The sequence below is a fragment of the Aptenodytes patagonicus genome, chromosome 5 (genome assembly GCF_965638725.1).
Source record: "Aptenodytes patagonicus chromosome 5, bAptPat1.pri.cur, whole genome shotgun sequence".
Taxonomy (NCBI): Eukaryota; Metazoa; Chordata; class Aves; order Sphenisciformes; family Spheniscidae; genus Aptenodytes; species Aptenodytes patagonicus.
This window is the reverse complement of record NC_134953.1, coordinates 41,339,441-41,411,529: the sequence shown is the minus strand read 5'-3', so window position 1 is coordinate 41,411,529 and position 72,089 is coordinate 41,339,441.

Here is a 72,089-nt window from a genome sequence, read left to right as displayed (position 1 = left end):
CCTTCTGCGACTTGCTGGAAGGTATAATCAGTCATCTGCTGCTCGTTTTTGTGTGTATGGTGTGTGTGTTTTTTTTAACTTCCATTGCAATCCCCAAAGACTACCCTCCTGGTTTTACTTTTTTTGGTGGTGAATAGTGTATGTTTGTGTAAGGGGTGTCAGGGGACTGAAATTGTGATACCAACTAGCAATTTGGGTGTGTGGGTGAAAATTAACTGTTGTAGTTGGTTATTTTATGGGCCCAAAATATGGCTGTTAAAAACCCCAACATTCACCATATGAGCTTTCTGTATCCAGACCATAAAATGTCTGGGATACATAGACGGGATCCAAGCCGACTTCCTGCCATGAAATTGTGCACTAATGATCACTCCAGCCTGTTTTCTAAACTTGGAGACCTCTTGTTTTCCCCAGAGGATATTATATTGTTTGTCTTTGGGAAAAAGTGTTTGTGTGCTACAATTATGAAGTTTATAGAACTTAAAAATTCACCTGAAATGGGACTACTACTTTACACACAGTTCAACTTGCGTACAAAAAGAAAAAAAACTACATTTGAAAGCTGCAAGAAAGTACAAAGCTAAGGGATCATTTAAAAAGCTAGTTGTCTATCAAAAACTACATTTAAACTCAACGCTGGAAGTTCTTTTCTAGGTGGGGTTGTCTCTTCCTGCCCCCCCTTCACCCCCAACTCTTTTCTCAAGTGCATCCCCAAACACTGCTTTTCTAATCACAGTTTTAAATAGAATATATGCTATTTTTTACATTAGGACAGGTTTTGATACTGTTCAGTGAGCATCTGTAGAGAGGCTTCTGAAACTGTATCTCCACTGTCTGATTCCTTGCAACACAAAGATCCCAGTTCAGAGTACTCATGCTATATGTAAAAAGACTTTATACGAAAAAAAGATTAAACTGAGATGTGATGGAAAGAATGTGCATTTACAAAGTTCACTGAGAAAGGGGGTTTTATATTTCATCATCACCCTGGTTAGGACTAGTTTCTCTCTGCCTTTGAAGAAAAATGTCATTTTTAGGTGCATATGCCTGGGCGACTGTGGAAGGCTAATAAAGATGGATTTGAAAGAGGAGAGATTAGCCTCATCATCAGGGAAATACGCAGGTACCTCAAAGATGTTCTTACCGGTGGTTTAGCTGCTACCTAAAAGCTAACCGATCTTTTAATCCTTTTGATTAATCAGAATATTTTTCTAGAAGGAGAAGTAAATATGACTCATATTTGGACTTCAGCTCAGTGAGGGTTTTGAGGATCAAAGCTGTGACTTTTGGATTTCATTTGAACTGAAAGGCAGTGCGTTTAGTGTCATGCATGCCTGTGACATACTGAATATTGCAATGCAGAGCAGTAAACACTGGTGACAGCAGCCACAGTGCATGAACTGCAGAAGGGAAAAACTCTTCTTAATCCTGTTGACATATTTAAATGTCACTATTTGGATTGCATTGGTTTGCACATGGGAGTGTGAATGTCAGCCTCATGCATGAGGCTCTGTAAAATACAGTCCTGTTTAAGATAGTTCTCTACTTCCCGGGGCACATACACTTGGGGAATAAAAATGTTTACCAGCATCATATAATTCAGAGGTAGTTTAGATAGGATTTTTAATTTGGTCACTCCCTCTACTGGAGGCTTTTTGCCTAGGTCTTATTTGGATGGTGATTACATTACCAATTAATTAATCAATCCTCAAGGATTGTTGGGGGTTTTTAATAATAATTTCTTTTAAAAAGAAAAACAAAACTGCATTTAACTTTTTTTTTGTAGCTTCCAGAGTGCAAGCTGTGCAGGGCTGGCAGAGCTGTACGTGCAATGAAACACAGCGTAATTGCCATGCAGCCCATCATGACTCTGTGCTAATACATAGTCACACAGTGAGGCAGTGAAAGATGGTCCATGCAAGTTAAGAGAAGTTTGAGGGCATCCTTCCTCTACAAGAGTCTTTAAACAGCACCTTGTTTTTAGCTTCCCAGTGTCTGCTTTGGGGCCACACACTGTCAGGATGCTAATCCAGTTTACTAATGGGATTTTTAAAGCTAACTCCCACATCCTTTTAAGTATTGTTTCATAAGAACCTGAAAATTGGGAAAAGGGCATTGCAGGATATATCCCAATAGGTTTTAGCTTAAGGAGCAGAGGTGATGGGATCACTATGAATTTCAGTAACCTATTCAACTTTCATTGCATAAACCCAGCAGATTAAGAGTATTGCTTTGAAGGCTTTATGGTGCATGCATAATATCTAGTTTGGAGATGGCTCAGTGTAAAGGGTAAAAGCCTAGACAAAGGGTAAGCAAATGTAATTCCAGCATATTTTGCTGAGGAAGATTAATAAAATGCAGCAGTAACAAAAAGCTCAATGAATGGTCAAGATGTACCTCAGTAAATGTAATGAATTCCTAGCTTCACTAAACATCATCTCAGTAGCAGTGCAAGATTGATGCAAGAACTTTTTCCTGCCTTAATCTGCTATTAAAATGGAAAGACTGGGGTAATTCATGAAAATTTTTGATGGGAAATGATTTATTTCCATTAATTCAAATCCTTGTCAATAGCAAAACCACTCAACCAAAACACAGCATTTCTGCCATTGTGATGTATTTAAATTTTTGTTTCTTTGGTGGCTCTCACTACCACACTGACCATGCTCAGAAATTGCACGTCTCAAGCACCGCAAGCTTTTCTTAGCTAGGTTTGGTTAAGCAAGGACTGTGTTTAAGCCAGGGGCTAGCCTCTGTTTAACACGGGCATGCATTCCAAACTTTCTTGTTTTCAGATTGCCAGTGGAAATTTTCATCTCTCCTGTCTGGGTTTTCTTCTGAGCTGCCTGTCACAGTTCTTATAAGATGGAGCAGTTTTCAAGTGGCTGGTGAAAGTCTCTGTTTTCCCTCTACCTCTCTCCATTTCGTCTACTGCTATGCTTCCCCTCACTCTTTGATCTGGTGGCATCATTACCTGGGAGAGGTTTTACCAAAAGCCTGGGTCATCTAATCAGACAGCAACACACTCAGGCTCTAACTTCTTCTGCGAATGAGCTCTATATGTGAAGAGAACTTCTCTTGGTGAAGACACCCTGGGATCAACCACTCAGCTTAGTCCCATCTTGAATTTAGCATCATTTTGGAATGCCACCTTCTTGGAGGGATGAAAGTCTTGTATTAAATCAGCCCTTTATGTACCAGGACATTAAATTTAATGCAGATAGTCTGAAGTTTGAAGTTAGCAATAATTCAAGTAAAAAAACCTAGGCTTTGTTGTTCAATAACATCAGGGGTCACTACAGAAACCTGTAATCTGTGAAGTTTACACTGTGTGTCGTGGGCTTATATCTTGCCTGGGTCAGAGGACGCTACAAATATTAGAGTTTCACAGAAGAAATAGGGGATTCTCACAAGCTCTGCATTTCTATTTAATGCAGTGTGTAACCTAGTGTGGAAAATCTGGGAAGAAAAGGTAAATCTGCCTGGCTATGCTCCCACTACCTTTGGTTGAGAAAGAGATTAGGAGTATAGGATAAGTGTTTCTAATCAGCTAAGTGAGAACTGTTAGACACCTGAAGTTAAAAAGCAAACTCCCAAGCTGAACATTGAGGTGTTTGGAGTATCATAAAGAGATGGCTAGGGAAAAGAAAGACTGAAAATGTTGAAAAATAGGAAACATTAAGGCAGCAATGCTATTTTAAGTGATGTCTAGCAAAAAGGTGATGGTATTTTTAAAAGCTGTTGAATTGATATTTTTGATTGCAGCATCCAATAACCCAAAAGTTCTGAAACTTTCTGAGAAAAATTGGAACCCACTTAATTCTTCTTGCTAGCCATGGGAAACTGCATCCCTGGCATGCTGTCCTTGAAGATGTTTGCTCATATATAGCTACAAGAGTAGGTGGTTGAAGGTGATTGAACAGCATAAGATTTTCCAATTACACCATGATTATAGCAACATGCCAGCCAAATAACCTTCTGATGAATCAGTGTGAAAAAATCACAAGGTCAAGTCCAGGCCTGCTGTGCAGGTGGAGCCCTGCTGTGTGCTGACATCAAGCAGAAATGTGGCTTCTTAACAGGCTGGTTTGTTGCATATTTAGTAGCTGCAAAACATATACAAGTTTTATGTTATGACACGTGAAAACACAACCTGTACTATTTCATGCTGACTACTGTAGCTTTAAAAAAAGCCTTGCAAGCTTTGGATGAACAGAAGAAAAGCCGTAAGTAAAACATGACACAAGGCATAGTAGCATCGGACTGCCTCAAAATTACATGCTAAGTCAGAAAGACAAATAGCAGTAGGTGATAACCTTATGTAGCTGTCAGTCAAATTGACTAAGGTAATCTATAGAAGTGTCATTTGAAGTCTCCAAATTTCTCTTTGGAGTCAAAAGTTGATTCCTCTACCAACAAAGGTGTAAAATGCTGCACACTGTTTCACTGTCTGGGTTGAAGAACATTGCCTAAGAGCACGTGGTGTGTTCAAACATAATTCCCTCTTCCTTGTCCCGGAAATTGTCATGTTCTTACATATGAAGTAAAGCAGCAACCCACAGGCTCTGCCACGTAAACAAAAGGACAAGAGAAAATTTTCAAGGTTCCCTCAGCTTTTATGATCTAGCTCTCTACCTGTTGCTAACAAAAAAAAAAAAACCAAACAAACAAAAAAAAATTTCTTAAGTCATTTCTCCCCATCCATGCTACAACCCTGACATAAAGTTCAGCTAACATAGGAGCCAATATTGCCAATCACATGCAGCCTTTCAACTTCCAAAAAAGTTACAGAATAAAGAAAGATGTTTCGGGGTTGGTTTTTTTTGTTTGCTTTTTCTTTTTCCCCAAATTGTTGAGAAACCCAAACTGAAAAAGTAGCAAGGAGGAGTTGTGAACTATCATGCCTAAATGTGTCTGTAAATCCTAGTAAAATGAATTATGTAGACTTTTCTTCCCCCCAGTGAAATGAACTCTCCAGGCTGCTGTGGATTTTCATATGTACTTCCTCAATTATAAGAGTTTTCAGGCTCCCTCATCTGTTCCCAGATACATCCTGTAATTTCCAGTGCTGGTTGCTGCACTCTAAATCTGGTCAGCACAACTTACATGTACTTATCAGTGACTCATCCACATATTTGAAGATCTTAAGAATGAATCACATCTACATGTTTGCTGAATTCCTTCTGCTGCCTGTGAAGGAAGGCTCACACTGACGGACTGTAGAACAGAGCTCAAGACAAGGGAGACTTTGATGTTTAGGGACTTTATAAGAGTGTGCGCTCTCTGAAGAGAGGATTTAAATCAGTTTATTAAATCATGCTGACTTTGTTGTCAAGCTCAAGCAGTGACACCTTAACAAAATGCATCCTTCAATTTTTCAGGCAGTAACTGAACACCGAGGTATAATTAAAATGTTTGTTTTTGAATCTGGCATTTAAAATATGTTGTTGCTGCTGTTAGAATAGCTCTCTGTCAAATCAGATCAGAGGAGGAAGTGTCACTCAGCACAACAGGCCACAGTCTGTGTATATAAATTGTCTCAAATCTTCCCTTTCAAATGTCAGCTGACAAATCAAAATGAGAATAGGCTATGCAACATAAATACCAGTTATACATTAAAGACTTAACACAGGGCTCCTGTCTACTAACGTCTGAGAGCTCCAAGCGCAGAGAAACCACACAGAGTTAATGATAATTGATATCATATGGTCTTTATCAAAGCTTCCTCAAGAAAAGCAGCTTAAGGGAAAATCCGTAAATGTGTGTCTTGACCACAGTCTACCAATCTTCTTCCGCATTGGAGCCTTTAACTAATTTGTTGGTTTAATTACTGAGGCACAGGAAACTTTGCAAGAGTGATAATTGCATATTCTTTGATTGCTGATCATTACATCAAGTGGTCTTTATGAATTAAAAATAAACCCCGAGTGTAATATATGAACCTGGGAATTCAGTCTGTGCCTAAATCTGGAAGTATAAACCTACTACCCCTGGCTGACAGCACAAAGTAAAAAAGCAAAGCAACAATGAAGTTCCAAAAACCTGAAACTGCTGTGACAGACAGTTAACTGCAGCCTACAAAAATTTGGGATTCAAAGTGGGTCAAGCAAGATCAATGAGGCTGCGGGCTCTCGTTTGAGGGGGGTTTAGAGGCTTGTTAGGTAACTTCTGATGTGCCACATATTTATATCTTTAATTGGAGGGGGTAGTACAGCCTACTGCACCATTCTGAACTAGCGCCGGAGGAATTACCAGAAGGTCAAACGGAAGAGAGAGGCAGGGGGAGGAGGAAGTGGTAATTGAAGAGACAAAAGATGATTGTGAAACTACTCGGAGGAGTCTGTGTGTCTGGCAAGATGCAACGGGCCAAGCTACAAACAGGAGGCAAGGCACTTACTGGAACAACCTCTTTCCTCACTTCCCTCCCAGCCTAAAGCAATGCCATCACTAACTGTCCCCAGCAGCTGCTGAAGCAACAAAGTGCAGTGGTGGCTAATTAACTGCAGTATCTATCCCAGTGTAACGATATATACAGTGTGGCCATACATACACAGCAATCAAGTGTGTAACTACAGCTGCCTCTGCTGAAACACCTTTGTCTTCCAGAGATTAACCAAAATGAGAAGATGACAATAAAAACATGTAGTCAATAGTTGAATGGCCTTCCTTCTGTTCTGGCTGCTTACAGTAGGTCTTCTCTGTCCTTTCTAGTGTTTACAAAACGGAGTATCTTATAAATGTTTGCATCATTCTGCAATAAAACTTGGTCAGAGCTTACCTAGGAAACAGGCCAGACCTTCAATCATCAGCATAGCTTTTCAGATCCATGAAAAACTAAACACAGCTTGAAAGACAAATTCAGAGGAAATGCTCTAAGCAAACTGACCTACTTTTTTGTTTGGTTGGGTTTTTAATATCCTGTCGAGAAGATAAGAAGGTGACAAGTGGTCCTGGATGGCACTACGGACATAATGGAGAAGTTTGGAGTAGAACCTGAAATGCATATGGGAAAGAAGGACCGGGAGTGCATGAAATGGGCCTTATGTCAGAGACAACTCAAAGTGCAAAAACCTTAACGGCTAAAAAAGATTGCTCTGGAAAACAGGTGAAAGAAGAATTTGGACAGTCACATTACAGATGGAAGGGTCTGAGGCACAGAGGTGGTAAGATAGCCAGCCCATCAAGAGAGAAAACTGCAGCATTTACAATGCTGTAGGGTGACACAAGACACTGTGATCAAAATAAGAGAAATCAAGAGTCTGACAATTACAGTTAATCAAAGAATAATGAATTCAGAGTAGCATGGATTAAAGAAGGGGTTTGAATAAGGAGAAACCACATGGCTGAACACATGACTGAATCAGTTATGTGGAGAGAGAGAGAGAGAGTCAGGTGCTGATTGTGGCTTATGAAGACGCTGTTTTTATTTCAGGTGCTCAATATCCAGTCTGCCTGACTGGGAACGAAGTGTTTGCCTAAGAGGAAATCTGGCATGTTCTGACCCCACTTTTTCAGCAACCCTTATTATACGTTTCTTGGATTTCAAAGGATTCTCTTGCAGATTAAATGGACTCAATATTTTCAGCAGTTCTGCTAACAATTGTTTACTAGTGTTACCTTATACCTGAAAAGGGTTCTTTATAACCCCCCAAGACATATTGTTAAATTATCACAACCTCCAGACTGTGTAGTTAAAATAATCTACTCTTCAGAATTTCTCCTCAGATCTCCATGCACCACCTTGTTCTTATATATACACACACACCCCTCTGAAGAAGCTATTCTGATGTGCAATAGTAAATTTAAAATGCAAAAGCTATATAGGGAGAGAGAATGCAAAGTTCCTTATGCAGCACACCAAAATTTGATTCGAAAGCATCAAGAAAATAGCAACAGCATTACAGCTCAAACTCCTATACTGTTTGGATTTTTCTTTTTTCCCTATAGATAAGGAGGATGAAATACATAAGCAAAAAAAGGGTTTGTTACTTGAACTTTTTTTGATAGGTGCAATTTTAGTTTTCAAAAAGCACATACATTTATAATTAATACATCACCTGTTTTTAATGAGGGGTTTTTCGTGTAACATGTACCTTCACTAGAGCTACAATCTATCTTTATAATGCACACCATTTGCCAAGACAGGCATTACAATCATAAGGAAAGTATCTTAAAGTGTTTGTGTAGCACTTTTACAGTTGTATTGTAAAATGGAAAGCCACAACAGTATATCATTATAATTCAGATTTGAAGGCAAGAAAATGCAATATTAAGTACTTTCTGCTGCAACAGCTCTGAGACTGATACATTGATATTCTGCTGCATAAAAGTATAGACAGTATTTCAGCTAATGGGTTTTTAAAGTATGCACTGAACCTTAAAACACTTTCAGACATACCAGCTTTTTGCTTGCGATCCATTCCACTCTGCAGTGCCATCACTCACGGGCAAAAGATATTGGCAGACTGAGACCAAACTTGGAGATCTTGACCAGAACTTGGAAACCTGGTTACAAATGGAAGAGGGGAAAAAAATATTTATGCTGGCATTGAACAGTTGGTCTGCAGTCACCCTCTTTGTGACACTCCTTATTTCATATAATTCTGTCATATCCTCCTGAGTGTTTCTCCAGGCTGATGAGTCCTCTTGTTTAGTCGTTGCTCATACAGAAGTCACACCAGACCTCTGATTATCCCATCAGCCTTCTCTGGGCTTTTTCCAGTTGCCCACATCCTTTCAGCAATAAGGGGACCAGAACTGCACAGACTGCTCTACACTGACCTACAACAGATTCATAGTGTTATAGTCATCTCCACTCCTGACACTCGATTTCCTCCTTTGACTGCTACTGCACTCAGTCAGTGTTTTCACAGCACTATTAGTTACAACTGAGGTGGAAAGAGTCAGCTTAGAGCTGTAAGTGTAAAGAGGAGAGCACTTCCCCACCCTCTCCCATACTGCCACTTTCGCTGCTTTGTATGTCTTCTTGTCACGAGCCATTTAGTCTCAACATCCGTCTGCAGCCCATCGTAGCTGGTTCTCAGCCCGATTCCCATGAAAAGCTTGGCATCATCAAACTTCGTCACCATATGGTTCTCCCACTCATTTCCTAGTATACTGAACATTGAAAAAATCCTTGCACAACCTGCTGGTGATCTCTCTCCTTTGTGAAGGCTGTTTACTTATTCCTGCTCAATTTTTCCTGTCTTTTAACTAATTACTCACCACATAAATACCTCCCCTCTCATCCCACAGTGTCTTTAATTGCCAAACACTTTTTCAAAATCTGTATTAACTGGGAGTCGGGACACACACAGCAATGGGGTTCCCTCAAAGAACTCAAAAAATGTGACTCAGCTTGCCTTTGCAGACACCCCACTGGCTCCTCCCAGATATGTGATGTTTATCAAAACATCAGCTAAGTCTGGTCTAAAGGACAGTCCCTCCTTATTTGTCCAGTTCTTTTGTCAGCCTTCCCAGTCTGCAATTTGCTGTAGTCCTGCTTTCCCTATTCTCAAGACTAGGTGACAGCTTTTTGCTTTGAATTCCCTAAATGGCAGAACTTTAGAGTTGGTAGAAAGACAAAGCTACTTTTAAATGACCATTTTGTAAAAAATGTAGTTCCCCTTTTGAAATGCAGTGCAACAACAACAGATCTGGGGACATTTGCTGCGCGTAGAAGAAAACTGAATTAACCTACATTAGACTTGCTGCTGAGTGGTTTGGTACTCCCCCAATATCATTCAAGGTTTCTAATATTAGAAAGGCTTCAAAACTTTGTGAGCAATTCCATTCCTCTCCTCACTCTCCTACTCTGCTGCCGTTTGTGGGTCTCCAATAGGATGGAGTCTTTCTGTTGCTGGCCCCAGGACTTGTGCAATTATAAAACTGTAAGTATTATCTTTTCCCTTTCCTTCCTTTCTATTTAAAGGCACCATCTTTCTTCTTCCTTTATCCTCCCTCCTCTCTTCCCCACTGGCAATTTGTTAAAGATCCTGGTTAGACCTTTGTTGTTTTGCTGTGGAACAGCCTATCAATACCATCTGTTGATAACAGGACACAGGGACTGGAAGTATTTTGTTTTGGTATTTTTGGTGTTCAAGTTGAGCCTCATCGGCTCCTGGCAAACAAAGATCTGGATGTTGGCTTCACATCTTGTCTATACACAGCCCAGAAATCTATCGGAGGGAGATGATGTGACTGCTTCTCCCAAATCCATTTGAATCTGTTGCTCTCAACAGGATCACAGCTGGTGGAGAGATTTCTTAGGGCCTCACAGTTTCATGCTGGGTCCAAATAACTCTTTCAAATGTAATGGTGGGCAATAATCCAAGTAGTGTTAAGGGAGCTGAACAGTACTTACACCCGATGCAAGAACCATTTTACAAATAGTTTATGTGCAAACTGGCTTGCCCTGACTAGATTTGAATGGTTAACTTTACTCACCATACTAACAAAATGATCTGAGCAGAGATGAGAAAGTCTGCTAATGACACTCAGCAATTTAAGATAATAAAGGCTGATAAGAATTGTTGAAGGACCATATGAGACTGAAAAGCTGGGCAATAAAATGTCAGATCAAGTTCAACATTGATACATGTAAAATGATGCATAAGGGAAAAAAAAATTCTAACTGCATACACAGAAGTAGTGAGACCTGAGCTGACCATTACCAAATCTTGATGTTATAGTCAAAGAGGTCCACAAAAACATCATCTCAGTGTTCATTAGAGGTCAAAAAGCAATTCAAACATTAGGAACTATTAGGAAGGAAACAGCAAATGAAACCAAGAATATCATTATGCTGCCGAATCCATGGTTTACCCACAACCTGAATACTCGGGCGTCCTCATCTCAAGAGAGGCTATAACAGATAGTCCTGGGGGGAGTAAGTCAGAGCAGTCTTATCAAAAATACAGAACAGCTCCTGGACAAGGAACAACGGTGTAGACTGAGACTCTTCAGTTTGGAAAAGAAACTCTGCCAGTCACCCTGCAAGAGCCCACTGAGAGCACTACAACAAGAGAAAGCTGTGCTTGAAACTGTCTGGTAGGAAGCAAATCTGGAACGTGAGCATTAATCTAAGCTATAGTAAAATATGCACCATTATGCATTGGTTTAAGCCAGCTAACGCTTCCATGTTTGGGTTTGCTTTTTTTTTTTTTTTTTTTTTTTAAAAAAATGCTGCACTGTTGCTTAGTGACTTGGGTCATATTTGTTCTTTTGCAGAAACAGAGAAAGACCGGCTCACGATCCTCACACAAGTGGTTTCTTTCTTTTTAGCTTCTATCGTACAACGTACAAATTCTTCTTCATTGTAATTCTCTGGCAGGACACAGCCAGACTCGGATGCCTTGAACCTTGGCAGAGCAAGAGGCAAGAAATGTGGAGGTAAGATGGGGACCACCTCAATCTCTTTTAATACAGGTCTCTTATAGTTTGGAGAAGAAAACACAGAGCAGATTACATTTTATATAAACTCTCAGCTTTTCCTCATTTCTTTGGCTTTAAATAGCTCTGCCACCTGCCTGCTTATCTAAGACGGCCTGTCTGAGGAGGCAAGATAGACCGACTCAGCCTGCTCTACACGAGTGGCCCCACTGCAGATCACAAGCTCTACTTCTGCCACTCAATTTCCATAACCCATAATCTGTGTAGAGGCAGACACACCTAACCATGGACCTGCTGGTTTAGGAGGCTGTACAATCTTAGCTATGAAGATAGCCCTCCAGTACTCCTTTAATGCAGTTTGATCTCCCTGGCACTGCCAGCATAGCATGGAGAGGGCTTCACAAGAGGCAGAATTTGAGCAGGAGCATTTTCTATGTGTTTCAAGCTTTTTCATCAGTAGTAGGCATGGCTCTGTGTTCCTCTCCAACTGAACCACTGGTTACATGCAAAGCATGCTTCTGATGCTCCGCAGTGGGTGTCCATGAAGACTTTTTGCCTGTATTACCACAATCTTTTTTACCTCATCCTTAAATGCATGTGGTTACATGAGCCTGTTAAGGAGGTCTGAGTCTGAGGACTCTGCGTTTGCATCATTCTAAACGAATGTTCTAAATGGACCTGATTTAAATTGGTATTCAATGGAAGTTAATTGTTAATAATATCCCTACATCTAAAATCGAACACAGACTGATAGGCTCCCTATTTCAACACACTTATGCCATCATGAGATGGCAAACAGGGCTGTAAGTGGGTGTAAATGTAAGTTAAAAGAGAAAAGTGAATTATATGGTTTAGCTTATGTACCTATTTGGGCAAAACTGAAATGCTTTTCATGCTGTCTAGCCTGTTCTGTGGAGATGAACATCCTCATCCCTCATATAAAACACTCTCATGATACGACATATAATGGGGTCCTAAACACAAAAGAGGGTGAGCTGAACATATAGTCCCCCCTCCCTGTATTCCCGCAGATTAAGAAACAGACTAAAATCCTGATGACCTACTACCATAATCAAAGAGCAAACATTCTCCCAATATCTCCCACTGTTTTCTGCAAATGACATGTGCTCTCAGTCACAGATAGGATAAACTTAGCGGGCTGGATGCCAAGCTCATGCAGCAAGATAAAGAATTAGCTCAGGCATAGCCAGCACTTGAATCTCCAAAGGTGTTTAAATTGAAACAATATGTAGCAGGAATCAGGGGGTTTTAACAGTATTTAAAAAAACAACCAACCAACCACCAAACCAACACCCCACAGCAAATACATGCATGTTTGATTTTTATCTTGCTGCCCCTCACAAAACTGCCATGAAAATTTAGTCTTCCCCCCACCAAGCCATTTTATATTGAACCAAATACACTATAAATGAACTCCTGCTTCCTGTTTGTACCCAAATACTGACATGACATCTTCTGGAAAGAAACATTCCCATCCGTCTTTTACATTAAATTGATTAATTGTTTTTCCATTTGTGTTCTTTGTGATGTTCCTCCAAACACTCCACAAATTATCTAGCCCTTAGAAAGCCAGAAGTTGTTTGGTGCTTTTTTTTCCCCCCTCCTCTTTAAACTTGAATGCAGCTTGAGAGACTTAAGATCTCACATTAGTTTTAACTGCTTCACTGTAGACCTGCTGGCACCATTGACAAAAAGGGAGGGCTCCAACATGCCATGAAGATGCGCTCATTTCAGTGGCCAACAAAGAGCCAAAGGCGACCCCTATTATTAGTGCTAGTGAGACTAGATTTACCATATTATTAATCATTAAAGTCTGACTCAAAATTCAGACGGGCTTGTACTTACTCCATGGGTCAGGGAGCTTTTACCAGAGCTCATTAACTGTGCTGGGCTACTCATTTACTCTTTCTGCAACAACCTTTTTCCTAATGCATGCGGGGAAAAATGAAATACAGGTGATTTTTGTGTTTCCTGCTTGATCTCAACAAATAGAAGCAGCAGGAGTATTTTGCTTGTCAAGAGGACAGTAATTCTTCAAATCCCTCTAAAGAGATAATGAGTGGCAGTGTAATGCTTTTGATCTGTCATAATTATAAAATAAAAGAGAACGGATGCAAAGCTCATGTGCTATGGAGAGGTCACTCACTTTTAAATGTCTAGGATTCCCTCTGTGGCTAATCCCAACATGTCCCGAACACGGGCTATTTTTAGGCACAACAGTGGGTCCGTTATACATCCTGTCCCTATAAAATGAGTGCCTTACTGGTGATTCTCCTGTAGGGCAGCTAATAAGTAGGTAGGAAAATGATGTCTCTACTTTTGACGTGCATGCTATTGCAAGGAAGGACAGCAGGAACGTCTCCTCTCTGGCGTCAAACAGTCCCCCTGCAGCATACATGCAATTTAAATTATTACAAGGCAATGTTACAAGTATGAACCCTGGCACAAAATAAAGTAATTACATTTAATTAGGCAGCCAAAAAAGTGATGGCCTGAGACTCACTGCCTTAGATGTAGGCTTTTGTTGACTTAACACAGGACAGGTAATGAATGAAACTTCAAAGTGTAAGCAACTAAATTGCTACTTAATTAGCGGAGCCCTAGTCAAAAACGCAGCAAAACAAAAAAACAAACCCTCAATTTTCTTTTGTCAAAGGAATTCAGACAAAGATCCTACGTCTCAGAGAGGCCCTGAAATTAAGGATTATTCTATTAAGTACGTATTTGTGTTCAAAAACGAGTTTCTGTTTTTGTTAATGCAGAGCTCCTGAAAGGTGCTAGATTGGCAGCCCTGGAGCCTGACATTGCCCAAGAGGGAACTTGGTGCAAACAAGTTACTAGCTCACAAATCTCACTTGCCTGCTAAGCATCAAGTACAGATATTTAATCCTTTGAGTACTCTGATCTGCTGGTACACCCACACCAAGCAACCTACCACAGTGAGACAGCTTTCAGAAGTCAGAAATTATGGAAGATATAGAAAAAGGAAAGTAGGTATCGTAACACCAGAATTTTATGTACAACCTCTCTCAGTTTTGCTGTTTCATATCCAGGATTGCATAGTTTGCCAGAGCTCTCTCTGGAAGCCTCTTATGCTTCCATAAGTATCCTGCTGCTTTATCATACAATTAAACACGAAAAACAAAAGTGGGTCTGAATAGCATAATGAGTTACGCTAGTCTGTCATCTCTGGGTCAGCATTTTATTCTAATTTCAATCAGAGACAAAACCAAGCTATTTAGTCTTCTCGTCCCATTCCTCACACGCTTACATCAGAGTGTAAGTAAGTCTCCACTCCCGAGAGGTGCTCAGGATGGGTTGGCAGAAGTCTCAGCAGCCGATGGAGCCTTTATTTCATCTGTCTGCCTACAACCGTGTATTTACTGGTGAGAACAGCTGGAAGGTAAAATAACATCTATTATAAAGATTTCCACCCGGCTCAGGTTTTCCCTCTCAGCCCTCTTCAGTGCAACAGACCCTTTAGCCCCTGACAATTTTGCCCATTTTTAACTCCACTTTCCGCCCCCACTTGCCTGTCTCTCATACCTTTCCTTTTATTTCTCCCCTCACTCTCATCTTCCCCTCCTGCTTGTTGTTCATCTCTCTAGAGCCAGTCTTTTCATCCCCACCTGATGTGCTGCTTTGCACTCTCCACTGCAGACTTCGTGGCTGAGGTTAGAAGCAGCACAGGAAAAGGTATGGGGCGTGATCAAAATATACAACTGTATCCTCCTAAATCCTTTATTTCAGGAGTTTTAGAGGACTAAAATAGTACTTTTTTTTTTTTGGAGGAGGGGAGCTGTGTTGTCATGTCATGTCCTGTCCATCCCCCCCTCAAACAACAAAACCTACAAACAAACAAACAATCAAGGCAAAGTTTTGCTAGAGGACTTCTCATTACCTGTCTGATTCCACATCTCAAAACTGTGGCAGCTGCTGGTTCTGGAGTAGTAGCTCCATATCCAGGAATTATTGAACACCAGCTTGTCCCAGTTGCATCTCAGAGTTTGTTTTTATTTTGTGGGGCATGAGGAGACTGCTCTGATATACTAAAACTATTCGCTCTTTAAGCTAGGCTTTAAGTGAGTGGATACATGTGCCCCAGTGCAAGCTGTGCTTTCTATCTACAGATTGAAAACACTCAAGAAACCTCGGCACCTGCATTTTTGGCACTGTTTTTCACAATGTTTCATACAGCTGCACATGTAACAAAATTCAGACGGTTCTGATCAATCCCTTCGGTGAACCAAGAGAGGTAGTTTCCACACAGTTGAATTTTGGTAGCACTTTTTTAATTTAGGAGGCGTTTTGCTTCTCCTCACCTGTCCCCTGGATGAAACACAGGATTTTTTTTTTTCCTGTTTTTCCCCTTTTTTGGCATAAGATATGGAAACAACCAGCATATGAGCCCATATTCTTTGCAATTACTTGAGAGCAGCAGTGAGAAACTGTTTTCTGAAGAGCCTGTATAACTCAGGAGTCTGAATCATGTTTTGAAAAGTGACTTAAAAGACTCAGGGCAAGAACCAGATCTCTTACTTCAAAGCTCAAGTCCCTTTGTTAGCTAGGCTTGCAGAAGAGCAGACTGGCAAACACACAAGTTGTATGTGTGCACACTGTTGTGCAGAGGAGCTTGTGATGATGCAGGTCACCCGCCTCCCTGGCCATGGCATGCAGCTCCCACTGAGATGCTACTGCAGTCCAAAAAAAAAAGCAGTGGCATCCTCACTTGCATCATTTTACCAATATCATTCCCTGACAGCTCTCAGGGGAAGACAGGCAGGGCAGCCCTGTTCACTCTCCAGTCAGAAGTAAAGGAGGCTACAGCAAAACAGCTTGGCAACTAGCAAACAGAAAGTAGAATCTGACCTTCAATTCCCCATAGGTGATGGGATGTACAACAGTAGTTCCTGCTTGCAAATGACAGGAAGGCAAAACTAGGAAGGCAAAAAGTCTTAGAGCCTTAGAGCCAGAGAATTAGAACTGCTAGTAACTCAAAAGTGCGTGTCCCATCACGTGCAGAAGCCACCATGGGTGCCCCAAACAATACTCAGTGGCTCCCTGTTGACATCAGCCAGCGAGGACTCAAGCCTACAAGTGAATGGAACCTTCACATCTATAATCCCTAGCCCATGCTTTCCTAATTAAACTACAGTATTAAGGGAGTTGCTGCTCAATCTTCTGTCAGCTCTGCTCTGAAACTGGAGAGCTTTGCTTGTTTAGCAGTTGTTATTAGAGAATTGTGGGCTCTGATTCCCATGATGTCCAACGTGCAGCCTCAGAACAAGCATCCAAAAGCATCTGGGATGGGGCAGAGCTCAGATCCACTCCATTTCCCACAGCCAGCTTTAAACGGCTCCCCATGTATCACCCTGTGGTGCCCCACTCTCTCCACTGGCTGTACTGGGAGCCAAGACCTCACACTTCATCACCTAAAACCATCATACTGAGGCTGGGGGCTTAATTCTGAACGTCCAGAGCTTTCAATGTGCCAAGAGTGGGTATTTCATCATTGAGTTTGGGGTCATGCAAGCAAAGTCCAATCAGAAAGCTTGGGACATATTTAGAAGAAAAGACCTCCCTGCCCCTCTACCTGAAATTTAGCTACTTCATCAAGAAGCACAGTGTGCTGGAAGCAAGCTCTGCAAGCTGGGAAGCAGTTCCAGGAAAGCAGTTCATTGGTTCAAGTAGGGACACCAAAGGAAAATGCACATTGCAGGACCTCACAGTTAGATAATACGACATGCTTAAGGCAACCCTCACATTGAGTTGGCACAGTTCTCTTTATTGCATGAATCAAACTTAGACATAAGAAATACCTCCAGCTAAGTACAAGGGTCTTGTCCATATTCAACTCTCAGCTGCCCAGCTAACCTCTTTCACTTTATTATTTATGCGAGTTCAGTGATATGGCAAGTTTTCAGTTATTTGACCAAAATGATCTTGCACTATCTCCCTCCCTAATACCAACTACACCAGCTGCTTTTGCTTTAGGCTGTGTACTTCAGTACAGTGTGCTGCTGTCCCCTTCTCCGTTGTTTCCTATGCTAATATCCATTGAGACAACAGCATTTTTGTCCAAAACCACATCACACACACACACCAGTTTCCCTTTTTGCTGGAGATAGATAAAAACTTTTGAAGGAGGCATCTCCTTTTCTCCTCTACCTCTCACCAAAACACAGAACCTGGACACTACTTTCTGCAAGGGTGATGTGAAGATCAAAAACATGCACTTGACCATCACGTGTGATTTTCAGTAGAAAGCGCAGCAGCACTGAATCTGCTCTACAAAGATATAAAACGCGTATCTACAGAAAGCAATATTGTATGTTCAGTGGCCTTTTTCCCGTCACTAAGCACAGCACTATGGAGTACGCTGGACTTACGGCTTTATCTATTAGTATACCCTTTTACCAGTAAAAGCACCAGTTCTGAGACAATTCAAGTGCTTCACTGAAATCAAAAGGACGATCTCGTAGTCCTCTGCACTGCTCCTTTTTAGGGCAATGTCAGAAAAAGACCCAAGTGTAAAATAGAGAGTGGGAGAAAAAAGAAGCAATTCAACAGAATTTCACCCAGTTTTGGAACAGATAAGCAAGCGCCAGAGGGACACTAAAAGCATGGGTCAGCTGAAATTGGATTTAAATTAGATTCCTCATATCTTTCAACAATACATAGAAATGATTCTTTAAATTATTTAAGATAGATTGTGAAATGCCATTTGAAGTTTTGTTTTCCAGATATGATTAAAATGCAAATGGAGGGAGAACACATGTACATTTCTGCTGCTACAAATCTGTGTTCACTGAGGAGCATTTTACTTGCAAAAAGAGATAAGATTGGAGCGGTCCGTCCCTTTTTCCCCAGAGGAACCCAGAGTTACTGGGATAGCAATAGAAATACGTCTTCTTGGACAGTGCACATTAATGCACAGGCAGAGTAGCAACATTTGGAGACTAAGAAAAATTGAGAGAATGCAACAAAGAATACTTTTGGTGACTTCTGCTTTTTAGTATTTAGCTAGTGTCAAAACCTGTACATCTTGAGGAAATCGGTACGTCACCACTTCACTGTCTTTCCAATGATATGCAGCCATAGGCTTTTCTCTAAGCTGTTGATTGACTGCATTTACTATCGCGTTTACAAATAATTACAGACCAGCTGCCTAGCTATACCATTGTTTTGTCTAAAAATAGACTGAAATATTAATGGTAGCATATCAAAAATCTCCAGTGAAAGAAAGCATACATGTGTAAATCAGTAATTCTCTTTCAAATTCATTAATAATCCTCTCAAATCTGCGTATAAAGTTATAGAAGCATTTCACGTGTCTTATCTCCTCAGGCTACTGTTACATCAAAGTATTCCTGACTGCATACCCACTATATTCCTATCATCTTTCTTGATAAAAATCTTGTTTCGCAAGGCAATACTTTCCAAAGCTAAATATACACAAATGTCAAGGTCCCAAGCTGGTCTCCTGAAGACGTAGAGAGCTTGAAGAGGTCCATAATCTCCCAGAATAGTCATCATATCTGGTTAGCGACAGATAAATCTGAAGCCCTTTCAGAAGAGCCAGTCCTGACCTTTTCAACAACATGGGACAAAATTGATTTTTGTTGCTTTGGAGAGGACGGCTCAGGGACATCCTTCCTGCCCTGGGAAGGGCATCAGTGGGATAGAAATCCGAGAGAGGACTGAAGAGGCAAACACTCTTCACTGTAGACTTCCATGGGCCTAGTGTAGAGCCATTAGTTTTCTTTCATATTAACAAATTTTCTCCTCCCTCAGTCAGCTCCTGCGGTTGTGACATCTTAACCTGCTCGGAGGCATCTATCGGATTAAAGGAAATAGAGATGTAATTGCTCCTCGCTGAATAACCTGAACACTAATCCCAAGACAAGACACAACAAACTCCATTCATACTTCCCGATTTCTGCTTCCTCCTCTCCCCAGGGCATTCATCGTGCAGAGGATCCTTACCCCTAAAGAAGTCCAGCCTTTTCTGCATAGTTCATGGCTCATTTTCTGAACAACAGTGATTTTACAGCTCAGTTTCCCTTTTCCTAACGTTGCTCGGGCTGCTCATCATTTTCCATTTCTTGCCCAAGGCTTTCTGGCATTTGTGTCAACTTTCCATGCAGCTCCTAGTTTAATACCAGCCATATCAGCCTCGTGACCTTTCTTCTCCCCTCCCAGAGGTGCCACTGCACATTATTTCTTCCCCATCAACAAACCTGGCCAGGCTCACTTTCACACATTTCTGCCAGCCCACTGCCTCAAGTGGTTTACTCTTTGACAGCCTCCCACCATCAGCCTCTCTTCCTGGTACACACAGAGCATTAAAAAAATGACTACATGTGCACAAAAGTCATTAAAGAAACAGCAATTTTGTGAATAGGACATAGCATGCACAGGTCATTTGCAAGCAGATCCCAAATGCAAATGGGATCATCTCCAAATCTTGTCCTATGTATTTCTAAATCAAAGGCTATCTTCCTTTTGTAATACCATGCCTTTGGCTTAAAAGAAGCTATGACTTTTCAGAAGAATATTCTAATACAACTGAAGTCGTGGTTCCTGAATGCCATCATAAACACAGTTACTCTAGAGCATACCAAGATATTTCATTCAACATCCCATAAGTTTCAGGATTAAGTTGAGCAATTATATGTACATTTTTACAAGCATTCAGCTGAATCATCTGTATGCATGCACACTCCCAGCAGCCAGGCAGTAAAAGTTTCCACCTTATAGATATTTTGATGGTAGCTTCTAACTTGCTTTACGTTTTATGCTCTAACAGAGGTAATAACGTTGTTGGTTATTGTAAAGAAACATTAAAAACATGTTTGCTCAGCTATTTATAACAGCATTAGAAGATGGGGGAAACTAATACTACTCTTTGAGTGCCACCATTATAAATGGGCATACAGATACAGTGTCTTATTTTATCACACATGGCAGAGCTAGAGAAAAAACCTATTTTTGGTGTTTACTGAAAATGTCTGGGGGGAAATCCAGTTCAATAGGCTTCTTAGAAGCATGCAGAAAATGGGAGTGTCAATAAGAGGTGGTTTCTGGACAATATGTAAGCATTTCAGGATAATAACAATAAGGTTTTGGTCATTCATAGTATCCTAGTGCCTCTCTGACACTGAGTCTTGTTGGTACAGTTGAAGTGAAGGATTTTGCATGTCAAAGAGTAGAGATGTGGCCCTTCTTATTATGAAGGGCCTTTATGAACACAAACAACATTGTACAACATGGGAGATTATAAGAAAATTGCATTCTTTCAAAAACTTCCATCAGTGTCACCTTTTGCATCTCTTTCAGGACTGTAACTGCCTCCTCAAACACAGTTTATTAACTGCCCTTCACCTAGGAGGGCCAAGGTGGCAGCCAGGCAAGATTCAAGGAATCGCCTGCAAACCCCACTAGCCTTCCTTTGCTTTGCTTGTACCTAATCCACTTGCAGGCTAGAGGAACACCTAGCCCCAAAGGAAGGCTTAACTTCCAACACAGCCTGACAATTGTAAACTGAGTAATTACTCAGATACTAATATAATAGGCACAATATAAAACACCAGGGGAAAAACCCACAAGAAGAAGGAATGGAAAAGAAACAGAAGCAGAAGTTTGCATAGAAATAGTGTTTTCCTTGTGTATGATAAATTTTATGTTATGTTAGGTTTAAAAAGAAGGCTCCATTCTGAGAGAGCAAAGTTTTGTGATCGTATATGCAGCTTTAATGAGCAGACATACAATTAAGTTAGGGGCATTTCAGTTGATTGAAATTCACTGCTCAGCACTTCAGGTTGCCAGTAAGAGAACTGCTTTGCTCACGTTCATTACAGCATTATAAAGAACGTTTTTGTCTTCTACTACAAAATTTTTGTGTGGGAAGAAGAGTTTTGCAGCCAGGGAAGAGTTCAACTGCGTAACAGCAACACCAGTTACAGCCTACGCCTAACGTACAAGCAAAAACTAATTCTTTTCACAACTGTCAGCAAGTGTTAAGCCAGCCTTGTGCTTTGGGGAGAAGACAGGCTTAGATGATGTCAAGGACAGGAGCACACCCCACACACACCCCCCCAAGCACCTCAAGGAGGCATCCTGCCAACAACACAGAGCTATTACAGTGCCTGAGTCTCATTTGCCAATACATCCACACTGCTGAAGGTGGATCAATGCTATCAGAAATGGTTCCATGTCTATCAGGAGGAAGAAAAAGATTTTCTGCAAAGCTGTCTTAAATAAAAATGACAATAACCTGTCTCCCTTCTGTCTCAAATATTTTTTCTAACAAATTCTTTTAAAAAAAATAAATTAAAAGTAGTCCTTTTCTCTCTTCTCTCCTGAAGAGAACAGCTTAACTTTCAGCTAGGAAAGGTTATGTTCTACCATGTACTTTCACGCTGTATCAGGGACGTCTCTGCCAGAGCAGGGTATCCTGTATTGCACAGCACACTTCTGGAAGGTAAGAACCCACTGAAGTGAGTCCAGAGAGTCGCTCCTGTGGCATCCATCTGGAATAGCCAGACTCATCCATTCCAGGGTACTTGGAGAAAGGCTAGATTGAAGATGGTTATTTTGTGTCTCCTCTAACTGATAAAAAGCCACTGCAGGCCACAGGGAAACAGACTGCCCATTCTCTGGATCTGCAGTGGATAGGGTAAGAAGTAACAGAGGTTAACAGAAGGTTTTTAAATGGAGAGGTAAATACAGGGAGAGTGTCCAGGAAGATTACAAGTCTTCTGCAACTGAGATGATGCAAGAATCTCACAGGAATGGCTTAGCTGTAATCATTCTTGACTTTGGGCAAGGGGCTGGACTTACCAACCACTGGAGGTCCCTCCCAGCAATCTTTCTTCCGTAATACTATATTCCCAGTGTTTAAAATTTCCCAGATCACGGGGAAATACCTACACCCATGCAGAGTCACACCCCAAACAGAGGCTATTATGTGGGACAGTTTCCTTGACACACAAAGGAGACTTCAGTACTCAAGGCATCTCGGCCCCAGAGGCAAAGTTGTGTTGTGCTTCCACAGCAGCAGAATGGGTCCTGGAGGATGCAGAGCAGGTGAGGAGACAGCACTGGGATTAAAAGCACGAGTGAGGAAAGCCCCCTTCCAATCACTCACTCTCACCCTCTTCCTTTGAGGATACACCAGCAGCCCTCTACAAGTCCCCTACCTACTCCTTCTACAAAGACCCATCTACCCCACCCCGACTCCCTTAGGATGAAGGGATGGGTCAGAAAGATGAGAACAGAGTCTTCTTCCTCCTCAACATGTAAAAGATGAAGGACAGGACTGGGAGGAAAAGCCAGCAGAGGTCTTGGACAGAAGACCTACTCCTGCCCCTAAGGTAGGAGGCAGCAGCTGCTGCTGTGGGGAAGGCAGCAGGCATTGCCTCCCTTCACATCTGAGCTCTCGCTATACAGGTAGGACAGATGCAGGGGTGGCCCAGGCAATACAGTCTCCCTCTGTGCCCTGAGCTGGCTCAGGAGTAGACAGCCTCACCTCAGGCTTGGATTTGCAAACTCAGGGTGTTTGCACTCAGCTTCCTTCTTGTGGGCTGCAAAAGGGAGAGCTGGGCTGCGTGTTGTCAGGAGGTATGTAATGGCAGGTACCTTTCACTCCACACTTGCTATGTTTTAGTGGATCCACGCTACTACCACATTTTCAAGACAATTTATAACCTTGGTTTGAAAAGATCCGAGAACAAGAAGGACAAACGTACAGAATTACAGGTAACCCCCAGTTGTTTTTCCCTCCTGATGCTCCGTTGCCCAGTTTTGTGTGTGTAGCATGTAAGCAGTCAGGCACACACAGTAGGAGCTGCCCTTCTGATACTTTGAGAGTTTGTTTTAGCTCTCCCCACCAAGTACTTCTACATATATAAAAATATACAGACTCTCTCATTGAAGTAGCGAATCCCTCTGTAGATTAACAAAGCCAATGCTACATCAGAGATGAGCAGATGTTTCCAAAAATGATCTGGGTACTTGCCAGTGGAGGTGCAGACAGGGCACAGTCAAAGAAGCTGAGAGGTGGGGTGAGCAGCTTCCGTAACAGAAGTATTGAGCAGGGGATACTGCGAAGTTACGCTAAAAATACATCATCACAGAAAATCGTGTCCCAAGCACTACATCCAGCCATGACTCTGGGAAAGGTTATTCTTTGATTCTCCAATCCACCGTAACACTGCCTTTTTAACCTTCCTTTACTTCTTCCTAATCCAAATTTCTGAATGTGGGACACACCACAAGGTATGGTTGCTTGGCAAGCAAGAACATGGGAGCAGACGTTTGCAGTGAATCAGTCCTCCCTCAAAGCCAGCCCAAAGGCATCTTAGCATAGGCCTGTACAAGCAAGAGGGAAGGATTAGCAGCTCAGCCTACCCTCAAAGCAGCCAGCTCATCGCTTCAACCATAGGCAAATACCACAGTTTACCTCTCTACTCTTCCTTGCTAAAGCCAACTCTGAGCCTACTATCAAAAATTATGATTTTCTCTTTGCAAAGAATACAAAAGTGTACTTAGCTCTGAAGTGCAGCAAAAGTCAGGTTTGCTAGGAAGGAGCGAAGCGTAGGGGTATAGCAAAGCGTGGAGGTAAGAGCACGCAGAGGGACAGCCTAACATTCCCATGTAATTACCGATTATTTCCTTCTTGCCAAGCAGGCTTCAGAGAACATGCAGCAAGGCGCCTTTGAGGGATGATTTCAAAATGTGTATTCCCAAGCTGCTTGTTCTAAGCACACAAGTATCCTTTCAATCACACTTGCTACTGTGAAGAGTTTGTTCTGAATCACTGACAGTTTTAACATCTTACCACATTGCACTTTTGGGAGGAAATACACCTCTGCCAGAATTTGACTGGTATTTACCACTGTGATAACAGAACCAAGGTACTAGTAATCCCCTCAGTGATACTTTGTGACATTAATGCAGACTATCTCTTTTGTCACTACAATATGGAAAGACATAATTAAAGTGATGGTTTTATAAATACTTCCTCACCCAGAAAAAAGCAAGGGGAAGAAAACAGGTCCAGGAAATATAAACTATATAAGACAATTATTTTCAAGTTATTGCAAGGGAAAACAGTCCAAACTGTGCCCTTTTAAAATAGCTTATTGCACCTTTGAAGCACCAAATCAGAGCATTTCTCTAAAAGCAGAAAACCACATCAGGTCTCAAAGAGGTACAGGAGAAAAGTGAGCAGTCAAGTGGAAAGCCGGACACCACAAACTCTTTGGCATTGCAGACAGGGTATGACAATCACTTAAATACAATCCATGATGTGAGAAGGTGGTACTGGAAGAGACAAAGATAAAGAGGAGAGTGAGGTTTTTCAAGCTACAAAATCCAGAATAGCTCCTGTTCTCCACCATAAAATTTAGAGAGGGGCAAAGAATTTAGACAGTCTGTAGATTGAAGACAATGGGCTCTCTGCTGCAGATTAGGACACTCCTTTTTAATTTAATTTAATATTAGAATTAATTAATTGTTTCCTTTCAAGCATTTCTGTGCATTATGTGATTTCATAGGCCCAGGTTTGTTGAATTCTAAGTATTTCATAGCTGTCATTGCACAGCTGGCCTATAGCTATGAGCAAACATATTTTGAAGTAATTAGTCTGAAACACACCTGGGACTTGCCAAATGAAATGCAAAATAGTTGTTATTGAGAAAGATTTAACTATACTTTCCCACTCTTAACCTTGGCTTAAAAACTTAAGCACACACATTTGTTCTTTGAAACATGCATAGTTTTATGGCCACTCAATATTCCTGTTAAGAGACAGCTTACCATTGCTACAATAACAATGAAAATAAATGAAATGCTGCTGGTATACCACAGGAAAGGGAGCTTGCTTCTTAGTGACCAGAATTAACCAAGCGAATATTCTCCATTGAGATCACCAACTGCCACATTATTATCCTACACAATTATCCATCAAACAGAAAAGGTGATCAGTTGTGTCAAAGATCACTCCTGAGATAGAATCATAGAATCATTAAGGTTGGAAAAGACCTCTAAGATCATCGAGTCCAACCATCAACCCAACACCACCGTGCCCACTAAACCACGTCCCTAAGTGCCTCATCTACGCGTCTTTTAAATACTTCCAGGGATGGTGACTCAACCACTTTCCTGGGCAGCCTGTTCCAATGTTTAACCACTCTTTCAGTAAAGAAATTTTTCCTCATGATCTACCAAAAGAGACAGCCTGTTTCAGTTGGTCACAGGGACATTAAAACCCTTGTAGAAACCAGAGCACATCATCTGGCACAGTCGTCTTGGCCATGTGTAAAGGTGGAAAGCAACAATAACAAAGAAACCAAACACCTATAATGTCTATGCTTTTTTCCCCTATATGGACACTGCTACAGAAACTTCTGAAGCATAGATGTGGCTTTTGCAAGCCAGGACAGTGCCCACCCACACTCACATTAAATATTCATTTTGATTTGTCTTACCCGAGTATAAAGAGCCACACAGAGGAAACATTAAGAACTGAAACCCTAAGGTCAAAATTAATCTCCTCCAGCCAGTATTTTCATACCGTGAACCAGTACTCACTGAACTGCACAGTATTTGGTGCTTGCTGCTTCCATCCATTTCAACAGCATCCTTCATACCCAGTAATTTTTACCCAATCCTTTTCTCCTGCTCTCCTCATCAGGTAAGGGATGGCCTTCCAGATTAAATACAGGTGTTCTTGCCTGACTGACAATCATTTGGGCCACCCAGATGACTCTCATTACTGCTCATACAAGTCCCCAAAAGCCCACCAATACCCACAGAACAGGGATAGTTGAATACTAATTAACTAACATCCACAGGCCACTGGTCAGAGTTAGGCTGCTGTTGATAGAGAGATGCTGGAGCTGCCTCCAGCTCTAACAAAACAGTGTCAGGAGCTGAGATGCAGCACTGTCTACCCATGGGGGTATTTCAAGGGCCTGCTCGGACTTACCAGCAGAGTCTCAGCAGCTATGCCCGCTCGGGGCAGCACCAGTGCCACTCTCCCAGGTCCAGAAGCACCAACAGCCCCAGCTCAGGCTCCACAGAGCCAGCACTGCAATCCAGGCTCCAAACATCATCGTCGCTGCAGGCAGGGAGTGAGGGAACTTTATTTCTTCCTTCACTTACCATCTTACAGTGCATGTGAAACCTTCTGCAGCTATTTGAACAGGACTGGTATTTTCACCCACAGATGCTTCATTGCTAAAGTTTCAGCTGGGTTATGCCATCGTCTCAGACCAAAGGTCGTGGGTAGAGCAGCCTGCCAGCCTTTTTAATGGGACCTCAGAGCAGTGTCTGCATCTGAGACGTCATCAGTCGCATTCCGAGTGCTGTGTTGCAGCTTTTGGACTACAAATTGGGTACAGCTCCCACAGAGCTAGGGTTCAATCTTGCTATCATAGCTTTTAGCAGTTTTATGCCATAGAGCATGCAGTCCAGCCAGAAGACATGGCCTCCTCCCCGGCAAATGGGACCACATCAGTGTTTTAGCTGTCTTCAGTGAAATCTGGATCAGACTGAGGGCTCTTACTTGTTCTGTGTCCTAAAGTCCAGGCTAACAACAGTGTCCTCTCAACGTTTGACTAACATATCTAATTGATACCCACCCAAACCAGAGCAGGTAGGAAAATCCCAGAGGATCTCAGAGCCTTGTCACTACCATCGTGCATGCTCCACAGCAACAGGCAGGAGGTTATGCATTCCCACAGAGGATCTGAAAGCTATGATGGAGCTGCTATTATCTTTAGTAACAAGTAGTTGTGCAACGCCATTTTTTAGGCACCAACAGAAACAAAACAGCCCTTGCCAACCCATGCACAGAGCTAGAGACTAGGAACCACAGGAGCGTGCAAGCCATAAAAGGAGCACAGAAATGCAGCTGAGGTGATATTGGTCAGCAAGGTAAATTGCTTTGCAGTGGCTGCCAAACCACTTGTTTTGCTGTTTGCATATTACAGCAACAGCATTCATCACCCCCGCAAGCTTTACAGAAACACCTTAATTTTCTTTTCCCGGACTTCATCTATTTTTCTTCTCTCTCTCTCTCTTACATACTTTACTTCATACTCAAATGACAGGAATAAATTATTATGTGGGATATTCATGCATATCTTTAGACATCGTGGCAACAAAGACACTATCGACAGTCTTAGTGATGGATGTAGCTAAACTTGAATTAGCTCCTAAACAGAAAAACACACAGAAGTCTTATCTGAGAAGCTGCAGCACCTCTGGAAATACAAATTGATTCCACACAGCAGAAGTGGGTTAAGTTTCTTATTTTCCTAGGAGCATTAATATTTAGGCCTTCCTGCCTGAAAAATTTGGAAACCCTCATTAAAAGTTGTTGGACAAACCAGGCTCCACAATGTCTGTTTGGAAATCTAACTGTTTCAGCACAGGAAAAATGGCACATGGGGCAGAAATGTAAAATCTACTTCAAAAGGAATGAACGAGGTTTTCACCACCTCCCCCCTCCCAAATTGAATCAACAAGCACATGATGCACCATGATTTTCTTGCAAAAAACAAGGACCAAGCCATGGCACCGATTAACAGCTCTGAAGAAGCAGCACAGAGCATTCATGCAAAGTTTACATGAGAATCTGGTACAGCAACTAAAAAAGATGTACCTTCAAGGCCTGCAGTTTAAACAAGGATTGTTGAAAGGATGTGCTATAGGTTGCACGGGTTGGTAGAACACAGTAGTAGGTCAGTCCACCTTAATAATGCTCCTTATTCAGAGCAGCAAGCATTTTTGGCCTCATCACTGCACCATAACAGCCACAAAGACCCTTCTCAAAGCCTGATGTCTCACTGTGATATATCACTGAGCATTAAAGTGGTGATTTATACTAAATTGGATCATCAAACCACAGAGCTTTTACTATGGCAGCTGGTAAGTATAAACATACACACCTCTGGATCCTATTTCAACCACAGGATCTTAAGTAGCTATTAAAACCTAGAGTTCATCCGACGAATGGGGAGGGGGGGAATATCAGATTGGAGATTTATATATTACAGTGGGTCATCAGAACCAGGAAAAGAGCTGCTTTGTCAACAGGAGACCCGTTGCCATTGGTAACTGTTACTTGTATTTCACCCACTGAAATGGCTGCCTCTTTGGCTCACCACTGCTCTCTATGGAAAGCAAAACACCAGTGCGCATAGCAAAACCTCAAAGATTTTTTTCTTCCCATCAGTATCTGGGTCAAGCACATAGCACACACATTGCTTTTCTCTGAGCTCCTCTCCTACACAGGCGGCACCCACAAGGATGGCCATACTGGGCCTGGTGAGGTCCACGTAGCTCAGTACTTTGCCTCTGCCCACAAGGCAGAGTGACCACGTAATGAAGAGGAAACAGCGAACCGCTGTACATCAGCACAGCAGCATGCACTGGGGTATTATTGTAGTGAAGGAAAGTTCTGCCTCGTGATAAGCACAAGCTGTATAAACACACACATACTTTGGTTGTGCTCCTGTCAGCTCTGTCAGCTCTCCTACATGCCAAGCATTGTCCAAACACTGCTTGAATGAGGACTGATTTCTCAGAGGATATGGCTTCCACAAGTTAAGGGTGCATGCAGAAAGCACTGAGGTCCATCTCATGTGTCTACAGCAACCAAACAATTGGTTCTTTCCAATATAGTGCTCTGATAAGTTTCTTCATTTAATACGTTTTTTATAACGAAGTAAAACTCGAGTGAAGCAATGGGATGCTTTATCTGTCATTTCATTTTCTGAGATCTCAGTCCTATACAATGGACTAAGCCCAAGCAAAGAAAGCTTTGCAGTTTCTCTCCTCATTCTTTGCTGAACTGTTCTCACAAAACCCTGACATGACCACGGCAACGCTTCCCAAATCACCAGCAGCTCAGCCCTGGTTCAGGAAAAGCCCCACCACATTACAAGTTTACACATCTTAGATTGTCTGTCTTCAACATCATGCCCAACGAACTTTGCTTTAACCTTTTCCTTGGGCAACACTAGTTGGAAATCTGAGCAGAATTTCTATTCAGAAGATGCCAAAGAGATCACAGAACTGGCATGTGAATCCCAGCTAATTTCTGGGACCTGGATTTAGCTTCTTCACAGATTCAGATATCTGAGCTGGTTGCATTTACCTTACGTTTTTCAAGGTTGCTTTTGACCAAAGATTTTTTTTCAAAGGAATGAGAAAGAAAGAAACCCAACCCTTTGGAGAGCAACACAGATTTGTGAGGCCTGCGAACAAACCTTGGAGTCCTATTTATCCTTCTTGCAGCAGATCATCTCTGTCTTGAGGGACCGCTGACCTACATAATGTCTATAGAAGACTAATTAGGAGGAAATTAAGAAAGTGGATTGCATTTAAAACGTATTGCATTTAAAAATAATTCAGCGGCAAAGCCAGCCATCAACACATAGGAAGAATTACTTCGCAAATAGGTGACATTTGCTTTATGCTGTAACAACAAGACCATGGTCCATATTTTCTATCAGAAAAGTACAGTTCTGTCACTTCGCTTCAAGTAAGTTAGTGATAGACTGATGGGGTGTTTGGTTGGGGGGGGGTTGTTTGTTTGTTTGTTTTAGTAGAACAAAAGCACCTTATCGCATAACTTACCAGTAAGGGTCAAGGGACATTGCTGTGAGAATGTCTCACTGAGACCGGTGAGAATAGCTGTGAAGCCCACCAATTCATACAGCCTCACTGCTCCTCACTGCAGACATCCCATCTGACAAGATGTCAGTATTTTTGCTGGGGCATGGTTGCAAGCACTATATCAGACAAGTCTCCAACATCCTTTCCTGGAAAAGCCTTGTTGTTAAGAGCTGTAATATGATGTATGATGTTCTAACCACATCCTGCTATTATGATTTTACAAAGAATATGCAGTTGGAGACAAATGGACAAAATGAATTCTTGTTGGGAACATGACCTAAAAGAACCTTGGTGTCTCAGCATTAGACAAAATAGGTAGGTGCTAATGATTGCATTTTATCACAGTTAGACTGATTATTAAATTATTAACAGTGGTTAATTTCCTATCAAGTATTTACATGAAAACTGACCAGCAGTTATCTACATGTGTTTTCAGAGGCTGACTACTCATCTCGTACCATAAAACTATTTTTATCAAGTTTATTAAAATTTATATTATTTTTCTTGCCAGCTAAGACAGTTGAAATTTACTGATGGCTTGAATAAGGTTGCAATTTTAGCTTCCCATTTTATAAAAGCTGGACTACACCAGTCAAAAAGCCTCATTGCCTTCTTTGAATGGTAGTGCAACAGAGTGCTACAGCAAATTACTTCATTGCAGAACTGACTATCAAGATCAAATTTAACCTAAGGATAAGTAAAGTATACAATTCAAGTCAGGCAACATAATAGGCCTGCTTCTTGCATGCTTTCTTTTTTTTCCTGTGCTCCTTCACTGCTATAGTTTCCTCTAAGAAAACGTAGTATTTATTTCTGAAAATATGTCTTCACAGATAATGTTTAAAATGTTTCTGCAGGTTGTCTGCAAGCAGAACAAGTATTTTTTTATTGATATCAAACTATCACAATTCTAGCCTATAATATGGTCCTTTATGAGTTCTTAATTTTTATTTGTATGCTTGTTATAAGGGGCTTCCTAAATTTGCCATTCTCCTTTTGCTTCACATATCAAGGACAAACAGCATGCAGGAATATTTTGGAACTTTTAAACAAGAAATATGTGGCTAATTCACCAATAAAGCATGAACTTCTGCTTGTGGTGAAAGTAAGCAACTGGTTGTTCAAGTAACTTTTTAACCAGAAGTAAACACAACAGTTAGCCTAGAATAATCAAAGTCAAACATACAAACCTACGTATCAGCTAGAAAACTCCCCAAACCCAACTTAAACACTAGTATTGCCAGCTGGGTGACAATCAAATAGCTGAAGCCTTCCTTGTCTCTGTCTGGTCTCTACAGCTGCGTGTCAGACAAACCACTGCAGAAGCAATTCAGAGGTGTGGGCACAAAACCAAACAAAATGGGAGGCTAAACTTTATCTCTCATTTCATTGTAAATGAAAATAATCTCAGCAGTTCTGCAAAGGAGAGCCTCATGGCTGAGAAAATTTACTTTGGAGTTCAGAATCACAGAAACTCATTAGGCAGCAATCCTTTAAAGCACATGGGTATTCTGACCTCATCTGAAGTAAATTAAGAAAAATCATCCCCTGAAAATATAAAGACAGCGAAGAAGTAATGTTGCAGATACTGACTCAGACTAGTTGCAGAGATGGCAGACTCCAGCAACCAAGGTTCCTACCTCTATACAGAAAAACAAAAAGACACGGTTGGTGCTTAGTCCTGCATCCATGAACGTGAGGTCAGCTTCAGCCATACGATGCTTCTGCTCCTGCAGCCCTCCAGCTGACAATTATGTGCCAGTAATAGCCAGAAGCTTGACTTCCAGTGCTGTTTTCTGCTGTCTCAGTTTTGTGCTGTTTAAGATGGTACTTCTGTATATCCTTGCAATACTTCTCCAACCCTTTCAGCTACATAGTACATGCTCCAAATCATCATGCCACACTTATTCAGCATCCTAGATACCCAGCTTACTCAACCTAACCACCTGGCTGTGGTCACAGCTTTTTGGTCACTACAAGACTGATGTGTTTCAAAATGCTCTTAAAATTTCCATTCTGTCATTGAACAGGACATGAGTCCATGTGTTAGCTGCACAGCAATTTGGACAGCATGCTCTGCCACCCAAACTACAATCAGCCCTCTTAAAAGCAGGTTTGTGGCTGTACATAGCTATTGTTTTTGTTACCAAAGCTAGCTTGGGTATCTCTATGTATGCATCATGCAGTCCAGCCATATTCAGTGCATGCACAGGATCCTGGGGAAGAAAGGGGGACTGTTGCGGGTCAAAGTAGGGATTGAGACCAAGCCACTGCTAATGTTTCTCAGCATAAAACAGCTGCATCAGGGACTTCCATGCACACACAGGTTGCTGTTAACCTCATTGAGACTGTTTGTGTAAGTGAAGTCTCATTAACATCAGGGTAGGCTCCAGCATATGGCCACAAGAAAATCAATTAGTTGCCTACCAAGTTATCTAGCAGAAAACAAAGGCAGACTTCCAATGTTCAAACGAAATTGGTTTGTAAAAGAAATAGGCTACAAGTTCATGCATTTGGTGCCAAGTCTACTCTATGTTCACCAGCTTTGCTATCGGTTACAGTGAGTAGAGGAAACGGAGGTTTGGCTTTCTAACAAAGAAATATCCTTTGGGACCTAAAGAAAAAAAACCCAACATTTCCTGCCTGCCAGTTAAACTGAGAATACAGGTCTTGAGAAATCTATATCCTTTCTCTAGGAAAAAAATGACACTGCTATACTTACTCTTCCTTGAAATATTACATCTTTCTGTATTCATTTTCCATAGTTTCTGATTGTAGACAGCTCTGTTGAAATCACTGTAAATGAAAACAATACAAAAGGAAACACGGAAGAATTACATGAAAGTGGTATTGTCAATCAAAAGCACTTCAGCAGCTGTGAGTACCTCAGAGGTGTTTGCAAGCCTCGTGGAACCCTTGTGAGTTAGATGCATCGAGACTGATTTTTCTTAACAATAGGGGAACTACCCAAGACAAAGAGCAATTGCAGCAAAGAAATTAGCTGAACCTACTCCTATAGCCAGTGAATTCAATTATTTTAGTTGTTCCTCTTCACTGTCAGCAGAATGGAAATTCAGCACTGGAAGAATTAAAATCCATGGCCAAAGTCTTGACTCCAGACCAGTCACTGACATGACTGCTATGATTTGAACAGGCCCTGATTTCACGGCACATCGCCCTTCCCTGTTGTCCGATTCCTCTTATATGTACTGGCAGTAGGATCTCTGGTGAAAGCAGAAAGGGATCCCAATGACTGCTTCGGTAGAAACAAGTGTGATTTTTGGCCCTGCCTTCAATGGAAGAGAGATTAGTCCCAAACTTTGAGATGCACTAGAAATGTAGCCGTAGTGGCTATTTAAAAACTCTTTATTGCTAAGCATATCCTGCATCATCCAGATTCATTGGGACACATCATCTTTTCCAAATTATGTTTTGTCCATATACAGGTTGCAGGTTTGAAAAATTCAGATGACCAAGATGATCAGCAATGCACCCAGAGCAGCCCGCTGCACAGTTGTCCCCACAGCACATGTGCACAATGCATGCCCAGCACTGACCAGCCATACCACATCTGCTGCCCATGTGCTGCACAGATGGCCTACGCATGCAGAGCAAACCCAGGGCACTCAGGATACATCAGCTCTGGGTGCCAACTCCTGCACGTGGGAAGGCCCAGCTGTGCAGCACATGGGCAGTACAGCCAGCTCATCCCAAGGCATCCTGGAGCCAGCCTTGAGCCTGACCAACTGCTGCCTGTGTGCGCATCTCTCTGCATATGGGATCTCAGACAAACGTTGCAAAACTACCACTGCTTATGACAAAAAAATAGCAAGAGAACAGCATATTCTTTACATAGATTTAGGTTCTTCATTGAAAACCCACTACTGGTCATTGCTGGGGATGAGACACTGGGCTGGAAAGACCTTTACCAAACTTCGTAGCTTTCTACCTTACGAATACCAATGCAGAATCAAACTTCTTTCTGGTTTGTGTTTTTATTAATGACTGATATTCTTCCAATTAAATTGAAAGAATTAGATTAGGTTTTTAAATGAACTTGTATTGGCGAAGGTGGGTTTCTGTAAGGTATCTTTGTGTATTTCACGTAGAAAATAATTGACAGAAAACTATTTTGTACTCCACAGAAAACTCTTTCTAAGCAGAATTATACTGGCAACTTCAATGAAATTTTGCTTAATCATACACAAGCCTGAAGTGATAAAAGTAAGCCAGACCCAGGCTGGCTGGGCAAACGCTGGCAGAAACATGGCAAACACTGAGCAGAAGCTTACCCAAGCAGGTCCGCAGGAATTCATTCAGGACTGATTAAAAAACATGGAGACTGAAGTAGGAAACTTAGTAAAAACCAAAGAAAGCAGAAGCCAGTGGTCAGCAGCTCTCTGCCAAGAAGCAGAGACAGGCTCCCTGTGTATGCACTGCCTGGAAAGGTAGGACTGGAGGTTACGAGCAAGGAAACAAACTGCAGACTTACCTGAGGGGATCCTGCAACAGCAGCCCCAGTCTCACTGCTGTGGGTAAGACAGTGGACCTGAGGTAATGAGTATAAGGTCCAAAATCAACAGTAATGACCTAGCAAACACACTCGCGACACAGTCCCATGTTTAAATCAGAATCAGTTCCATCATTCTTCAGCAATTACAGCTTTTCTACCTCAAAACAACCAATGCATTTGGCTGCTTGGTGGTAACCACTAGTCACACTGCAGTATATGTGGAAAAGTATTCACAAACAACATGGAAAAGGGGATAAATAGTAACTCATAAAGTCTAGTAATTATGTTAAATTATTCAAGTTAGTAAAGAGAAGAGCAGATTGTGAAGAACTGCGGACAACCCACAGGACTGAGTAACAGGGTGTTAAAATGACACATCAACTCCAATGTAAAGTGACATAAGTGGAAAACCAACCCTAACTTCATAGATACAACGATGGGGAACATCCTCCCTATTTCGATTCAGGAGCGAGATTTTAGGGTTAGGTAGGATATCTAACAAACACATCAGCTCAGTGCACAGTCATCAAAACCCAGACATCATTCAGCATTCTTAAAAAAGCAGAGAACATCTTTATGCTACTGTCTAAATCCATATTTTGTCCAGAGCTTAGATAATTTTTGCAGTTCTGGTCCTTCTCACCCATCCTCAAGAAGACTGACCGATACTGGAAAAAGTTCAAAGAGGGACAACAAGGATGGCCAGTGGTCTGGAAGTGCCGATTCCTTCACACAAGGAATGAATGCATACACTAGGACATTCTCATCTAGAAAAGACGATACAGGAGAGCAACAGATATTTATAAATCATGGGTGGCAAGGAGAGGCTGAATAGGGGCCAGCTACTACCTGACTCTTCCAGCAAAAGACCTGGGGGTTATCAAATGATGCTAGCAGGTGGCAGGTTCAAGAACACACACAGGGATGTATTTTTTTCCATACAATGTTTAGTTAAACTGTGCGATTCCACGACAGAGGATGTTGTGGATGTGAACAGTTCACGTGTAGTCAGGGGGGAGATGCACGCAAATGTGGAAGAAAAATTCACTGAGCTTCTTTGCATCAGAAACTGTATGGGGCTTAGGAGGTTCCTTGAGTTGAAAATGACCAGATGCTGGGAGAGTATGTTTTTTTCTCAGTATTGCCCTTCTTATATTATGTTCTTATAAAACAAGCGTCATGAGAACACAAACCTGTATGTGAGCACCAGCATCCATGACACATAACTGAAGTTAGTTCTCTTTAGAGCATTTTATTAGGCACTGCAAGTTTTAAGCCCTTCAACAGGTAATAGCCCAAAAACATGCTTTTAATTAATGCCACAAAATCTTGAAACTCTGTATTGGAAACAATATTTTATTTTTACCCTCCTCAGGGACCACCGAAATTAGGCTACTATTTTTGTCCTTTCACCCAGAAAATTATTTTATGTGAGATCACAGCATATTTCCAGCCACTATATAATTAGTTCAGAATTGAAAACTTTATATCAGAAAAGAAAAATACTCCTTTTAATAGATTTTAGTCCTCTAGCTTGTATTTTAAAGGTGTTGTATGAGCAAAAGACCTCTCAGCATAAATCATGAATTAAGCTGCTGTTCTGGAAAATTATACCAAAATAGGAAAGAAATACCAAAATATTTCGAAGTGCCATTTTTTGGCAAGAGAATGACATTGTAATATAATTTTTATATTGCATGAAGGTACTAAGCTGCTCCAGCAAGCCAAATTTATAAGATCTACTAAAACAATAACTGAATCCCCCTTAGGACTGCTTCACCTTGTTTATAAGGTTTTAAGCTGCTCATGGAACTGGACCTAGCAAGATCCCACATATTACTTTACCAGGGTCCCTTTTTGATTCTAACATTGGCAAGTAAACAGCCTATTTAAAAGTTTTCCGCAGCTTCACAGAAGATCATGTGTTGCAAAACCAAGCATTAGCAAAAATCCCAAGTCTACCACCAGAAAATACAGCAGCCTCACAGGTTCTGTTATTAACCAGTACATGTATATAAAGGGCAACCTATTAATTGCCATGGGGGCAATTTGTTTCATCATCCAGGTTGTTGATGAAGATATTGAATGATATCAGCCCCAGAATCAACCCCTGGGTTACTTTACTCTTAACCAGCTGCTAGCTGGACATCTGGCCCATCATCACTACCCTTCAAGCCTGGCAGCTCAGTCAATTTTCAGCCCATCTGGCTGGCTGTTATTCAAGCCCATACCTTCCACAGCTCCAAAATGAGAATGCTGTGATAGATCCTGTCAAAAGCCTTTCTAAACATCAAGGTAGTTTGTGTCTGTTGCTCTCCCCTCAACCATACAACCAGCCAGTTCATCAGAGAAGGAAATCCAGCTGGTAAAGCACAATTCGCTCTCGACAAATGCATCCTTGATTATCCCCTTGCTCTTAAAATATTCGGAAACGGAATCCAAGAGGACGTGCTTTTCTAGGGACTGATATGAGACTGAGCAACCAAACAGACTGTCTAGGCTGTTGTTACTCCACTACTGGCTGCCCCACCTTCCCAAACACATGGAGGTCTATGCTCATGTGAACCATATTACTCTAATGGGGAGGCAGCTTTTAAATACATCCAGTTCCCATTTTGTTAACACAGCTAACTCTCCACTGCATGGAAAGTAACAGGAAACCGTTGCTCAGAAAGTTATCAATAGAATCTGTTGGAACCTCACATTTTTATATATACAGTTTGAAGTAGTTTATGGATTATGTATTTTCAGCCCCAGGTGCAAAACTAGTTGCTTGTGAAGCAGTCTCACTGCTGACTTCTAGCCCATTCCAGCATATACCACTGGAAATGCACAGTTCCTCAAATGGGAAATGATAGCATAGCCCACTGGGACACCAGAATTCTGAGGGAACCTCTGCGTGGATTTGACTGGATGTTTCTTTTAAGTGAGCTTTTTACAGTCTTGCAAGAACCCCTCAAAGTTCAGGGATCTGTGGGAAAAAGACTTGCATGTGTTGAGGTTGCATATTTGCATTGCTTTCATGCTCCTGTTTTTCCTCTAGCACGAAGGAGTCACGGTTTCTAAGATCAGCCCCTGTATCATGGGATAAGAACATGGACTAGAGTTCAGCTTTAACAAAGACAAGTGCCGGCAGAACAGGGCTTCATGAGACATCTATTAGAAGCCTGTCACCCATTTGGCTTTGGGCTGCCCTGGAGATGCACATCTAGAAGTGTGTTTTGCAGCTGATAAGCAATTTTGATTAATGTTAACTAAGGCCATTTACATAGTGGAAAACATGTAACATTTGCTGTCTTCACAGAAAAAAGAAAGCATTTGCATTCCAACATCTGATTGTAGACCAGACAGCTAGAATATTAGCGTATTATTTACACATTGAAGTTTATGTGCCTATTCCTTGCAGAGTTGATAAATCTAGGTGCTTTATTAATAACAATTTAAGCAGCCCTCGTGTTAATCTTGGAAAATGAGCTATTCAGATACACAGAGATTAATTTCTACATAATTACATACAGGGGACAGATGCCAAGGACTTAGAAGGGTATTGCTATACATAAGCCAACAAAGATGAGGGGAAATTTGAGACAACTCCTGAGGGAATTTGATGGTGCAAAAGATGCACCATTAATGAACCACTTAACTGGAAGTACCTCAGCATGAAAGACTTATGTCAAGGACTGCAGGATACATTTCACCCAGTGATTCATATGAATGCCCATGCAGTAGGGACCTCTGCGCCAATAAGCCCACTTGTACTCTGCTCATTAATCCAGCTCCAGCTTGTCCAACCACTCAGCTGCTTCCAGTAACTGTAAGTTTGGAAAGACTTGGGCTAATGGTTTGGGGTTCTTTTTAATTTTCATAGAAAGAAGAGGGGAGGGATTTTTTTTCCTTCTCATTACAAATATCCAGTTCAGTTCCTTTTTCTTAGCTCTCCCTATAAAAAATATTGATTTAGAGTAGAAAGGATTTCCATTCAGATATTCAGGCATTTAATTAGGTGATACATTTAAGTTGGCAGTATCTATTGTCCAACTAAAAACTGGAGTTTTATAGTCTTGAGAAGAGGAATTTCCTATCATCTCCTCCAGTCTCTGCTAGGACCTAAAATAGTGCACCCAAAAGTTTAATTTTGCTGTGGTTATAAAAATCTGGGCTGGCCAGTTTTATTTCTATTAGGCGCCATGTGGTGGACATACTTCAGAGTAGCATTCTGTATTTATCAGGAAAAAAAGATGAAAACTAACAGTAATGGTTTAAAACAAAATCACATAGATAAAAACACAGCTCAAAATCTATGGCAAAAATGGAGCACAGTCTCATCTTTTCAGCTATAGTTACCCTTTTTGGTTTTTTTAATCTCTCTCTGTTCCTCCCCCCCTTTAAATTTAATAGACTTCATAGACTTTAGACTCCTATGGACTGATCTCTGGTCCTGCAGGTAGCATCTGTGGCTTGCAGCAGCTCAAAGACAGAAAGATTTGTGCTAACACTAACCCTCAAGTAAAACACCTGGCATAAGGAAAAAAGCTAGTTTAGTATAAAAATACATCAATTTGTAAAGTTGCTGCAACAAATGCTGAAGTAATTCAATTTATTTTGCTCTAAGTTTTCTTTACATGGGAAAGCTTATGTTTTGTCATTAATACTTCTGCCTTTCATATTCAGTTTACTTAAGAAATAGCACAGTATACTTTTACTTTATTTCTTGCTTCCCCATTCCCCAAAGCCAGAGAATTTGTAACTCCTCTGCGCTTGACACAGAAGACAATAGTGACAGGGTTAAGCGTCAGGATTTGGGTTGAATACTTTTTGTTCAACAGGAAGTGGCTGAATAATTGCTTGCTTCTTATTTAAAAAAGAAAAGAAAAAAAGAAAAAAGAGAGAAAGGGAAGGTTTTGATGGCTACTCTTCTACCTCTGATTGATATTTAAGATTTCAGAAGTCTCGGGAACTTGAAGTTTTCTACGATTTAGGATCACATGTCAGATTCTGGCAGCTCTGCTCTAGTGCTGAATTTGCTTAGCCAGCTCCCAGAGGATTTTTGCTGCCTGTAAAACACCTCCTCCTGGCCCAGCTACTTCACTCTTCAACATAGGCCACAAGATCAAAGTATGAGGAACAAATGGAACAATTTTGTTACAACTTCAAGGTAAACCTAATTTGCAGTAAAGCTGCAAAAAGCAATGAAGAGCTGACCACTTGGTTTCTACACCAAGCACAGCTCAGGAGATGCAAGGATATTCTGTCATGGGTGCACGACTGCACAGAGCAACACGGGGTTGCTGTAGAGTGGCACAGCACCTTTCTACCAAACCTTGTGTCAGATTTCAATATATAAGCTAGACTTTGATACTTGGGTGTTTGCACTCCTGGATGACTTCTAATCTCCAGCCACTAGTGACAGAATGAAACTCAGTATGGAGGAACAAAAGGTCCCTAATCTACCTAATTCCAAGTTTTCGCTCAGGGTCAGCCACAGGAGCAGACAGGTCTCAAGTCAGCCCCAATAACACAGTTCCCGCAGTCAGTTCGTATATTGACATATTAAGGAAAGGTGGAAGAAGATTTACCACGTCTTTGGGACTTGCTATTCCAGAAGGAAAACAAGTTACAGGGGAGGCTGTGGCTAGCAGGTGTACTAGACATACGGGACCTGGACTATGAGGACACTGGATAAAATCGAAAGAAAATGGAAAAAAACCCACGTACTTAGAAAAATCACTAGACGATGAGAAGGCAGAGTGATTATGACAGGTGCTGGAGGTTGCTTTTCTTCAGCAGCCAATACACGGTTGGGACTTCTGCTCTTGCCCTCACCTCAGTTGCTCGCAGTACCATCCTAGTTACCTCCTTCTGCCAATAACATATAAAACCCAAACTCAAAACAAATCATTCACATGAACACTATGGCAGACAATATTCCTGGACCATTAAAGAAGGAGAAGGGGAACAGCCATCAGTAATACACCTCAAGGCTAAGTCCAAAGTCAGGAGACAACCCTGCATATTGTTCAGGTTTATACAAGGCCTGCCAGAGATGGTGCATATTTTGGCATGATTGAGCCCTTCTATATAAACACATTCCTACTTATTCTGCAATAAAAAAGCTCTCTTATTACAACACAATCTTTCCATCAAAGATTTGTGAATAACATTTAAATTCTACACCACTTGGTCTGTGAAGAATTAAGGGGGGGTGCATTATACCTACCTGATTTTTTACTGACAAAGTACTTCGGGCAAAATTTGTATTCAGAATGAGGTACTTTTATTAACAGGCTTGTTATGGGTTTTGATATGTTTCCACAGTCCCCAGGAAATATTACTCTGCATCAGACACACATATACACGACAGGACTGTAGCCCTTTGCATGGAAAAAATCACCCTGTTTGGCTATTTCGCTGGGAGGGTTTTCTTTTCAGATATCATCTAAATGCCATTAACAATGAACATTTGTAATACACTTTCCAGGACACAACGTTTCAGCAAAAGCTCTATTCTGTAAAGGTCCACTTTTATTCCCTAGCTTTATAGGGGATTTTTCAGCACCTTGTACTTGTGGCTTCCTACAGGACATGAGGCCAAAATCCATATGAATTCAATTACCTGGAAAAAAAAATACACTATAGTTCCAACAGTGCATTGGTTATTATGTCATTGCTATTATGGAAGGGAAATGTGGAACTAAACACACCACACACCGTTATGACCATGTCTCTACAAGGGAATATTGACCAAGGTTCAATACGCTGTCACTGAGAGCAAATCGAAGGTCATTCCCATCAACAGTTAAGTCATGTCAGAAGGTGCCATATCGAATAGCAAATGTGCCTCAGTGCAAAAAACCTCAAGTTAAAAAGAAATCTGTTCACCTTTCTAATCTGTTCAAGAGCATAGTAAGAGAACAGTTAAGCACATATTTAATCAATGTTATATTATGTCTTACTGTTTGCAATACTGTTCCGAGTCAATAGTATATCCGTTCTGTTTATAAGTAATGTGCTAATCCTGTGATATTTTAGTGTCCCAGGCACGCTGGCAGACCAGGCACTGAAATAGTGCAACTGGTAGCTTTTAGAGCACTTCTTTTAGATGCTTAAAACATAGATGAAAAGAACAAAATGCTGTCATATATATAACATTTAGAACGACGCTGGTTTACTACAGCAGGACTGTTTTTCTGTTCCTGGTATTCGTGATACTTTGTCTTACCAACAGCAAACATGCTGACACATTAAGCACAAAAAAATTTGAAGAAACAGCCCTAAAACATAGAAAAACATGTAAGATTTGATTAAATAAATAAGTTCTCACTCAAAGAAATTGCTTATGTGTGTGTGTATTGTAGTTGCATCACGATATATACTACTAACTGTGTTATTTTACCCATATGGCTCTTGTTCAGTGTTGACTCACCTTTCCCACCCCTTCTACATTTATGTCACATTTAAGATTGGGTCATTATCGTGAGAAATCCACTATTTGGTTGTATCTCTGTATAGACGGATATTATCATAATTTGTGATTATTTGAAAATAGAACAAAATTTTTGCCAAGGTGATAAAATATGAAAAGCCAGTCCAAAGGCCTTTTTAAAAAGCTCATTCTGTTGAATCCAAGACAACAAGCTGCAGAGTGAAGGAACTGAGGTCACTCTATGCTCCATATATACTCCATACATTAAAACCAAAAAATAAACATAACCCAAAGTCATCTTCCTCGGGTGCCTTAGGCTTTTTCCCATAGTAGGTCTCACTTGGCACCCTCTCAAAATTATCCTCAGCTTCCAGTCTACAGTGGCGGTGCACTGTCTGCCTGAAAAACAATTTCAGCACCCTCTTCTACCCCCAGCAGCAGAAAAATTAAGAAATTCGGTATTTTATTGTGGAAACCAACAAAGCATGTGCATTTCACGAGCCCCCTCTACTGCCTTTTTCTGGAAATACCACTATGGTTAAAACAGATTTTGCAGAAACATGGCTAGACCCCGTAAATTCATTCCTCTCTCACTAGTCCTTTAAAGAAATGGGCTTTACAGAAAACAAGACCATTTTTAAAAGCAAACTGAAATTATTTTCAATGCCTGGAACTATACTGGGAGAGAAAGAATTACAGACCAACCCCCTGGTACCACCACTGTTACATCAAGCTTGAGTCCAAACTTAAAAGCGGGTTTTCCAAAAACGTTCACCAAAAATGGTGAACTTGCATAAAGGAGATGTTGGTTCCTTCATGGGACCTGCTACCAAACTGCCGTGTAACTTTGCAACTCCACATGCAGTTTGAATCTTTTACTGCTCCTGGAAATGTGAACAGAGTGCCTACAGACAGCGCTTGTCCCTTACTTGGTTGGCCTAGTGACCATACCCAGCTTTTTGCATGCAAGCAATCGCTGATGTTTTCCTGCCATTATTTCCCAGGTCAGGTCTTTGTTCCTACAGGATATGAACTAGAAAAGCATTCTCCAAAAAACCCTACACCCATCTATTCCAGAGAAGCCAAATACAAACCTGAACTGTACAAATCACTGTTGGCTAGGTCCTAGATAGGTCTATGCATTTGGTCTTTCCTGCATCCTAGGAGAGAGATTCACAAAGTGAAAGGTTTGCTACTGCCAATTAAGAGAGAAGTTCATCCTAGATTAAGTTTTACACATCAGCAATTCGATTCTGAATTCCTATGACTTTCCTTTTCACTAATATGTTTTTCTGTGGCCTTTACAAGTCATCTTGTGGGCTTATGTAACTCAATGATACACTTAGCCTGCCCTAATTTCTCATGTAACCTTCAAAATTCTTCTCCTGGAAGGAGGAGTTCGTTCTAAGCAAACCAGCATGAAAATTAGGTTTGAAACTTTAAGCTCTGGATTTACTCAGGACAGAAAGCTTTACCCACTAGTCTTCATAAATATGCTAGCTTTATGTCCGGACTCCAAAAATAGTCTTAGCATGTACGAATTTGGACATAAACCTCAACACAGTCCAAATCACTGTTAATATCACAGTCTTTTGAAGAAGAATTTTATTCTCTTCTTTCTGCTTAATTTTTCTCAGGCTTTAAATTTACTAGGTAGCTTTAAGCCTACCAACCATCTCAGTTTTATTGAAGATGTCAAAATTCTGCACAACAGAAACATATATTAACAAGCGCTAGTGCAAGAAAGGCTCCTAAGGGGTAATATTTTCAGAAGAAGAAAAAACCAAAGGTCCAGAAAAGCATCATTCCTTCATATTAAAAAGTTGCTTATGCACATATTACAGAGGTGAGGTGACACCTGAGACCATAAGTTATGATATTCCCAACTCCACACCAAGAAACTGAACAGTTGCATTCAAATCAACATCAATCCAATTCTCATTGCAGAATTTCATTTTTCTTAAAAGCTAATATACTGCTTAGGTTATCCTGGTATCCAGGTCTGACTGAACAAAATCCCCAAGATTTCCAAAATACAGTATACAGTTACAGTAGAATGCAGCAGCTGTTACTTGTAATGATTTTCATTATGTTGTGGGTTAACTGACATTTCCAAGGCATGTCCTCTGGGACCTGCCTTTTCTGGCCTTGCTAATTCCAGTTTAAATTCCTTGGATCCGCTGCTGAATTTGAGTGGTGCTAGACTTGACTCCTGGCCCCAAAGTACAGTCTCCGGACTTCTACTCCTCAGTGGGAGTTTTGTGTTTGTTTTCAAGAGCCAAAAGTTTTCAGCATACCAGCTTGCGTATGCAACAGACAAATGGCTTGACACCCACAATATTTGGGCTGTAATAAAGAAATCAGATAGCTCACAGTAAGCATTTCTAGTGATGTCACCAAAGAAGGCCACATGAACTACATCACACTAATATCTCATTTGTAGAGGGATACTATGCATAACAATGAATTCCACACAAAGGGTGTATTTTTACCTAGTACAGTATAAATCCAGAGAACAATAACAGCACTCAGATCGCCCCTTTATGTTGCATTCAATATATGCAGTAACAGGGAACCCTTGAAATGCTTGTTTACAGAGAACTGCAATGTCTTAAAACATGGCCTTTCCTACCCTTTTGGCTCTGTATAGAATTGAAATTTTGTGACCCCACAGTTTTAGTTCCACGACATTAAGTCTCAGTACAAAAAGGTACAACATGCAGCCTTTTGGGCCTTTTAGTAGATTCCAGCTGAAGACTGGAAACGGCTTTTACAAACCATAACTTCACATATATATGCCACAAGCCAGAAACTGTTCTCAGCTCTAACAGTATATGGCAAAGCAAACCTCATGGTTTGATAATGTGTAGTGTTGTCTAATAACAGAAGCACAACGCAAAGTATGATTACTTAAATCCAACTGTAAGTCTCTTATGAAGTACATTCACCTGATGTATAGGCTTTCTGCCATGTTTTGGGAGCTGAACTGCAGTATAAAAAGGGTGTCTGTTCTTGCATCCTGAGCTCTTTCTGTGCCCTCTTTATAACCTGTAGATTCAGCATTGCAGTGGAGCCTGATCTGAACTCAGCACTGACACCAATACCATGCAAATAGTTGTCAACCAATAATCTGCACATTTTTATGTCTATTAATGTAACTTTCAAAACATATCATCAAGACCTCTACTCGTAGTCTGTCTGATTTCATTCAGATTTAGACAATATTCCAAACATAACACTTTTACAATAGTCAGAAATTTCCAGAAGAACTTATACTTAAATCGACCTTCAGAACAAAAACCACCACCACCAAAAAAATGTGCTACTTACATACACACACGCTCTTTCAATAGATGCCCTTGTACATCAGCATCCAACCACCTGTACATCAATAACCCTACTACCATCCTTTAGTGCAACTTTTCCCCCTACATCTTCAAATGAGGAGATGAAATTGCAACACCAACAATTCTAGAAACAATACCCCATGCTATCTGACCTTCATGAAGGAGGTGAATAAAAATCAATAGTATTTCTGGCTGCTGACAGTTCTCACTCTAAAGTTTTCCCCACAAAAGTTTGTGATTCCCTGATAGCATTCGGCTGCAGCCTAGGTGCCCCGCAGCTAAGTCTGAAGCCATTTATGGTCAAGAGTTACATCTTGAACATCACAGGAAATTAATCTCTAGACTGTGGAGGAACGTCAGCGTATGTCCCCAACCCTCCTTGCAAACAGCAGCACAGTGGCAAAATTCTTGGTACTCTTAGACACAGATGGACATAATTTTTATTTGCCCCATGCATATTAGCGCAGACTAAGAACTGATGGTCCCATCACTGGGACCCAGCAATGCTAAAAAACTGTATGTATGTGGGAACCTATACAATACTAAGACAGGAGGGATGGGACAATAAATAAAACAAGTTTTACTCAGTTATCTTTCAGGTGACTCTTCCCTCCATCTCCCCACAAATCCAAATATTTCCAGACTTTTCTTAGTCAACAACCGTCTTTCCATAGAGCTGAAACTGCAGGAGCGTGCATGGAGATTTTCAGCCAACACATGGCTCCCCTGCCTTGTAAGGAATTTGGAAATTGCAGACACGTCTAGAAGTTTGGCAACTGGAATCAAAATGAGCCATCCTTATGGACTAGCACTGAAAGCGGGTGGAATACACTTCCATGAGCAAACAGCATGCCACTTACCTAACCAACCAGCAGCATAAAACTGAGTGTTTTTCAAACAAATTTCCATAGTCCCTCCCCTAAACAAGCCTTTCTAGCAACAGGCTGAATCTGTTACCGTACTTAAATAATGTGGCCAGCCTCAGGCTAACGCTGTCTGACCTTGGAAACACAACTCATCTGCGCAGAGGTAGACGACTCTGCAGATAATGTGAATTTTACAAATTAACTCATCCTTGAGTACGTAGGAACAGAGACAAAAGCAACTGGCGCTGCACGTTAAATGTGTTGCTCTGTAGACTCCTGTCCAGCCAGACATGAGCTTTAAGACTGCAATACCTGTTATTATTTCAACTCTTTTATCATTTTAGCTGCGCAGACCGGCACTCTGGGGGAACAAAAGGTTTTATACCTGCATTAGCTCTCTAAGAAGCGAGGGAAGGGATCGTCTAGACATAACTATGTGTCTCTGAAGCCAGGTTATGACCAGAGAAACACAAGGCCTAACACGCTGCCCCAGCGGGCTGAGCCTTCCCCCAAAGACCGCCCATGACCCAAGCCGCCTCCCCCGGGCGCCGCCGGCCACTGTTCACACATCCAGCCCACCTTGCACAGCCTCCCCACGGCCTGCCGCCACCCAGCCAGCTGCTTCTCCTCAACATGCTCCGCCAGCACCCAGCCCGGGGGGTGGGGGGCAGCCGGCCTGGCCCCACCGCTCTCCTCACGCGGCCCCGTGTGTGCTCGGCCCAACGGTCACAATGGTGGACCTGGCAACTGCTTGCGCACCTCGCCCTCATTTGCTTAACGGTCCAGTTCTGCCCCCATCAACTTTCGGTCTCCCAGCACCAACAACAGCAATATTTGTCACCACACTTGGACCATGGAAAAGATGGGAGGCACAGCCAAGCCCGGCCCCAATGGCAGCTTTCAACAGCCAAGGACTCACAGCTCTGCAAGGGATGCAGTAAGAGGGGTGGAAAGCTTTCCTGCCCAAATGTTGGCTGTACTGGGTCTGTTCTGCAGCTGGGTCCCCCATTTTGAGGACTGAACTGAGGCAAAGGGGCATGAAACGCACAGCTTTCTTTTAAGGCTAAAGAGATGTTAAAGCTGGCAGGCAGCCGGCAGCGAAACTCAGCAGTTTGTGAGGAAAATGCTCAGGAAAAAAGAGTATTTTCACTCTCAAAATATGTCAGCTCTGGCACCAAAACAGCCCCCAAAAGCATGTCCTTCAGGGAAAAAGGTGTGGGAAAAACTCCCAATACCCATTCAGTTACTCAACACCAGTGCCTTTGCCTAGCCACTCCTGGGAAACGAGTGGTGAGATTAAGCAAAAGAGAGGAAAAGAGACAACATAATGGGAAGGAAAAGAAGCAAAAAGAACTTCTTTCAACTTATTTTTTTCTTCAGACCAGGTTTTACAGACTCTCAGAAAGCAGCCCTTCGTGATCCCCCACAGGCTGCACCTTGTAGTGCAAACCATCTTCACCTGCTCTGGCACCCGAAACTAATTAAATCGCTGCAGAGAGGGGTGGGGAAGGTTTGCTGAAGCCTCTAGTCATTTTTCCAAACACTTTTCTACTGCCTACCTTTACATTGGTATGGTTTTATCCCATGCAAGTTGTTCCTCTTTGGTTTTTGCTAGTGCTTACAGACCAAAGTGACAGGACTGTTAAATTTTTCCCCCACTTCTTTAGTTTTCGCTCCGCCTTTGTAACAGATTTATTCTAGTTCCCTGACAAATGACATGGAGAAACAAGCTGGCTATCACTCATGCCAATTCAACAGCATTTGGGGCACTCAGATATAGGCTATTCTGCAAAATCTTAATTAGACCTGGTTTCACTAAATCTGGCACAAAATACACTCTTTTTGGACAGACTAAATTTATTCAGTAACACTCCTGCAAGGTACTTAGCCCTCGCTAAAGCTTTTCTTCCCCCATCACTGAAATCATTGTATTTGTAAATAATCAATTCCATCTAAGAGATGGCAAATTGACCACATTTCTGATTTAAGTAACTTCACAGGCGAACTGATGGACTGACTATCTTCTGGGAAGAAAAAGCAATTCTGGCTTGATTGTGTTAGTTCCTTCAGAATGTATTTTCGGTGCTAATTTACTAGTTGGTTTGTATAATTTAGACCTGTTATTCCATTTTTTAAATGGGGTAAAGTATAACAGAATCCCTCAATTTAATGTAGGGCTAGCTGCAATTTTAAAATAACCAAATAATTCACTATATAAATTAGCAGCAAAACTGAGAAGAGCCAGAGATAACCACCACCTATGAAATAGTTAGATCATTGAATACCTTTGATGAATCCCTATAAAATTACTTCAAATTCTGCCTCATCCATTCCTTTGAAAAGAAAACCAACATGCTGCCAACCTGCACATCTGGTGATAAAAGGTGAATTCAGGAAAGTTATCCTAAAACCAGTTATGAAAAAAGTTCGCACCAGATGTGCAAGAACACAATGAATAAAATCAAACCTATGGTTTAATGCCACAACAGAGGCCCTAGAAAGGGGGAAAAACATTTATATTCTCCCTCATACTGAAGATCTAGGATGATTTCCAAATTGTAACAGCTGCCTTGCAGTGCCTTATATCATGTGGAGTTAACTCTTTCAAATGACTTCTTAAAAACAATTTGGATCAGCACCTTTATGATCAAGCCACATAAAGGGTGTGTTATTGCCAGGTAAATAGGCATAAAAGGGTGTTAGCCCAGGATTAAATAACAATGTTGTATCTTAAATCTGTGAATTTAATTCTAACTGTAGGAGGGGGAAACTATCTCTCTGGGAACGTGTAACCACCCTCAAGAGGCCTAAAATATTGCACTTGATCAAGGGCAGATCACATTTACAACACTGATAAGGAGCTGCAGTTGTCAGTGAGTAGTTGTCACATTTTGTCTAAGATCAAGACTTATTCTCACTTTTGCGAAGATCCTGTGAAAAGGATGCCTCTGTATGAATGAGTAAGACTGACACTATTTTCCCAGCAGGACAAACAGTGAATGCTGTCATGCAAGAATGTGCTGCACCACCGCACACTTTGAGGTTGGATGGTTTATACAATTCACAGTCCAGACATGTAGCTGACTTCAGTTTACAGTGAGGCAGGTTCTCCTGAGCAAACCTCAATAGTAGGTTTCCTACAGAGCCCTGCTGACAAGTCAGATCCTGCTGTTTATTTCCAGTGCAATCTGACCTGTGGGTTAGTGTCCTGGTTTCAGCTGGGATAGAGTTAATTTTCTTCCTAGGAGCTGGTACAGTGCTGTGTTTTGGATTTAGGATGAGAACAATGCTGATAACACACTGATGTTTTAGTTGTTGCTAAGTAGTGCTTACACTAGTCAAGGACTTTTCAGCTTCTCATGCCCTGCCACTGAGAAGCTGGGAGAGGGCACAGCCAGGACAGCTGACCCAAACTGGCCAAAGGGATATTCCATACCATATAACGTCATGCTCAGTATATTCACTGGGGGAAAGCTGGCCGGGGAGGCTGCTGCTCGGGGACTGGCTGGGCATCAGTTGGCGGGTGGTGAGCAATTACATCATGCATCACTTGCTTTGTATAGTCTTCTTCTTATTATTACTGCTATTTTATTTCAATTATTAAACTGTTCTTATCTCAACCCACAAGTTTTCTCACTTTTACTCTTCTGATTCTCTCCCTCATCCCACTGGGGCGGGGGAGAGTAAGCGAGCAGCTGTGTGGTGCTCAGTTGCCGGCTGAGGTTAAACCATGACAGTTAGGATAATTGACTGAAAGCCTCTCCTTACCTGCCCTGGGATTCCTGTGCATTCAGAGGGTTTTTTTTCTCTGTTCTTCATCCACAGTGAAGCTACAAGAGGAGACGTCTTCTCCTTTATGCATTGCCTAGTTAGGATCCTCTCTTTGGTCTCTAATCCTGTTTTTTCCATAGGTACGCTGTCCTGAAAACAGGACCAAGCAATTTAGCATCAGTATTTCTAATTCTGTATACTTTTCTGTATACTTTTTACCACAAACGTACACATTAATCAGTATAGTTACAGTGCAGTGCAATTATACTGATTAATGGGTATATTGTCGTTAAAAGTATACAGAGGCTCCATATTTGATAGAAAATGTTTGTTTCAGTGCTGCCAACCCTCATGATTTCGTTGGGACTAGGGTTAACGAGGTAATAACAATGGTGTTGGATTTTCACTGTTCATTAAAAAATAAAAAGTAAACATCAGCCTTGTGAGCAGAGACAAAAAAATACATGCCAGCATCGCTGCAACCTTGAAGCATCCTGAACAGGCTATTAACAGCCTATAATCTGCAGTTACTGGGGTTGGCAATGCTTTTCTTTTTCTGTGTCTACATGAATACCTAAAGGAGCTTTAGAGGAAATCTGCCCAACTCACCTCTGAGATTTGAAGGGCAGAACAGACTGTGGCTCACCAAAGCTGGCTGCCGCAGGACTTCACTCACCAACGTCAGAGTCTGACTCCTATTTGAACTGTACTGTTCGCTTTCCTAAACGGTCTAGTCTTGATTTAATACCACATGATATGCTCTTTCCTGTAAGTACTGCAAATGATTTTACAGTCCTACTATTAAAAGTTAATTTTATTAAATTTTTTACATCATCAGAATGTATTTCATATTCGCTTCACATGAATTATTTTTCACAAAGTGCCTTTGATTGGTGTTAATGACGTTGTTTTAAATCTTCCACCAATTGCGTCTGGCCATACCTTTCCAATATCCAGCCTCAGACTCATTGTCAAGCCAACCAACCTATATTGGCCTGTTCACCTTTTTAAATACTAATTTTTCTTTACTCTTCCAAAACTTCTCTAGCATGATAAAACTTAACAGAAATCAGTTCTAGTGATTTAAAGGTTGCCTTTAAATTTGCAGGCAATTTTATAACCCCAGGAGATAGTTTAAATCTGTCACTTCTTTAAAATATTTTCTCCAAATAATACCAGTATCTTCCTCACAAAAATCTATTTATTGATAAAATTTTCCATGTAAAAAATGGATGGATAACTTCAAAGTATATGAAGATGCTATATAAACAGGGGAAACTAAAAATATCTAATATCCAGACTAGCTAATAACAGCACCATAGCCAAGAGGCAAGAACAGGTCAGATTATATGGTAAACATTTACAGTGTAAACATAATTCTGTTTGTATAGCTCCCAGTTCTATATATAACCTTTTGAATTCCCACATTAAGTGTAAGAAATGCCCTTAAGTAAGAAAATACAGTATAATTTATTGGCAGAAGAAAGTCCATTTGGAAGATTTGGGGCTAGTCTGTAATTCTTTTAAGTCAGTAGAAAAAGTTCCACTGAATAAACATTGAAACATTGTCAAGATCTTGAAAAAAATAGCAAGATTTAGAGATAAAGCCTACTTACCTTTTCTGAGACCCTATATTTCCAAAACAAATGTCTAATTTCAAATGAACTTTAAAAACAAAATATTTAGATTGAGGCAGATAGGCAATGTATGATGTCAGAATTTCATTTTTTGCTGTGGTGGGAGGACTAGAAAGCTGGCAGCATAACACAGGATGCTTATTTCAGTAAGGAAAAGTCAATTACATGAAAACACAGGGAACTCATTCCAGAAAAGTATATTTTTCACATACACAGCAGTGTGAGGCCTCCTTGCTTACCTTTGCAAAAGATAGCTCAGCAGCAGAGCCCCCCTGAGCTGGGTCCTCATGGGCAGACAGCACAGCTGCATGCACTGGAGCCAGACAAGCAGGCACACAGTTGCCCTTAATGAGGAAATAAACCCCTGAGCTTGGTTCCAAGGTCTTGTAACCACCAAGCTTTTCCAGTTTTTCTTGCAAAAGCTCATTGCCATCTTACACACCTGCTAGGGAAGAAAGTATATGGCACTCAGGAGATGGTCCGTTCAGCATTTGGATAGCAGACAGGGCAATTAACCAAGAAGCGAATGTGTACTCTGCAGTTTGTACCTACAGCAAACCTTCGCATTACACCGAGGTTATGCAGGCTAAACTGTTTGGCTTTTAAAAGCTGCGTCTCTGTAGCCCACCAGAAGAGAGAACTAGAGAGCAGTGAGCACTAGCATATGCCAGGACCCACTCAGGCAAGTACAAGCAGCCAACTCTCACGTACATAGCTGCTTTGGTCTTGCATAGAGGGCTTTGGCCTTTTAAACTGAGGCCACCTGTAGAAAGCGATGCCCCCATTGCTTTTGTGGGGTGCTGACTCTGTGCTATCACTTTTCTCACTTCCAGCACTCAGTAATGTGTTGCTGCAGGAGTGACCCAGATGGGCTTTCCCAGTAAGCACCAGCTGATAGCTCCAGGTATAAGTCCTCCAAAGCTGATTTGCTGCAAGGGAAGGGGAAGGGAAAGGAGCCAGACACTACACACAGTGCTGGAAAAGCCAGGGGATCACAGGGAGAATGTGCTCAAAAATTTCTCCAGGATAAAGCCTGAGAGAGGCACATGCGTCTTCTGTGCTAGGCTGACATGGGGAGGGGGAAAATGCTTTTAAGTTTTACCTAAATTCAAACTGGGGGTAATATAAATACACATGTTTGTGTACACATCTATATATAAACATGTATATGTACACTTACAAATATATGTGTGTGTGTACATATGTATATGTGTACAAAAACACAAGGGCAGATTAACATTTTGATCCTTTTTCCACCAAAAGCAACACATTGCAAAGTACACAACATTTCCAAGCAAGTTTCTTCTGTGACATTGTTGCCATTAAGGACTCAACTGTGCAAATGATCTGTAGATTTCTAACAGATAAAAAGCTTCCCCCCCCCCCCCCCTTTCTTTTTCCTAAAATATTAATTTCTGGATTTACAGCTACATGGTTCAATTAAGAAAGAAAATGGAGGATGAAGCAGGACAGAAAGTACACATCCAAGACAAGGCTTGAAGGAGAATTATGGAAACAGTGTGCTGAAAGGAAATTACATTGTAATTTCGCTCATCCACTGCAGTATTAGACATCGATATTCAGTTTTTAAGGTATGGCTTTCCTTCATTTCTCTGACATCAATAGTGTTCAAAATGTAACCAGTCCTGGAAATAATAGCTGCACTGTCCTCATACACACATTTCACCTACACATCTTGGCAAGTTCTTTTATGTAAATCAGTCACCTTATTTTTTCAACCTTGATTTCCCTAGCCAATATAATATTCTTTTTTAAATAACGGGGTGAAATCTCTCAAATAACTCACTTCCTCTGCAGAACTTGATGCTCGAGTCTGGTTTTTTTCTCCTTGGACATCATTGCCATCTAGTGTGATGATGTTGCGACTGCACTATTTTAGGTACAGAAAAAAGGGTAGAAAGATGGTTATTAGTTACACTGTAAGTCAGTAAAGATGCTGACAGCATAGAATGAAAGTACAGTATTGAAACATGAGAGTTAAAATTACAATGAAGCTAAACTGAACTGTGTAGCAGCAGTTACCAGAGAACCGTTTCAAAAGCCAGGTAGTTAAAACAACTGATTTTGCAATCCAACATAAGGAAACAGCTTTTAACTATGTGACTGAGTTACCATACTTTTCACCTGTTACATTCAGCTTCTAATTCAAAACGTTCAGTTCATCCCTTTAGGACTATCTGTGTCAGATAGTAAAGTCAAGTCAAGTCACAGTAAAGACCTCACTCATCAGGGTATAAAATGAGATAGTAAATACTTTCACCTAATCAGCAGCTTATAGAAAAGGGTTGATAATCCCATAATCACCCAAAGTTGGTCTATTTATACTCTTGCTGGTAACCAGACAAGGAGAAAAATTATTTCTTCAAATTTTTGAGATGCTGCAAGTATTTTCAGTGCATGAGAGAAGACTGGCTTGATTTCCTATGCACTGGTACATAGTTAACAGAAGAAAATGATGCCATAATGACTCCACCATGATGCATGTGAGCAATTACGACTGATCAGATAAATTCAGTTCTGAAGCTGAATCCTTGGCTTTGCAGCCCACCTGCTTCTTTTAACATAAGGTTGTTCAATTTGGCTTGTCCTCCATAATGATTTTAAGCAGGGGCATGTATTTTTGGGTTTATATTTGAATGAAACTTTACTTTGCTGATGTCTCTTTTGAAAGTGTTAGTTAGCTATAGAAAGAATTATCAGGGATGTATATATTGAGTGAATCTGGAGCTATAGACACCATTGGGGAAAGGTTTTATTTGTTAGCATTAGTTATTTTTAGCTTTTATTCACATCTTGGCCTTTTTATTTGCTGAAAGTTTGTGCACTGATGTACAAGCCTGATGAATTATGGCATCCATATGGATGAATGTAGGCTGTGTACCCATGAAGTGCCTCTATCAGGAACGGTATCCCTCTGTCAGTTTCTGCCAGAGAGGGTTCCTCTGCTGATACCTGTGAATTTATTTGCACAACTGCAGTATACCCTGAAGACCTGCTACTTGGGCAGTGCATGGGTTGGGGATCCCCCTGACCTTCCCTTACAGGCTGTGCACGGCCCCAGGCCAGCACAGTCTCATGATAACGTCCACTTGCAGCACTGGCTTAGTCTTAAATTAGAGTGACTACAGTGAGTTGTTACTTTGGTGGGGCTCTCAAAACTCAGCTGATAACGCAAGCGACAAAATAGGAAAAGTTGTATGTCAAAGGTATGAGTCTCAGGCCTAAACACAGGAAGGAAAAAAATTCCCTCCCTTGGGAGTCTTTCCCTGCTGTGTTGCTAAGGCTTGCTAAAAAAAAAAAAAAAAAGCTTGAAAATAAATAAATAAATAGCTTAAAAAACTGAACCTAAAGAAAAGCTCACAACTTCGTCCATTTCCAAAGAATGTGTTATTAAATAACTGTCCCCATTGTCACATGCGTGTGACTTGAAGCCTAGGGGACAATCTGTTTGACGTTGGCAAGTTTTGCAACTGCCTGAAAAGTAATTTGTTTTGAGCTGTCCTATATTGAGCGGCTTCTTTTGGGATATATTTTTATTCAAGTAGCACCAGCGAAGGGAACACATTTCAGAAATCAGGTCGTGTTACTGTGACCAAAGGATGGTGATGGCCCAGAGGAATGAGGTGGAGAAACAGGCAGCAGCTGGCAGTTGTTAAGAGCCCAACTCATCCAGCATAAAGGCAGATTGCTTTTCTTACGGCCTGCAAAGTGGGGATATGCTGTGTTGAAGGCAGCCAAGGGATCATAGCCTGAATAGATCTAAATCTTTTCTACCACAACTGAAGTGCTGTGACGGTTTTGATGTGCAGACTCAAAAAAGGGGCGTCACAGGCATAGCATTAGGAACAATGTGCAACATACCCCTTTCTTTTAGCATGTAACATAGCATTAGATTTCTTCCATTACTATGTTCAAAGTCCTATTACTCCTGGCAAATAAGAAATATAATTCGTTGGGAAATATTGTAGAGATTGGAATTTTCTACAGAAACAAGCAGGCAAAGCTGCTTGAAGCTACTCTGTAACATCATGGCAATTTTTGCAAGGCTCTGGATAGATGAGTTTTATACTCTGATCTCCCAGCGGACTAGACTGGAGACTCAAGAGTTGAGTTAAGTGCAAGCAACTAAAATACATCTGAGCACACAGCTGCAGATCTCATAAAGTTTTTGTGGATGCCTGTGTCAGTCCCACAAGGATTGCTGTGACACATCATGGATATACTTGTTTGCATCATTTTTTATTCGCTGACTTTGCAAAAGGAAAAGTTGTTTTATTTATTTGTACATCATTGTTATGTTTAAAAAATGACCCTTTAGCTTTCTAGTAAAAATGAGAAACTTGTTAAACTTATGGCAGGGAAGAGGAAATGAGAGGAAAAGCCCCAAAGCAATGCAAAAACAAGAGCAGGACACTGCTTGTTTTTAATAAACCCACTCATTTGACCATCTGACCACTCCTTTTATGGAGAAAAATGAGTTTTTTCCCATGACTGCTTTTGTGACTGTTCAAAAATAGTCTTCAGTTTTGTCTTGTAAGTTGCTGATAAATATCTATTCCAGAATGCAAATCCTTCTTTACCAAAAAAATCCTCCCCGGAAAAAAGTGTTGCAACTACTACCACATTTTTGGCTATTCTCTTAGCATAATTGTGTTGATGTTCATCTGATTATTAAAAAAAAAAAACACAACAGTTTTCTAAATATAAATCCAACAATGGAAACCCTAGACGTTGCCTGGGCTGGTTATTGCATAGATCTAGCACTTTCCTCTTTAAGAGGACTTGAGGCTCTCTCCTGCTTTCCTGCTGTTTTGTGGTGACATCTTCTGGGCTCTAGTCAGACTGCACAAAAACACATCCAGCGACACTGGTGGAGCACAGCTCAGAAACCCTCCAATTTCTGGCCGTTAAGAGACTTCTAAACTGGACCAAAAAAAATCTCACTCTTCTGTTTTCCCACAAAGATTATTCTCCTTAGAGCTTTCTTGCCTGGCCAGAACCCCACCCAACAAACCCCCACCTTGTTCCCAAGAACTGACTCACTTTACTGTTTTTGTTTTGCACCACTATTAAGCTGTAGCAAAGGAGGGCTCAGAAGTAGGGTGTGGGGTGTAAGTCACCCCTCAGCTTCCTGATACAACGCATCTTGAACCTTGCTGCTTTGTCCAAAGGCTACTTCAACTTCCAAAACTGGCTATATCCTCAAATAAAGCTTTTTGTTTCTTTCAGGCAGAACAGGAATGTCCTGGCTATGCATTTTCATTGTGGAGCTGTATATAGGGGCATCTAAGACAATGACCCCGAGCTTTGGTCTGCACAGCTCTTTCAGGAGGTATGGAGGTCTTCTACTCCCAATGCCTTCACAGCATACTTGTGAGGTGATCTGACCAAGAGCTTAATGCCCCCATCTCACCTGGCACATTGGATTGATCCAAGGGTTTGCTTGGTCCTCACATGGACATGCATTACAGCTGATGATTGAACAACTGCCTATCAGAAGGAGCAAACAGATTTACCCAGGACATATTAGCATCCTACCTAGGGAGTCAGCTAGACACCAACTCTGCAGATGACCTCAAGGCAGACCCGCACATACCCTGGGTCCCCTGACTCCTCCCTAAATGCTTAAGTGACTCTAGAAAAATTGTATTTCTCTTCCCTCACCTTGTAACCTCACAGTGTCACAGACTCCTCACAGGACTCTGGGCCCTTCCACTTGTTACACATGCCATGAAACAGCCACCAGATGGGGTCCTGAGCTGCCTTTGGGCTCAGCCTCCAGGCATGTGCCCCAAGAAAACTCTTTCTGCTCATGCAAAGCAGTATCTAGGAACCCTGCCAAAACCCAAGGAAGCTGCTTGCTGAGGCTACTGGCCTCCAGGGTCAAGTGGTTTCAGAGTAGGAGGTTTTGCAATATAATTTCAGAGTTAGGCCTCTCATTTCCACTATTTTAGTTTACCCGCATCCTTTTGAGAACGGGCCTCTTGGCTTCAGATGAGCTGATCAGTAACTATTCACCCAGCTCTTGTCTGCTGTAGCTTCATGGATAATGAACTGGAACAATGCAAACACAGAGGTGAGGAGTGCAGTGTATTTAACAAGTGAATACACACAACTCTTTCAGCACCTTCTCATTCAATTAAATAAACCTATAACACAGGAAATAGACTTGATGGTACATAGAAAAGTCAATGATAATTTTAAAAGTGGTTCTAAGTGCTGCTGGCTTGAATACAAGTCTTGTCACACAAAAATGATGTCATGTAGCCAAATGCTAAATTAGCTGTTTCCAGGAGAAGGGAGCATTAGCACAGATAGTCTGGTATTCAGTTCTGTCACAGGGCACTAATTTTATCCCTTTTCTCCCATATCAAGCCAAATAGCTTGGGCTGGAAGAAAGGCTGTTGGTCATCTGGAGATTGTATCATGTGTGTCCTCGCATAGAGAAAAGAAGAGACTGAGCTGCTGCTCTGCACTGACCTGCAGTAAGTACAGAGTGGTGGAAACAGGTGAAAAAGGCCCCCATCCATTTTGCATCTCAGATCTGGCAATTGGTCAAGCATACACACATGCAAAAATCACTTATTCGGTGCAGGCATACTTAAAATTAAGAGCCTTCTATAGCATCACAGACAACTGTCCAGTGTCTCATCTCTGTCTTCCCTCTCTTCCCACTTCTAAACCTTTTTGACAATTTTGCATCCAAGAAGATGCAAAATTTTCTGCACCCTGCAGATAAATGAGCAAAGCCTTTGGTTGGTTTCTGAGTGCAGCCCAACAAATACTTTTTTTGTTTGTGTTTTTGGTTCTTTGGTTTTCTGTTTTTGGGTTTTTTTTTTTAAATGGCAGGTTGGCAAGATCGAGAAAGCAAGAAATGTTAGTTGGGTAGTTCTTATGGTACCCAAATCAGGGAGGCAGATAGGAAAAACTTACGGGACCACTACATGCCCAACCTGAGCCATTCCATGGAAGGACTTTTCCCATAAAGGGGAAAACATTACTTGTTATAGACTTCCCTCTTTTAGCTGGTCCAGGCAAGCCATGTCTGGTGCCGCCCCTATTCCCACAAGGAGATTAGGCTGGGCATCCATAAGCTCTCCAGCGCCCCTGGGTACACCCAGTCCACTAGAAATCATCCACACTGCCACTTTCTCCTGGTCACCAGAGCACATCAGACAGGATGTCCTCCCCACCCCATCCCACATGATGAATTGTCCTTGGTCCCAGTTGAAGGGAGGGACCAGGGACCATTACAGGGGTAAGGGTGAGGGGGAAGCCTCACAAGCAACTGCATGTTTGGTGAGTTGGTAAACAGTTTATAGACCTTAAATACTTCCAGAGGGTCTGTGTGGCCAATCATCAGAGTGGGGTCGTTGACTATCCTTGGTTTAATGGAAAGGACATCCCTTTTAAAGACCACCCTACTTAAAAGTGCAGAATTCTTGTATAGTTTGGGCCTCATTTTTTGTTTTCTCCCACACTGTAGGAAATGATTACAGTGAAACCAGGCTTTACCCAGAAATGCTGCTGCATCAAAGTTGCAGGGTGTCAGCTATGAATTCCTCCTTCACTGTGCAGAGATAACAAATGGACACAGGAGCAGCGGCTGCTGCAATTGAAAAAAAAGAAGAAGGAAAAAAAGAGAAAAAAAAAAAGAGTAGAGTATGGTGTGAGCCCTCAAAGGAGAGAGGAATTCTTTTCATCAGCAGGTAAGACAGCCTAAACACTAATTCAGCCTTAAGAACATGCTACAAAAACTACAGTTCCTTCTCCCTACCATCTGGAGCTGAACGCAATCACACTTGTGCTGAGTGACCTGGCAGAGTCAGAACCAGATGCGTTGCCAAAAAAAATCACTGTGTGCTCAAGAAAGACCAGAGGGGAAAATTAGACCAGATAAAATCAGTCCTGCCTGTTGCTTTTATGGCATATACCACAAGGGGGACTCTTCTACAACTTTATAGGGCAAAAATCATTTCAAAGAGAAGAGAAAAGATGAATAAATCAGTTCTGCAGCTGAATGTACAGAGACCATTTTAGGCTTTAAGTCTGCAGGAGCTGTTAATCTGCAAAATTCATTAACAGGTATTAGTTTATGTTCATGTCCAACTGCAGTTCTGGCTCCTTTCAGCTCCTGATTTTATACTGCATGTTGCACTTTGCAAATATCCTATTAATTTTTCTTAACAGAGGGGAATTTAAGAGACTTTGTTGATCTACTAGATAGAAACTACAAACAAAAAACCTGACCACCCATAGAAACCTCTGATTATATTCCAGGGCTGGGAGAACCTGCTGGGCTGCTGAGGCATGTCCCTAGCGGTCCACACAGTGCAGGAGAAGACAGACGGTGGCATAGGTGGAGCGTGCAGAGAAGTCGTGAGACAGGTACGGGTGCGGGCTGCAGGTTGGGGTTTGGGCAGCAGAGCAGGAGAAGGGGAATACACCATAGAAGAGTGCTGGGAGGGAGGGAGGGAGGAGGTGTGTGGTCCAGTGCTGATCAACTTGAGCCATCCATGGAGTCATGCCTGCCTTAGAGTAACACATTATAAACTGCCAGAAGAACAGAAGCACAATTTAAGGTTTCTGCTAACATGCACGTATTTAACCATGGTTTGCTGTACTGCTTACTAATGCTCAGCTATCATGAAAGCTTGATATTGCACAGCTGCATATCTCACTTTCTACCTCAGATACAGTACACATTGTAAGGCTTATCACATTTAGAGTTCACTTAAGATGATACATTGAAAATCAAGATTTAAAAACACAAGCTCTGTTCCTTTTAACTTTTAGGAAATGAATATAAAGGGTCAATAAATATGAGCCTGAATTGTCTGTACAGTGCCTTTCTTAGCTAAAATGCAAAAGAAACCTTGAGTATCTATCTAACTGAAAGTCTGTTGTTGTGAAACTATTTAGTGGGAGGCTGTGGGTTTATGGTGAAAGTCATGGAAGATAGCGACTAAAATGAAACAGAATTAACTGGCTATTCAAACAAAATTGTAGGTGACCTCACAATTACTTTAAAAGCTTCCCCAAAGAAGAGGCATTAACCTTCTAATTAGAACTTCATTTTAGTGAGAGAAAACTTGTATTACACAGCTACCATAATTCTCATTATAAGAGACCAAATAATTGTTCTTACTCAACATATTAAATTCCTATTATATCTTCAAAACATTAACTAAAACCAAAAGTCAAAAGTTTTTAAGTCTATGCTGGAGGACAGTGCTTGAAATGTTCTGCTAGTCAAAGTGCAACAATGACGAGCATATTCACAACTCATGGCAGCTGTACATGTCAGACAATGATGACTGGCTTTTTAATGGTTTTTAAGATCTCAGCTGTGTACGACAGTAGGAAAAGAAAGTAACTTGCACCTTAAGCAGAGAAAGTATTTGGATTTCTCTCATCCCTCCCTCTGCCACCCACACCACAGTCACATCAGGCATCCCAAGGCCACCAGGACACCGCCAGCGGTCATAGAAGAACCAGGTGCGTCCTGGCTGGCCATCTGCTTGTGGCCAACTGAACGGGTAACAGCTGACTTGCCGTCTTCCTCTGGGGGCACAGAAATGTTAATTTGCTTCTCACTTTCCTCTACCCAGCTGTCAACTTTCCTGAAGCTTGTGGAAACTTAATTCATTTGGAGACTGCTAACCCTCCTTCAAACTTGAATGAAGTCAGTCATCTTGTTCAGAAATTATTCAGAGCAGGAGGGACAGGTGGGTGGACACTGCAGTCACATAAGTGTTGTTTCCCTAGGAAATCAAATGGAAAACAAGAGAGTAACAACAACATTAGAAAAAGAGCAGTCCTCAAATCTTAGGAGAGCTAATTAGTACCTCACAACTGTTGGAGGACTAATTGTGGATGGACAAATTTTGACCAGGCATCTGGGAAGTACTAGGTGATAAATGCACATTGGTGCAGTGATGCTGCAGTGCTGGGGGTGAGTATTTCCCACAAGATAGGGGCATGACTACGGGTAATAGGGCTCTTTGGCAAATATAAAGAGCACAGTCAAATCTGTAAATAAAACAATTACTTAGAAAAGAACTTGAATTCCTGAAAGTAAGGGCAATCAGCAGCAGCTAGTTGAAATACTGGCCAGGCTTCAGATGCCTCTGCCATGTCAAAAAACCAAAGCTTTTTAATGCAATCTGGCAAGTTTAGGTCAATGGAAAGTTGATGTGTAATACAGCATAGAAAGAAAGCACCACAGAACCATGCCTTAGGAGTGATTCCTTAGAAGGAAGTCAGTAGGAATGATACTTCTTAAAACCAAACTCTGAAGGTTTTCATGGGAGGAAATAAGAAGTGATTTGGGCACTGAAGGAGAAGCAACAGTAGTGATCAAGATACAAGAGAGTTTTTTCAGTCTGCCTTTGGAATTTAAAATTAATGAGAAGCACTACTGTAAGAAATCTTTTTGTTTGGTTGGTTTTGGAGATTTTAGTGATCGTATAAGATCAAAACTAACACTCCTTTCTCTGGATTCAGCTAGAAAGATTCTGGAAACGTGTTATTAAGCAAGACTGTAAAACTTAAAAACTTCTTTTCTATACCTTTTTCAGAAGATGTCTGCAACATTTATTACAATGTAGAGTAGGAAAGAGAACAAATCCACTCCATCTGGTCTGCAAATCAATAAATCCACAGGCTAAAACTAGCAATGTTGACACAATAGTCTGTACAAGTAGGGTCATCAGCAGAATGCTTGCTCAGGCTGAACTTCTAACAACAACATGGTGTTTAAAAAGGAAAAAATAATCAAAGTACATTACAACGTATGTATTTTTACAAGAACTTCATTAGCCCACTTAAGCAAAGTCACTTGCAGGAGCACATGAGATTCTTGCTTCTCATCTCCACACCTTTTGTGCCTTGGTTTTTCCCCACTGGGTTTGGGGATTATATTTTCCTCTTCGGTTCAGCCTCACAGAGCTGTATTCAACTGTAAATAAGATCTCCCCAACACTACCTACCTGACCAGACCTTTTATTTTATCTTTTATATCTGAATATAAGCTTTCCTAGGAAGATGGAGAGGAGTTAAAGACCAGCTAAACTCTCACATTATTGCTAGACTGCTAGGAACGTCCCATTCACATTGCACTGTTCAAATACAAATAAATGTTACTGTCACCAGCAACAACACAGAATACCTGTCTACCAAATGCTATTTCACTCCATATTATGGAATATATTTAAAAAAAAAAAACCCAAACAACAAACCCAAAGCAAACAAAACCAGTAGTTTTGGATAGTTGAATGCCACAATGATGCTAAAGTACTCCAGAGAAACCTCGCAGAACTGGATGAGTGGGCAAAAAAAGGGAGGTACGTGACTTTCAGCAGAGGTAAATGCAAGGAAATGCCTCTAGGGAAAAATAATCCAAACGCTACCTGCAAGATGCTGAACTCTGAACCGATAGGTACAACTACAGGAAGAGCTCCTGGAGTCATCCCTGACAGTTCTCGGAAATCGGGGCACAGCCCAACATGTATCAGTAACCAAAAATAGACAAAATAATTGGGCATCATCAGACAGATCACAGCAGAGATGGCATTTTTCTACTTCATATTTGCATGTGTCCTGGTTTCAGCAGGGATAGAGTTAATTTCCTTCCTAGTAGCTGGTACAGTGCTGTGTTTTGGATTTAGGATGAGAACAAAGTTGATAACGCACTGATGTTCTAGTTGTTGCTAGGTAATGCTTACACTAGCCAAGGACTTTTTAGTTTTCCATGCTCTACCGACTGAGAAGGCTGCAGGTGCACAAGAAGCTGGGAGGGGGCACAGCCAAACTGGCCAAAGAAACATTCCATACCATGTGACGTCATGCTCAGTACATAAACTGGGGAAAGCTGGCCGGGGGGCGCCGCTGCTCGGGGACTGGCTGGGCATCGGTCGGCAGGTGGTGAGCAATTGTACTGTGCATCACTTGCTTTGTGTATTATTATCATATTATTATCATTTTATTTCAATTATGAAACTGTTTTTATCTCAACCCACGAGTTTTTCTCACTTGTGCTCTTCCAATTCTCTCCCCCATCCCACCGGGTGGGGGGGAGTGAGCAAGCAGCTGTGTGGTGCTCAGTTGCCGGCTGAGGTTAAACCACGACAGTCCTTTTTGGTGCCCAACGTGGGGCATGAGGGGTTTGAGATAATAACAGATTAACCGGAGTGTATTAAGGAACTTGTATCTGTTAATAGTTGTGGGTCACAATGTTGGTTTCTCCGTTCTCGATAGTGATTTGTCTAATCTTCATCGTGCTCCTTTTTTTTGCTGTACATGTTAAAGATTGGTGTTGGTTTTTGCAGTTTGCTGTGCTCTGCAGTGATTGGTGAAGTTTCGCTTGTGAGGTTTGTTTTTAGAACATTGACCTTGACCTTAGTGTGGTATGTAAGTTTCGCAATGAAGCCGTTACTGTACCACGGAGACCATTTCGTGGAGACAACTAGCAATTGCAGTGACTTTTCTGAGAGTTTTTTTACGGAGGAAATACAGAATGGCAGTGTCACTACCTTCTTCTATGATGTTTCCTCCTTCATTACAGTAACTTTTCAGTATTTTGAACATCCTTGGGCAGTTAAGATACTTCTATTAATACTTCTTGGGAATATTGTTTCGGTTTTGTCTAAAGTTGGTAAGCAATTTAAGAATATCATCCAGAGATCCGCCCCAAGGCTGAATAATTATGAGTGGCAGGGTGTGTGGGACAAGATGGGCAAGTACCTAGGCCAATGGGCACCCCCTGTGTTTTGGAACTTCACCCCTGAGCAAGTGCAGAATCCTGAAAAGTTAGTAGAATATTTGGAAAAAGTATGCTGTCACCCTGGCAACTCCAGAGAGATGCAGATCACTGCAACGTGCTGGGGCCTGGCCCATGCCTACCGAGCCCTGTTCAACACTATTCAGTACCCTCAAAGGGAAGAGAAGGTCTCTGGATCTGACGGTAAAACGACACACACTGCGGCCACTCAGATCCTGGTGACACTCCCTGCGGCCACCCAGACCCCGGCGACAGGTCCTGTGGCCACTCAGACCCCGGCGACAGGTCCTGTGGCCACTCAGACCCCGGTGACATGCACTGCAGCTACTCAGATCCCAGCAACAGGCCCTGCGGCCACTCCGACCCTAGCGACAGACCCCGCAGCCACTCAGACCCCGGCGACATGCACTGCGGCTACTCAGACTCCGGCAACAGGCCCTGTGGCCACTCAGACCCTGGCGACAGGCACTGTGACACGCCCTGTGGCTGAACCAAAGAACCAGCCTGTGCCGGTATCAGTCGCCCCTGTACACAAGAAGAAATTGTGGAAGCGGAAGTCGGCTCATTTAGTAGGGGAGGAAGAAGCTTCCTCTAAAAGGGGGCTGGAGGAAGAAGTCTACGAGACAGATGACCCTAGAGAAGGGCCATCACGAGAACAGGAGGAGGAGGGATGGCTGCTGACCAGGGAGGAAGAAGAGGAAGAACTCATAAACGAGGCAGTGACCACCTGATCCCTATCCCTGAGTGAGCTGCGAGATATACAAAAAGATTTCAGCCGCCGTCCAGGTGAGCATATTGTCACCTGGCTGCTCCGATGCTGGGATAATGGGGCCAGTAGCCTGGAATTAGAGGGTAGGGAAGCCAAGCAGCTGGGATCCCTTTCTAGGGAAGGGGGCATTGACAAAGCGATTGGAAAAGGGACACGAGTCCTCAGCCTTTGGAGGCGACTCTTGTCAAGCGTGAAGGAAAGGTATCCCTTTAAGGAAGATGTCATATGTCGCCCAAGCAAGTGGGCCACCATGGAGAAGGGTATCCAGTTTCTGAGAGAATTAGCTGTGCTGGAGGTAATTTATGATGACCTGAACAATGAACAGCTATCCAAAGATCCAGACGAAGTCAAGTGCACACGACCCATGTGGCGGAAGTTTATAAGGAGCTCACCATCGTCATATGCCAATTCATTGGCAGTAATGACCTGGAAAGATGGAGAGGAACAAACAGCGGATGAATTGGCTAGTCAACTCCAGCAATATGAGGAAAGTCTCTCTTCCTCCCTCGTCTCGGCTGTGGAGAAACCGTCCCGGGAGATCCAGCAACTCAGAGAGGATAGGTCCTACTCCTCACCTGTACGGACCAGTATCTCGGCTATTAGAAGTAAGCATTCTTTTGCTCAAGAGAGAGAATATAAAGGGTACACACCATGGGGCACCCTATGGTTTTACCCGTGTGACCACAGACAGGACATGAGGAAGTGGGATGGAAAATCTACCGCAGCCCTGGAGGCACGGGTACGTGAATTGCAAGGAAAAACAATCACAAAACAGGGTTCTTCCAGGAAAATTGCTGCTCCAGTTTCCAGCGGGCAGTTCCCCAGACAGAGTAGAAGGACTGATCTTACTCCTGATCTTAATGAAGAAACTTCTGACTCGTATGTACAAGAAATGAGAAATGAGTACTGTGATGAGGACTAGAGGGGCCCTGCCTCCAGCCAGGGGGAGGAAAGGGACAACCAGGTTTATTGGACTGTGTGGATTCGGTGGCCTGGCACATCAGACCCACAGGAGTATAAGGCTCTAGTAGACACCAGTGCACAGTGTACCCTAATGCCATCAAGCTATAAAGGGGCAGAACCCATCTGTATTTCTGGGGTGACGGGGGGATTCCAACAGCTAACTGTATTGGAAGCCAAAGTAAGTCTTAACTGGGAATGGGTGGCAGAAGCACATCATTGTGACTGGCCCAGAGGCTCCGTGCATCCTTGGCACAGACTACCTCAGGAGAGGGTATTTCAAGGACCCAAAAGGGTACCGGTGGGCTTTTGGTATAGCTGCCTTGGAGATGGAGGACATTAAACAGCTGTCTACCTTGCCTGGTCTCTCGGAGGACCCCTCTGTTCTGGGGTTGCTGAAGGTCAAAGACCAACAGGTGCCAGTCGCTACCACCACGGTGCACTGGTGGCAATATCGCACCAACCGAGACTCCTTGATTCCCATTCATGAGCTAATTCGTTGACTGGAGAGCCAAGGAGTGATCAGCAAGACTCGCTCACCCTTTAACAGTCCCATATGGCCAGTGCGGAAGTCTAATGGAGAGTGGAGACTAACAGTAGACTATCGTGGCCTAAATGAAGTCACGCCACCACTGAGTGCTGCTGTGCCAGACATGCTAGGACTTCAATACGAACTGGAGTCAAAGGCAGCCAAGTGGTATGCCACAGTTGATATTGCTAATGCGTTTTTCTCAATCCCTTTGGCAGCGGAGTGCAGGCCACAGTTTGCTTTTGCTTGGAGGGGCGTCCAGTACACCTGGAACCGACTGCCCCAGGGGTGGAAACACAGCCCCACCATTTGCCATGGACTGATACAGACTGCACTGGAACAGGGTGAGGCTCCAGAACACCTGCAATACATTAATGACATCATCGTGTGGGGCAACACAGCAGGAGAAGTTTTTGAAAAAGGGAAGGAAATAGTCCAAATCCTGCTGAAAGCCGGTTTTGCCATAAAACAAAGTAAGGTCAAGGGACCTGCACAGGTGATCCAGTTTTTAGGAATAAAATGGCAAGATAGATGTTGTCAGATTCCAATGGATGTGATCAATAAAATAACAGCCATGTCTCCACCAACTAGCAAAAAGGAAACACAAGCTTTCTTAGGCATTGTGGGTTTTTGGAGAATGCGTATTCCAAATTACAGTCTGATCGTAAACCCTCTCTATCAAGTGACCCAAAAGAAGAACGATTTCAAATGGGGCCCTGAGCAACGACAAGCTTTTGAACAAATTAAAGAGGAGATAGTTCACGCAGTAGCCCTGGGGCCAGTCCGGGCAGGGCAAGATGTAAAAAATGTGCTCTACACCGCAGCCGGGGAGAATGGCCCTACCCGGAGCCTCTGGCAGAAAGCCCCTGGGGAGACTTGAGGTTGACCCCTAGGGTTTTGGAGTTGTGGATACAGAGGATCCGAGGCCCGCTATACTCCAACTGAAAAAGAGATATTGGCAGCACATGAAGGGGTTCGAGCTGCTTCAGAAGTGATCAGCACTGAAGCACAGCTCCTCCTGGCACCCCGACTGCCAGTGCTGGGCTGGATGTTCAGAGGGAGGGTCCCCTGTACACATCATGCAACTGATGCTACGTGGAGTAAGTGGGTTATGCTGATCACACAATGGGCTCGAATAGGAAACCCCAGTCGCCCAGGAATCCTGGAAGTGATCATGGATTGGCCAGAGGGCAAAGATTTTGGAATATCGCCAGAGGAGGAGGTAACGCGTGCTGAGGAGGCCCCAATGTATAATGAACTACCAGAAAATGAGAAGCAATATGCCCTGTTCACTGATGGGTCCTGTCATCTTGTGGGAAAGCATCGGAGGTGGAAAGCTGCTGTATGGAGTCCCATGCGACAAGTTGTAGAAACGGCTGAAGGAGAAGGTGAATGGAGCCAATTTGCAGAAGTAAAGGCCATCCAGCTGGCTTTAGACATTGCTGACCAAGAAAAGTGGCCAGTGCTCTATCTCTATACTGACTCATGGATGGTGGCAAATGCCCTGTGGGGGTGGTTGCAGCAATGGAAGCGGAGCAACTGGCAGCGCAGAGGCAAACCCATCTGGGCTGCCGCATTGTGGCAAGATATTGCTGCCCGGGTGGAGAACCTGGTTGTAAAAGTCCATCACATAGATGCTCACATACCCAAGAGTAGGGCCACTGAAGAACATCAAAACAACCAGCAGGTGGATCAGGCTGCTAAGATTGAGGTGGCTCAGGTGGATCTGGACTGGCAACATAAGGGTGAATTATTTATAGCTGGGTGGGCCCATGACACCTCAGGTCACCAAGGAAGAGATGCAACATACAGATGGGCTCGTGATCGAGGGGTGGACTTGACCACGGACACTATTGCGCAGGTTATCCATGAATGCGAAACATGTGCTGCAATCCAGCAAGCCAAGCGGTTAAAGCCTCTCTGGTATGGAGGACGATGGCTGAAATATAAATATGGGGAGGCCTGGCAGATCGATTATATCACACTCCCACAAACCCGCCAAGGCAAGCGCCATGTGCTTACAATGGTGGAGGCAACCACCGGATGGCTGGAAACATATCCCGTGCCCCATGCCACTGCCCAGAACACTATCCTGGGCCTTGAAAAGCAAGTCCTATGGCGACATGGCACCCCAGAAAGAATTGAGTCAGACAACAGGACTCATTTCCGAAACAACCTCATAGACACCTGGGCCAAAGAGCACGGCATTGAGTGGGTGTATCACATCCCCTAATACGCACCAGCCTCCGGGAAAATTGAACGATACAATGGACTGTTAAAGACTACACTGAGAGCAATGGGTGGCGGGACGTTCAAACACTGGGATACGCATTTAGCAAAGGCCACCTGGTTAGTCAACACTAGGGGATCTGCCAATCGAGCTGGCCCTGCCCAGTCAGAACTTTTACGTATTGTAGATGGGAATAAAGTCCCTGTAGTGCACATAAAAAATATGTTGGGGAAAACAGTTTGGGTTATTCCTGCCTCGGGCAAAGGCAAACCCATCCGTGGGATTGCTTTTGCTCAAGGACCTGGGTGCACTTGGTGGATAATGCGGAAGGATGGGGAAGTCCGATGTGTACCTCAAGGGGATTTGATTTTGGGTGAGAATAGCCAATGATCTGAATTATGTGATGTTAAGTACTAATTATAGTTATAATAGTTATACTAATAATACTAATAATATTATATGCCATACTAATATTATTACAGTAAGAATCACCCAGACTAATGAAGAATAACTTCAGTGAAACCAAGCAAAGCACAGTGATGATGGTACCAGAACTGACTTCAACATGAAACAATCCAACACCACATACCATCTCCATTTTTCCTGCCCTGGAAGATTATTACGACAGATGGAGCCCGAAGTCATGGACTAAATGAACTCACCGAACATTTTAGAGGGATGGCCCATAGACTAAGGGAATGATATCTCTGTGTGTGTGTGTGTGTGTGTGTGTGTGTGTATATATATATATAAAAAAAAAAAGGGGGTGGTGATTAATGAAAATGTACAGGAAAATATGAGACTTGAGCATGACGTAGATGGTATAGAATAAGGGGTGGATATTGTCCTGGTTTCGGCAGGGATAGAGTTAATTTCTTTCCTAGTAGCTGGTACAGTGCTGTGTTTTGGATTTAGGATGAGAACAAAGTTGATAACGCACTGATGTTCTAGTTGTTGCTAGGTAATGCTTACACTAGCCAAGGACTTTTTAGTTTTCCATGCTCTACCGACTGAGAAGGCTGCAGGTGCACAAGAAGCTGGGAGGGGGCACAGCCAAACTGGCCAAAGAAACATTCCATACCATGTGACGTCATGCTCAGTACATAAACTGGGGAAAGCTGGCCGGGCATCGGTCGGTGGGTCGTGAGCAATTGTACTGTGCATCACTTGCTTTGTGTATTATTATCATATTATTATAATTTTATTTCAATTATGAAACTGTTTATCTCAACCCACGAGTTTTTCTCACTTGTGCTCTTCCAATTCTCTCCCCATCCCACTGGGGGGGGGGGGAGTGAGCAAGCGGCTGTGTGGTGCTTAGTTGCCGACTGAGGTTAAACCATGACAGCATGAAATGAGAAAGAAGCTAGGAAAGGCCAAACACTCCTTCCATCCAAATCCTGCTGCAGAAGTTGCTTGCAAAAAAGACAGAGAAAACTGCCTTGGATGGTGAACCTTCATTGGAAAAACACCTTTCACTGAAAAGTCAGCTTGTTTATCTAATGCATGCTGTAGCCAGGCTGCTTTACTAGCACTAACGAATATGTCTGTGTCCTGGTTCTGGCATTCAATACATATGATCTGCTTTTAAACCCACCTTTATAGAAACAGCACAGAATCAATTCCCATAAACCAACCTGCCAAAAGGAAAATGTGAAAACAAGAGTGGGACCTACAGCGGGGAATCAGTCCGAGGAGTTACATATTTACATGCAAAAGGAATACGGCCTTAAGCCCCGAACTCTGCAATACAGAACTAACATGACTCAAGCTAGCTATGCATGAAAAAGACCAGTTGTGAATAGCTTCCATAATGAGCTTACTATAAAAAAGTACTTCAAACCAAGTCCCATGTTAGTGTTTCTTGTAGGTATTTCAGTGCATTCATAAAGATAGTCTCCTTTTATAAATCCATGTAGCATTTTGCTGCTTGAATAAAAGGAAGAGTCCATATTCCAATAGTTATAAATCTTTTCATTTATTATTAAAGCTTCTAAAACATGTATCAGTAATAAGAGCCGAGGCCACATTCTCATGTGAAATGGCATCGCAGAAGTCCCCTTTGCTAAGGCTATATAAGAATTGGTTTGTCCTTGGGTGGTCTGTTCTTCTGTGCTTTATTCAGGAGACCCGCTCCTCCATTTTTTAAATGCAACTAGAAACCTGCATTTCAGTAGCAACAACAACAAGAAGCATTGGAGGAATATTTTTCATTAGTTCCTAAAACATCCCTCTTCCTGGATCATGTGTTCCTGTAACACACTTGCCATCAGCTGGAATTCATGTTACTGCAGTGCAGAGTTTTCCTATATGGAGGCATGGTCAGGGGGTGTGTCCACTGAGCATCCTTTGATTTTAACATCAGTCATGCTCGGAAACTGCAGTGCTATGGCAGCTACTGCATTTCAAAGACTTTATTGCTTTAACAGCCTGCCCCTAATTGACTCAGCCAGAAAAGATCAAACCTAAAGTATTGGTGATGTTTTCTTGTTAACCTCCAATAGCTAATTACTGCTTAAGCCAGCCTTTCATTTTCCTATACATCCATACATAGATGTACAATACAAGCAATGCAGCTGCTGAACAGCCATTGGAGATCTCCTGGACAACAGACAAAAGAAAAAAAAAAGAGCAGTTAGCTCTTAGAAAGTGGGTATGATGTTTGGAGCAGAAGATATGAGGGATGGGAATCAAGGGTGCACTGGCAAGGTGCCAGCATCCTGGTAACATATGCCCCCTCTGCAAAAGGAATCACTACGTTCCTTGTGATCGGCAGTGAAACCAAGACTAAGGCTCAGCGGGCAAGTTGTACTTGGGCACTTACCCTGGCTAGAAGCATGCAACAAGCTTAGCCCTCAACTACTATAGTATACTACCAGCACAAAATCCCAGCACCTGCTAAACCTATTTGATACAAGTTTATGTAATTCTGGGAGATGGTTTGATTTTAATCTGTAAATTAACACCCTTTTTTTTGGCCAAAGCAGGCAGCTTCCTCAAGATGGACTTAAGTTTGATACTATCCCTTCAGAGCTTATCTGCAACATTATGTGACTGACTACCCCAGGCCCTAAGTATCAAGACCATACTCGCCCCACCCACCCCCTTTTTTTTTTTTTTTTTTTTACAAGCAGTCTATA